Genomic DNA, 58,995 nt, shown 5'->3' with positions numbered 1-58,995 from the left:
TTTATTTTTTGCAAAACAAACTAAATTTTGAGGCTCCTTCGTTTCGAGGAATAACTTTCAGGAATTTTTTTTGAATTTTCCGTCGTTTGGTTCGTGGAATATAAATAATTCAAGGAAAATATTTTTCATCAATGGAAATAAAACACCTTTAAAAACGGGGAAAATGATTTCCCCTTTCTTTTTTTCTTCAAACATGGATACCAATCGCTCTCTACATACATGCTTCAAATTTTTTTAATAATTTTTTTTATATTTCTTATTTAAATAATGCTTTATTATCATCTTTTCTTTTCTTTTTTCTTTTCTCGCCGATCGCCGAGCCTCGATGATGGCCGATAGTCCGGTGATCGACCACAAACGAGGCTTGTCGAGCCTCGAGCTTGCCCGGCTCGCTGTGGCCGTTGCTCGCCGGTCGCAACAGAGGAAGGAGGAAGATGAAAAGGAAAGAAAACAAAAATGAAAAAAAAAATTATCGAAATGATTGCACGGAGGAAAATTATATTTGATTTTCCATACCAAACGGTGAAAAATATCTTTCATTTCATTTTTAGGTTTCAATTGAACACCGAATTTTTTTTTCCATTTTCGTGAAAAATGACTTTCCGAAAAATATTTTCTCGAAACACCACATTTTTTTGCGAAGACGTAAAATACAAATTACCGGCGACGTTGGAAAAAAAGAAAAAGAAGGAAAAAAGTGCGCATCGGAACCTACGGTACCTTTTATTTTATATTACTCGTCAAATATTTGCAAACAATTGCTACGAAAAATCTCATGAGAGTAGTCCATAAACTCTCTCTCTCTCTCTCTCTCTCTCGTCCGGGAACCCATAATCTCGCGCCAGCCCCCACGTTCTTCGCCGGTGCGAATCAAATCGGTGCTCAATCGAAAATTCTGGAATCGAATCAAAGGAAATGGCGATCGTGACACGTAACGGGGACTAGGAAGGAAAAGCCAAAGTGGGGAAAAGGAAAACGAACAAAATCAAAACAGACGCCGTCTCGGTTGACCGGGGAGACGTTTGTACGGACAAATGTTTCTTTAAGGACCAATCTTTAATCTTATCTTAATTCGTTATCCTTAAATTTTTTTTTTCTTGAAAAAAAAAGAAAAAAGAAAAATTTAAACAGCACAATTCGATTTAACCTTCTTCGATGGACAAAAAGCATGTTTTTTGAATTCCTGCGATCAGTCCCGCGGGCTGCTGCGAACCAACGAGGCAACATGCATACCGCGGTCGTGGAGAACTGGGCCCCGCGTAATCCTCGACGTCCGTTAGGATCTACACGTGTCAAGATCGGGAGCCCCATCCCCTCTCTCTATCTCTCTCGGAGGCGGGAGACGATGCTTCGGCGAGAAGATTCAGCGTTGGCCGAGGCGACTTGACGGAGAGGTTGACTTAGTGGGTCCCACCGTTTTTCGCCGAGCTGGATTCCCCATAATGCCCTCGACGGCCACTGTTGGCGACTTTTTTTTTTTTTTTGGGTATTTTGGTTTTTGTGAAGTCAGTCCGAGACACCACTGCTCTTCTATTTGGCGACTTTTCTACAACCCCAAGTCCCCAAGCGACATTTTATATTTTGACCCAAAAAAAAAACTGTTTTTTTTTTGGGCCAATAATCATGTCTATGTTTTAATTCGCGATTCCTCGGAATTTGATAACGTTGAGGATTCTATTCCAATTTACCGCTCGAAAATACTTATCCATCTCTTACGGAATTTGTTTCTCTGTCGGCGCTAATTAAATGGCCTTTTCATGCGTCACGATCCTTTACATGGTAAGGACATCGAGATCAGTTTTTGCAAAATGACAACGCCTTATTGCTCAATCCATAAATTAGTGATATTCCCGTTTTGAAACGATGTCTATATCCTCTTTTTTGCCGATAACCACATATATATCTATATTCAACCCGTGATTCACTGGCATTTAATAACGTTATGGATTTTATTCCGATTTAACGCTCGGAGATGCTTATCCATTGCCTATGGAATTTGTTTGTCTACGTACACTGGTTAAAGGGTTTTTTCACCCGATGCGATCCTGTAGGGCACGATTATTCTATGAAGAAAACGCAGCACCGGAGAATGAGAGAGAATTACAAAACTTAATTTATGTACTTTTGAACCTCGAGAATTAGTGTGCTTGGATATTAAAAGTACCACAATTGAAGTAAGATTCGGCTAAACTCGTGACATTTCCAATTATGCTGATGTTCAACATAAGATGTGAGGCCTTGAAGGTACTTTGCTACCAAGTTAAGGTTTGAGATCGAGGGGGATAAAAGAGAGATAAAAGGAAAGAATATCTATTATATATATATTTGGTCAAAGAAAGAAAAGAATATATCTCATGGGGCAAAATCGTCAGAGAAAAGTTTTCGCCAGCCCTGGTATTCAAGCGACCTTAGCGCCACGTCACCTTCCTTCGCGGCCTACTCCTCTGACCCTTTTGTATATCTTTGCTCAGCTGCTTCCTTTTTCTATTTGTATCTCTCCCACACTCATCGCTCTGGCTCTCGCACAGTCGCTTCCCTCTTCATCGCATTCCTCTATTTGGTCTTGATTTCCGCCAATGTCGCGCCGTGGTGGTGGCGGCGGCGACCGTGGCCGCGGCCGCGGCCGCGCGGGAGGCAGGAGATCGGACTCTCGCGGCGATCAGCCGGCCCCGTCCTTTCAGCGCGGTGGAGGAGGCGGCGGTAGAGGCAGGGGTTATGCCGCCGCTGTCGGCGGTTCTGGGTACCGTCCGCCTCCACAGACGGCTCCCGCTCCGGCTCCCGCTCCGGCTCGCGCTCCCGCTCCCGCTCCGGCTCCGGCTCCCGCTCTGGCTCCTTCACCGGCTCGCGCTCCCGCTCTGGCTCCTTCACCGGCTCGGCCGACTGACGCTTCGTCTTCCATAGCGCCTGCTGCCGTTGCGGCTTCTCCCGGAGCATCTGGTTCGGCGGCTTCCCCTGTCGCACCGGCTTTGGACGTTTCTCTGAGCGGCGAGTTCGAGCAGCGGCTCACATTGCAGGCTCCTTCGCCGCCGCCCCTCTCGTCGAAGGGGACCAGACATCCGCCGAGGCCTGGCTTCGGAACGGTCGGCAGAAAGTGCGTGGTCCGAGCGAACCATTTTTTAGTTGAAGTAGCGGACAAGGACTTTCACCACTACGACGTAATGCGTCTCCTTCTTCACTGTTGTCTCAAATCGTACTGTTTACCCAGTGTTGTCTTGCTTTCGAGTTCGCTCCCTAGTTTTTTTCCCCCTTTTCGTTTCATTGTTTTGCTCTTATCACGAAATTTTTTCCCTTCATCGTTTCTCGCGTCTTAAATTAGGTGCTCTGTCCTGGTTTTGTGATTGGTTTTGGGTTTTGGTCTTTGTTAGCTTTTCTCTTCAAAGTTCAGACTTTTTTGCTTGTGTCAGTCCATCATGTCAGATCATGAACTATTTCGGTATCTCTTTTGTTTTTGTTTTCTCCATTTTCCATCTCCTTTTTGTCGCGATTATTTGAATGATTGTTTCCAGATATTTAGGATTTTTTCCCTTTGCTGTTTCCTGAGCAGTGGCTTTTTTTGCGTTCTTTGTGCATTGTGCATGCTGTGGGATTGTTTCTGGTTAGCAGTTTTATAGCAATTTAGATTTCCCCTCAGTATTTGGGTATTTTGCAGTCTTTCTTTCTGTATTTAATTTAGATAGGCTTGGTGTTTCATGAAGTTCATTATTGTTTTCGTCTGGTTGATTGATGAAATAGTCTCCATTCTTGTTTACATGACTTTACTGGTTTTAATAGCTTCACATTGTTTCCATTATTGGTGCATACTAGGAGTTTCAATTTGTCGTGCCATATTCAATTTTTATCGTAGTCAGGATGCCTTGGATATGCTGACATCATACTTGGCATGATATAGGTATCAATTGATCCTGTGGTTCCTTCCAAGAAAACCAATAGGGAGATATTAGGTGTTCTAATCAAACAATATGGGGAGTCTCATTTGGGTAAGAGGAGGCCTGCGTATGATGGTGCAAAAAGTCTCTACACAGCAGGACCACTACCCTTCAACAACAAGGTGTTTTCAGTTAAATTGGTAGAAAATGAAGAAGCTGCTGGTAGTTCTTCTCAATCGAGAAGGTAAACTCTTTATTGTTTTGGCGCTAAATAAGCATTTGCTACTTTTTTAGATTTTAAAATTTGGAGGTATCATGCAGGAAGGAACGTGAATTCAAAGTGACTATATCGTTGGTTGCTAGGACCGATCTTCATCATCTTCTGCAATTTATTCAGGGTAGACAATTGGATTGCCCGCAAGAGACTATACAAGTTCTCGATGTGGTCCTTAGAGCCTCTCCATCTGAAAAGTAATTTCACCTGCAACTTGTCTACATTACTTTCTTTAGTGCAACTTGTGGGCACTATGTCCTTTGCCTTCTTCTATCCATACATCTGTTGATTTGTTGACTTCATCACCATAGGTATACTGTTGTTGGACGATCATTTTTCTCACGTGACTTAGGGCTCAAAGGAGATCTTGGTGATGGATTAGAATACTGGAGAGGATATTACCAGTCTCTAAGACCTACACAGTTTGGGCTCTCACTCAATATAGGTACTTCGCTTGAGCAGCTAGTTATCTTTGTGTACATCAACCAATCTTGCATGTCTGTCTTATGGTACTGATTCGCTCTATGCGATTTTCTCGAGCTGCAGACGTGTCGGCTAGAGCTTTTTACGATCCAATTCTTGTTACCGAGTTTGTTGCTAAACACTTTAACCGTCTAGATATGTCGAGGCCATTGTCTGATCAGGACCGTGCTAAGGTATGACCCTTTATATCTGCAAATGAAGCCCTTCTTGATTTAATTGATAGCAATTCCATGCTTCTTCAGTTCTACAACCTTAGGGATCATAATGGAATCTCAAAGAGCATAAGTTATCAAGATCTTGCCCTTTATTTTATCGCAAAATTCTCATCTATTTAGGCTAAAGTCTGTCTATAAAGTATTTTAAGTATGGAATATATGCAGATAATTCAGTTGACTAAGACATGTTGTGCTTGGATTAAACTATGTTTGATGGGGTTCGAGCAATTTGCTACAAGTATCATTGTCAGTATTCGTAAATGTGCAAATTTTATTTGCTGGAGTCGTAAACAAGAGCAGCTTTGAAAAACCTGTGAATGCGTCTGCATTGTGTAGAGGGAAAAAAAGAAAGAAGTATATATCTGCAGGGGGCTGAAATGGTATTTGTTTTATACATATTATGTGTGGGTTTTTGTCGGTGAGCATGTGTGTTTCTGGTGGAGGGAGAGGGGTACTTCTGTTTAATTTCTCTTTGGATGGTTATTTGGTATTATTATTTTTTTTTTATGCAAGTGAGTTGCAAATCTCTCATTTTACTCATTGCCCTTGCCCTTGTTGGGATCTTAGGTGAAGAAGGCTTTGAAAGGAATTAGGGTGGAAATCGCTCATACAGGATATCGAAGAACTTACAAGATAACTGGATTGTCCAATAAGCCAATGAGCAAAACCACGTGAGGACTCTTTTCTTTTGCATTGCTCTGTCTGGTTCTACCCTAGTTGATAATGCATGTATGGTAGCACACAGTTTATTTGTATTTAGGAAATAAAATTAGATGTTGAAGACCCTATGGTTTAATTTTGTGTGGCATCGATATATATTGGGAACAAAGCACGATAACCTAAGATATTCCCGTGCCTCTCTTATGGCAGAAATTCCTGTGCAGGAATGCTTCATATGTATCGAAAAAATAGTCTCCATGTTGGATGGGTCACCATTTAAGTTATATGTTTCCACCTTCTCTTCCGGCAAAGTAAATGTTCTTTGAGTAACTCCCCCATTGCCATTGTCGATGGCCTTTTTCATGGAAGTTTCTTTTCAAGAAAACTTTGATACGGCTTATCAAGTTAAAAAAAGAACAAGGAAAAATTGATGTGAGATGATGGCTCGTAAGAGCTGTTTTGACTAGTTTTACGTTTGCGATAACAAGGACTTGTTGCCTGTTGTGCGGTGCTTCTTTTTATTTTTGTAATCAAAAGGCCTTCACTTTGTATCCTTTTGACATGATTACTGTAACATTATTTGAATCCTTCCTGAATCTGGTAATGTTGCTGTACTCCTCTGTGACAAATGTGACATTGAGGAATTGTAATGTATTTTCTTGATTCTCATAGTGATCTTTATGTTTTACGAATTGTTCATGAAGTATATTTGGTCAATCAGGTTTATGCTTGATGACCGCCAAACAGAGATTTCAGTTTTCAATTATTTCCAAGAGAAATACGAGATCGTTCTGCGATATGGATCAATGCCCACACTACTAGCTGGAAGTGACACGAAACCTGTCTACTTACCTATGGAGGTTTTGTTTGATGATGATGAGATTGTTCATTTCTGCGGATTCTCTTTTGAGAAGTCATGCTTTACTTAGCTCCGGTCATGAAAGGTCTAGCATTTCTGTTTACAGCTTTGTAAGATTGTTGATGGCCAGAGGTACACTAAGAGATTGAATGAACGGCAAGTAACTGCTCTATTAAGAGCGACCTGCCAACGCCCTTATGACAGGGAAAGGAGTATCAGGCAGGTGGGAAATGTTAGCTAGCTTCATATGTACATCCTTTTGATAAGGCAGTGCACTTTCCAGGCTAAGCCACCGCATGCTTGTGCAGATGGTTGATGAGAATAAGTATGATGAAGAACTCCTTCTAACAAAAGAATTTGGAATGTCAGTGAGAAAGGAACTTGCTTCCATTGAGGCTCGTGTTTTGCCACCACCAATGGTAAGCTATTGTACATATTTGTTAGTTGCGTTCTATTTCTTCTAGTTTCGTTAGCTGACATTTGCTGTTGTTGCAGCTTAAATATCATGAAAGTAGTCGAGATGCAACGGTTGGTCCGTTGATGGGACAGTGGAATATGATTAACAAGGTGAGCTACTTTCATCTATCAGCATAATCATCAGTGATGCGTACTCAATACGTCGCTGTACTGATGATTGGTGCAGTAAAATTCAATAAACAAACATCGCAGTGTTACCTGGAGCATGATCAATTCTTCTTTTTGCTATTTCTTTACAGAAAATGGTCAATGGAGGTAGAGTGGATACCTGGATGTGTGTAAACTTCTCAAGGTGGAATCCAAATATTACTCATCAATTTTGTGACGAATTGGTCAAGATGTGTAGTAGTAAAGGGATGGTAGGTATCTACTGACCGAGCACTGTCTTGTGATGAAATATTCTTTTTTATTTTTTCTCTCTTTTGGGTGATGTTATGAGGTACAAATTTTTTGCACCTTAAACAAATTTTAATCTCTTCGCAGGCTTTTAACCCACAACCAGTACTTCCTATACGTGATGGTCAACCCCACCAGATTGAAAGAGTCCTTGCGGACATTAATAGAGAATCTCGAGCAAAACTTGCAAACATGAATCTACCTCGAAAAGAACTTCAGCTGTTGGTAATTATCTTACCAGACATGACTGGATCTTATGGTAAGTTATCCATTAGTTGTCATCTTTAGAGCTCTTTGGGAGTTATAACTTTTCCCTTTTCTAATGACCATTTCCTTCACAGGGAAGATTAAGAGAATATGCGAAACTGAACTGGGAATTGTCTCACAGTGTTGCCAACCTAGACAAGCTGCAAAAATGAGCAAGCAATATTTTGAAAATCTTGCACTGAAGATTAATGTCAAGGTTGCGAGGTTCTTTTCTGCAGGAATTTTCTAGTTCTTTGATTATGATTATTGATCATTTTGCTTGATGGTCATAGGTTGGTGGAAGGAATACTGTTCTGAATGACGCCATCCTGAGAAGAATCCCTCTCGTCACTGACATGCCAACCATAATCTTTGGGGCAGACGTAACACACCCACCTCCTGGAGATGATGCTAATCCTTCCATAGCAGCTGTATGCTTTTCGCTGTTCTGTTATCATTTGTTATTTTGAAGAGTTATACAATTGATGGTATTGGTATGACCAGGTGGTAGCTTCCATGGATTGGCCAGAGGTGACGAAATATAGAGGTCTTGTTTCTGCTCAAACTCACCGACAGGAAATAATTAAAGATTTGCACATCCCCAAACAGACCCCGGATGGGAAACCTGGAGGAATGATTCGGTAAACATTCCGTTTGTTTTATTTGGCGCCTATCATCAATATATGAAGTTTACGTTTTCCCCTGATTCACTTTCACTTTCTCCTGCAGGGAATTGCTTATTGCCTTCAGAAGATCTACTGGGCATAAACCTTATAGGATAATATTTTATAGGGATGGGGTCAGTGAAGGTCAATTCTCTCAAGTGCTTCTTTATGAAATGATTGCGATTCGCGAGGTACCTTGGTGGGAATAGTCCATAGATTATTCGCTCATTATTTTTCCTTTAGATCTTAGAGTATTTTTTTTGAGTTAGAGTCATTTTTCTAAGTTATAATTTGAGTTGGTGTTGCCATAGGCTTGTGATGCACTTGAAAAGGATTATATGCCACGAGTTACCTTCATTGTGGTGCAAAAGAGGCACCACACACGCCTCTTTCCTCAGGATTATAACAGACGCGATTCAATGGACAAGAGCGGCAATATACTACCTGGTAACTTCAATTTTCTTGTTAATTTACTGATGTGAGTGAGCTTTTCAAATACTTAAATTTTTAGTACGTTTGATTAGGTACTGTCGTTGATACTCACATCTGCCACCCCACTGAATTCGATTTTTACCTCAATAGCCATGCTGGGATTCAGGTAACGCTCATCTCCTTTATATTGTTATATGAAACGCACCAATTGATGTTACCACTGAACTCTGTTATGTACCGTGTCTAACTATGTGTTCGTATGATGTAGGGTACTAGTCGGCCATCACACTACCATGTGTTGCTCGATGAGTACAACTTCACTGCCGATGCTCTACAGGTCCTAACTAATAATTTGTGCTACACGTAAGTATGCTACTGCCTTTCTAATTGATTTCCCTAGAGGAAAGTTTCTTTTGGATCATATCTTATTATCATATTTGAACTCCGCAGGTACGCTCGATGCACGCGCTCGGTCTCAATAGGTTAGGGCCGACATATGTTACTTTTCACCAGGCACTTTCTTTTCCTTCAAAACTCCTGGTCGAATTTTTTACTCTTCACTGATGTTTTGTGAATCTTGCAGTGCCTCCTGCTTATTATGCCCATTTAGCGGCCTTTCGAGCGAGGTATTACGTAGAGGGGGATGGGTCGGATACTGGGTCATCATCGGGAGGAGGAAGGGGCACCAGGGAGGGGACTGCTGTGGAGATCCGGGCACTTCCTACTATCAAAGATAATGTCAAAGACGTGATGTTTTATTGCTGATGCGTTGGGCACCAAGGAAGGGACTTTCCCTTTTTTTGTTTGGAAATATACTTGGCACTTGCTCACTTCAGGCGACATACATTTTGGGTTTTTGATTCATGTGAAAACAAACATTAGACTCAGTTATGAACTGGTGTGGGACATCTTAGGCAACCGTCTGATTTTGCGTTAGAAACCGTTTAATGTTCGTTTATCATTTCTGGTGCGAATGTTGATATTGAAAGGGCCTCCCGATGAGGTATTTACTTGATTGTGCAGAAGAAAGCTGCATGTGCAAGAAAGTTTACGTATGCAGTTGGTGTGATGTTCCTAAATGAAAATCGAGATATGAATCGTTGTGGTGTGCGGAACTGATGACAAATTTCTTTCTTTGGATATGCTTTGTGGCATTCTCGCTTTATGATTGAAAGATGTGCCATTCGATTTGAATTTGAAATTAGTTGTTGAGGGTGGTGAGGAAAGATGTCAAGGCCCTATTAAGCTTTTTCCATACAGATAGGGAATGCAATCGATGTCATGTCATTGGTTAACATTGCAATCGACATCCTTGTGTGAGAAGCCAATACTCGCATCCGGTACAATTACCGCCTCCCAAAAGCCACATTTTATATAATCAACATTGATTTAACGAGCCCAGTTGAAAGGAGAAAAATTACAATAATTCCCAAGCGAAAATGAAAAATGAAAATGTGAGGAGACGGTATCCCCTGCCATTGGCTGCATAGTTGCACCATGTCCAATCCGGCCCCTACCCCCTACGGGTCATGGAGAAAAAAGAGGGCTGTTTCTGCACTCGAAAGGAAAGGTGCATAGAAACAACATAGGATGTTTTCCTAGCGTTAACGTTAACAAAGCCCAATAATACTTCCGAGCAAGGATATGGTGACGAAACAGACACTCAATCCCCATTGAGTGGATTCATGAGGTGCAACCCTGTCCGAACCACTGCTACGACTCATTTGCCCTGCATGGAAGTACTCTCCTTGGCTCTTGCCGGTAGTTGTGGAGACATTGACCGAGAGGGAACCTGCGAAGATGTATTTATGCGAACACGGAAAATTTACTGTTTGCTTAAAGGATGGAATCACTTGTTAAAGCTTTGTGAAAACCCTGCTACCAACTATAAAAATGGACAACCTCATCCTAAAAAGATTCTTGCTCAGTCTCAATATGGGATGAAGAGAAAGCAACTTACAGTCGTAGTTAGTCCATCCAAGCCGCTGACCAGCAAGATCATATACGACGATTTTGTTTTTCAGAACAAGATCTGTAGAAAAAGGGCAGTAATCTTGATTGCTTTAGAAGTAGAGAGCCCCAAGTATGCACATCCACATGGACCATATCCATTATGTCATAAGCACGATGTGAAGAACGCAATAGTGTCTTTTCTTGAGGTCCACAAGAACCAAGAATAAGAACTAACTATGGCCCTCAAATACAATCTATAGCATTTCCAAGTTCTCACGTTTCACTAAGCATAAACAAAAATCAAACTGAAACAGTCATGCTTCACAAATCTCTTTTTTCAGGGCTATATTAATTGAAAGTAGTGAGAACTGAACACGCCAACTTTATGGAGGCACATGCGGGGGAAACAAAAATCGTTCTTTAGGAAATTGTCAACTTCATATGGATGAGTTCATCCATCTGATTGGGTCACCTTTGATTCATGTGAGGCGGAATCACATACAAGATATTTGCATATTTATTAGGAAACATTAAAACAGTATAGACTGGGAGACACACAAATGGAAGTTGTTTGAGGCAAGGCAATAAAAAGTTGAATTCAACTTACACAAGAGGGTTCAAGCCAGAAAGAGGGGGGAGAGGGATAAAACATATACCAGAGGACCTCACCTCCTAATATTGTTCTAGCTTGGCCCTGAGCCTTTGAAAAGCCCATACACCAGACTGTAGAACCATCCTGTGAGGACAATATTCACAACATCTGTCAACATAGTGCGTCCGCTACCAAACAGCCCATGTCACCAAGCAAAATTAAGTGGCTCCTATGACAAGATCTGATGCAGCTTCGCAGGAAGAGAATAGAGAAGCAAATACATAGACTTTCAAGTTTTAGTTTACAGCATTCAACAGCTTCTTCCGGAGAAATCTACATGATCTCAACTAGACAAACGAATCTTACAGTGTAGCAGCAGCAAGACAAGAACAAGAAACCTGTTGATGCAATGACAATCCAGAATCACAGTCCTCAACATAAAGCCACATAAACGGAATCATTGCAAATCACAATCCAATTATTAGCCAAATCCCAGAAAATTTAAGTTGCAGCTTTTCAGCAACTGAAATACATCATGAATGTTTTGGAGACTCTAAATAGACAGAACCATGACTTCTGATCATTTTTAACCACTTACAAAAGAATTCTGCTGCACAAGATACTCCTGAGGGCTCAAAATCATTGAGGCCCCACCTTCAAAATTAAGACTGACTTGAGGGAATATGTCAACAACACTGCACATGCAAAAGCCTAATGTCAGTAGTGGCTTTTTTAACCAATGGGACTTCATAAAAATGAACGAAGAGATCAAGTAACAAAGACTGACTTGGAGGTAGGGAAAAAACAGTGATTTCCCTCGTTAATGATCATGTGCGCAGTTTGAGAAACACCGATTGCAATCTGCATGAAACAAACAGGTATAGTAATGGTGTTTGGCCAGCAACCTTAATCCGACTTCTTCGGAACTTTTTGTAACTCTTGGGTGGACAATTAACTTTCTAACCTAGTTATCCCAGTGAGATTTTAAGCATGTGGAGGCAACATTGTTTTCTTCCAAAACTTACAGCGTTGACGAGTGTATCATAAGCTTCCTCAACAAGGTATGCCAAAGTTGTTCCTGTGTCAACTATGGTTCCCCGGTCACTGATTGTTGCAAATACTGATGGATCAATGGAGAGAGGTTGACCATTCAAGGAAATGCTTTGCAGATTCAAGTTATAATAAGGCCTGCAAATTGGACAAGCAGCCCAGTAAAATGAACATAGATGCAACATGATTTGAAACATTTTGTACTATTAGAAGAAGTTGGAAGGTGGGATAAGACTGACAAGTGGCTGTTTCAGAAGGTGGAAGCACTCAAAATTCATCGAGTGCAAGTCCACAGATTAAGGAACAGGATTAAGACCAACAATACTTTGACATGGTACAAAAGGGATCCAAAAGGAGCTTTCCCATTGTAGATGCATGCATCAATGCCATACTGAGTTCATCCTTGGAATGAGAATTAAAGCAAAACTTAGTTGGGATGGCAAATTTAATACATATTACATCACAACAGCACAGAAACATAGGCTCCAACATCTCAGAGGCTGTGAACCATCCAGTTGGCACACTAACCAATGCGGATTACAAGCATTCAGAGCTACACAATCAAGCCTTCCTAAAAGAAGAGAAAGCATAATATGTATATCAGGTTTATTTGAAACTCTCAGAACAATGCGCAACATTCTTTCCTTTTCACCATGAACTTACTGTGAAGGCACGAGTGGAGTGTAGACAATATTTGGATCCGTTATTTCACCAAGAACTAGTATACCCCCACCATCACCATCTCCTCTCAAGCAGTGTGAGAAAGCTCGGGGAGCTACTCCAAGTAAAGCCAGTTGAGAGACAACAGATGTTTCCTGCTGCCCAAGTCCAAAAATCCCATCAATTGTATTAGCTGCCTCTTGCAAGTCCCCTGTTTGTGAAGTGCTACACCTGCTCAATCCACCATAACATTAACTAGAACCCCTTCAGTTTCATTGAGAAGGATCAGCAAACTTGCTTTGACATGTTTATGATTTGCTTACCCAAACATAACAGCAGCTGACGAATTCACAAGAGCATTCCCTTCTATCTTGTCGAATGTAAGCAAGTCTGTCACGTAATATCCAGAAGCCCTACTACCATCTTCATAAGCAAGCGAGTAACTACACAAATTGCTCTGAGTGGGACATACAGAATCCGATGTTTGAACTCCTGGACTGCATCTTTCATCTAAGCAAGACATTACTGAAGCTGAGGACGAGCTTCCCGGATCGAAAACATGGAGTGGCATCTATTGGGAGTCGCACCACATCCAGTGACATTCACTCAGTTTTAAAACTTTAAGCATTAGAAAGTGTAGGTTAATACACACGCAATGCTAAAATATATACATTGAGTGCATTTGTCCGAGGGCAGCCGTTACAGGAGCTGCAACTGACCCATAGAAGGTCGCTTCCAGTATCTATCTGTACATAGAACTCCCTCGGAGGAGTACCTAATTGAACTCTCGCATAATACAGCCTACAGAGAAGAAGCCACAATCTAAACACAATCAGCACCATACACGATGTCAAATCAAATGGAACGAAGAACCTAAAACTTCTCTAATCCGCTCCAGTGGACAAACTTAGCTCCACACGAAGCATGAACTGCATTCGAAGTTACTAAACGGACATGCGAAGGACACATAGGTTCTGAAGCAAAATCCCAAGTGATAGCACGCGAGAGGATCGAATTCAGTACCCGAGGAGAGAAGGATCGGAGGTGCCTCCAATCGGGAAATCGACCACGCCATCGAAAGCCTGCAACATCCTCCGATGCCTTGCCCTGTCGCGATCCCTGACCCGGCTCAGTCCGACGCTACGGATGGGAGGAAAGGCCCTCTCGAGCGTCAGCGCCGCCGGAAAGCCGCCGAGAAACGCCGCCGTCGACGGTAGCAGCGCGAGGGCGGCGACCAGGGCCCACGTGACGACGGAGGTCACGGCCATGTCCTCCGGTTCGTGTCTCGCCGTTCTGCTTGCCGGCTCTCGACTTGGGAGAAGAATGGCGGGCGCGCGCGCGCGCGAGAGAGAGAGAGAGAGAGAGAGAGAGAGGGAAATGAAGCTTTGAAATGAATTGAACGATTAGGAAGTTCGAAGTGGAGCAGTCAAAACAGATCCGAATCTTCACTTCACGCCTCATCAGTAAAACCATTTTGCAGAGACACGAAACTTTCCCAAGAATGGGCCCCACCACTTCCGTTCGTGGGATAAAATCTGCCTTCAAAACCCATTAATGAACCCGTTTTTGTTTGAATGGGGTCACTAATGGATCGCTCTTTATCCCCACACTAGTCATAATGGGTTTAAAAATTAGAAGGCCAAAATAAACGAGTCATAAATAGGTCTGCTCTGAATCCATTTGAAATCCATTTAACTCATTTAACCTAATCTCTTTGTTGCAAATGAATCGGGTTGGATATGGGTCGAGTATGAATTGGGTTGGGCATGCGTAAAGAAATTTGTATTGCGCATAAATGGGGTCATAAACGGGTTAATAAGTCAATTTGGATAAGACCATTTATGACATAACCTATTCCACTCGCTTGACATCTCTAATTTTCGGGTGCCTTATAAAATACCCCGAACTTTTTGAAAAATAGATTAATACCACAAAAAAAAAACCCCAAACTAATACACTTGCGATAAATTTACCTTAAACTATTTTTTTTATCGCGAAAAATTTCAAACTGTTACACTTGTGGTAAATTTACCTTTCGTTAGTTTTCGTTAAATTTTACCGTCAAATTCCCGAGTTGGATGACACATGACAGTTGATGGGTGTATCAATTTGAGATTTCTACTCTTTGTTATTTACAGGTATATTGTTTTGGAGTTTTTCGTTGTATTAATTCAATTTAACTGAAACTAATAGAGGGTAAATTGATCACAAGTATATCGATTTAAGACTTTTCGTGGTAAAAAAAATATTTTAGGGTAAATTGATCACAGATGTTCGAATTTGAAATTTTTTATCGTAAAAAAAAATTTTGGAGCAAATTTGTTACAGATATATTAGTTTGAAATTTTTTGTGGTTAAAAAATTAGTTTGTGATAAATTTATCACAGGTATGTATCAATTTGAGATTTTTTTTGTTGTACCAACTCTTGAAAAATTGGTTTCCCAAATTTCCTCAAATGTCCCGTAAAAGGCTTTCAAACTTTTCTTTCGAGACAAATCTGTTTATCAGTAGATTTACGATTACGATTAGACTTTTTTTACCGGTATGATATCCGCTCCGTCAAATGGAGGAACGATGACCGTCACAACACCAACGTAGCTAAAGACTAGATTTAACTTAAAACAAACATGCTGCCCCTCATTTTAATAAAAAAAAGAAAAACCACGTCGTCCGACCGAGCTAAGGTTTCGTCAAACAAGATTGAGGAGAGGAGGTGGGGGGGGGCTGAGCATGTTGCAATTTCAATGTTGGGGATTAGGATTTGTTTTTTGTTTTTTGTTTTTTTTTATCTCGATTTGGAGCTTAGGTTCTCGAGCTAAAGAGAAAATATTCTCCTCATCAACAAAAAAATAAAAACATAAAATGTTGTCGATAATAAAAATATTTTTTTTATTGAATAATTATTTTAAGCGATACAACCGATCATTTTAGAGAGACGGGATGGCTTGACATGTAAGCAAAGTCTAACGATGGTTATGTTTGTCACTTGCGTAAAAGTTGTGGCCTTTTCACGAGAACCTTGATAATTGAGGACAAATTTGCCTAATCAAGAAATGAGGACCCGAATGCCACTTCGGCATTAGCTTTTGACCAGTTGACCGCATCATAAAGCAACTTTTGAAATATCTATTAGTTGTACATATTGTGTGTATATATAAATCAATATGTACGAATTAATAATTTCCTAAAGTAATTTACAATATGTCCGAGGCTATTCATCTCCACACGAATTTAGGAACTTTTCGACTTTCAACTAAGAAAATAACCATCGAGTAGAACTATCACTAGTTCAGGCAAAAACTTCCATTTCGTGTTGATATCATCAAGACTGCGTTTGGTCATTTTGATTTCTAACTAGGATGAACTAGATAGGATATTATTTGAAATCCACGAAATTTGCTAAATCGTATACATTTATTTGATGAATCGCAATAAGAAAGCTAATATCGTATCATGTCTATTCTTTAGTATGAACCATATATTGATGTAAATGAACTTTGAAAATGCACAAAAGAATATGGTAAGACATCTCACGATCCACTGCTAAATCCCAAATTCACAAATAGAGATAACCTCCATTGATAAATCCATCCATAATTAATGCACGATCTAAATCTTAAATACCAAGGAGCTAGTTGCATCATTCTAGATAGAGGTGGCCGGTTCCTAAAAAAGGTGGAACTGCTGGTTCCGGCTCCGAGGCCCAAATTGCTCTTTTCCCCCAAGCCTCCTCCATTTTTTTTTTTAAGTGGGTTGGAACCGGCCCTGGAACCGGCGGTTCCGGTTCGGGTTGGAACCGTGGACCCGGTCAACGGGCCAATTCCGGGCCCACGGTTCCATTTGGCCATGTCTAATTCCAGAGCCGCATGTTCGACTATGTCAAAAAATGTAAATGAGCTACAACATCAACCTCATATACCCAGAAGTATAGTGTTTCGACACTCTAGCCTACTTCATTTATATTTACTTATTTTATTATTATTTTCCCTCTTTTTTTATTTATTTTTTATTCCCTTCCATCTTTCCTTAGTAAATTTAATAAATAATAAACTATACTAATATTCATAATATATACAAAAACCGTATATTATAGGATAGAAGAAAGTCAAATAATACAGATAAAAATAGGAACAAATAGGAGTGGGAATCCTTGTTATCTTTTTATTTTGAAATTCATTTTTTTATATTAGATATCAAAGATTATTATAATTTTATAAATTTAAGAAGTTTGTTATTCGAAAAAAATAAATTTTATATCATGAATATAAGAAATCCTATCCATCTATATCTCACTTCCTTCATTGATATTTTTATCCGTGCCAAGACACATGATTAGATATTTATCTTATCCTGAATTTTATCCTAACTACTAACATGAAGGTAGGGAGAAGAAGCACACCAGATATGAGATTAATGTCCGTGATTAGTGCACGAACACCTAAGATATCTTCCGTGCTTACAGTTTGAAAACCTGGATTGCTGATTTGTTGTAAGTACAGTATGCGGGCGATCTACAGACAACATGGACATGTCCACTCATCGCCTGGAATTATTTCTCTCAAGAACACAAACCATCTCCAAAAAATCTGTGGCCCTAAGTTGAAGTGCCAAATATGTATTTTTATGGCCATCTAAGTGTTAATTTAACAGAAGTTCGATGCGAACAGGCTTGGGGGAAAATGTTCAGCACAAAGAAGGGTGCAATCCGGCAAAAACTTTTTGCGGCCTTACTTTTCTTCCAAAAGAAGGGATGCGCAAGAGAGAAGGGAGGGCAGCTCCTCTGGAGTTGCTGATCCAAAGCCTTGCCATCTAATCCTTCCAAATCTGTCGAGCAAGAATACGTACCTGAAGAGAACACAATGCCAATGCTCAGGTAAAAACAAAAGAAAGAAAGGTCAGATAGCCAGCGAATGAGCAAGGGAATTTGAAGATCTGTACCCAGTGAGGAGGTTCAATATTTTGAGTTCTTTCCTGAAGTAGTAATGGTCTCCAAACGAATAGACAATCTGCCTTCTGAGTGGACCTTGATTATCCTCGCTTTTGGGTTTTCTCATAACCCGGAGAAGCAATTGCTTAATTGGCTTCCGACATAATAACCACGTATCAATGAGGGACACCTGAACAGGATCATCAGTCAACAAAACATAAATAACTCAATCGAGCCTTTTTCGGCCAAAAAGTTCACCATGAAGAACAATCACATGGAAGTGAAGCAATAATTAGTGAACATATTAGCAGCATGTGTTCTGAGGTGATCACAAACAGCAAGTGCCATCTATGCTCCCCAGGTCTGCCAGGGATGGATGGAGCCATCATAAAGGAGGAATGAGGCTTAACCCTCAACATAAGTCTCTTCTGGCTTAGAAAATGACTTGACATTCCGCTCCAAGTAACACAGAGAAAAAGATTCAAGAGAAGCATCAGTTCTCTTCATTTTTCTTTCAGGTTTTAATCAGATTTAGGAGCAAATAAATGAAGCAGCTTAATTTCTCTCAATTAAGGTGGACAAAGAAAGATTGTTCCTTTACCTCATAAAGATGCACCTCCTCTTTATCACGGAAAGCATTTTGAAAAGGCACACCCCAAGAATCGATCATTGCCTGCCAAGTAGACAAATTGTTCCAGTGATAATAATAAGTGATGGATCAAGAAAAATCACCTTGGTAGAACTAGCACACTGGAAAAGAAAACATAAACAAGGAGCAAGCTTAAACATGCAATGACACCGTAGAGACTCCATTGATATTTTTCATCTGTGTAAATAGGATGTTTGCATTCTAAACCAATCCATAAAAGAACTAAGCCATCATCATAAGCACTTAGTTTCTCTGAAATATCCTTTTGGTAATCAAACTCAACGAAATTTGCTGATGATAGAGGAAAGAAGGCAATGCATAGCTGCAACAAAATTTTTAGCTGCCATCATCACATGAAAGCAAGCCCCTACATGCTGCAGAGATGCACCCAATTTCGGTAGTGAGTTATCTTTCTTCTAAAATAGAATTCGTTTAACCTACCTGGGAGCTTCTCCGGAACGACAGACATAACAAAGTAGCCTTAGGGACAGATGACATGTTCTGATCGACCTTTTTGCCACTGCTGCTGATGGGCAGCTTGAAACTTTGTCCATCTGATCGATCGACTTCAATGACGGGAAACTTTATAGCTGCCACCGCTGGAGTTATGATTTTATTCGCCATTGCAATCTGCACCATAGTACTATCGAAAAGCTAACAACATTGGCTACACAGATAACAGGACAAAAAAAAAATACATAATTATGCATTCGACTTGCTAGGTTCGCACAGTCCACATAGTCAAGAATGTATATAGCCATGCAATCAGTTTCTGTTTCGCAAAATGCGCACACACTGGATGTTCCTTCAAATAAGATAGTCATCATTCATCCAGCATAGAGTTACAAATGTTCAAGTCAGACTGTTTGACTCAGAAAATTTACAGGACTCCAAGATGTCAAGGCAAAGGTCAATGAACAGTCCATTGCCATACTCAAGAACAAAAAAGGCCATTAGGTATGATTTACTGGAAATATCCTTTCCACTCTATATCAAAATAATTGGAACTCTGGCTATCAATGCTGCAAAATGAAGGATAGTTTCTGAAATCAAGCATCGAAGCCCTCGCAATACGTGAGATCCCAGTACAAAACCGACAACTAAGGCTGTGAAGTGAGCTTGATACCAACGAATCACTAAATTACCTTACCACCATGCTTCTGAAGCTCCGACATATCAGCAAAATAGCCTCTGTTCATCTCATCCGCACTGTCCTACACCACGTCGCACACCACCCATCGAATTTCAAACACATCGCCGGTCACAGGAACTCATGATTTACAGAAACAGGACAAGAACAAAAAAAAAAGCTTACAGCCGGGCACGTTCCTTTTCCATCGCTGCTTTGTTTCCCATCTACACCCCAGAAACGCCAAATGGAAAAGGTCAAAAAAAAAAAAAAATCAGCTCAACAACATTCACGTACGACCAGATTCAACTCGAGTCGATGCCGAGAAGGACAAGCAGAGATAACCTGGTAAATGTCGAGGAAGCGAGTCGAGGTCCTCTGGGCCAAATGGGGTGGAGGCAGAGAGGCGACGAGCTCCTCATCGCGTGCGAACAACTTAGAACGCAGAGCCGATGCTCTGTTCGCGGAGCTTCGACCCATCAATCGATTGAATTTCAGCATCTCTTCCTTCTTCGACTCTGCCGATTAGAATGTACGCTTTCGACTTCCAGTCGGACACGTCTGAGGTAGAGAGGTGGCTCGCTTTGTCACGTCCAAGAGTCGGAGAATTTCGTAGGGAAGGAAGGGGGATATGGTGACTGCCCGGCGGCGGCGGCGGCGGCGGCGGCACCGAGGTTGTGAAAGGAACGACCGCCGAGGGGTTAACACGACTTGTCGTTTGCCAAAGCTTCCGAGGTTTTGTCGTTTGCCAAGGCTTATCGACCCTGAACCGAACTGGTTTCTTTAAGACCGACCCTGAACCGAATCGCCCAATTTCGGGATCGATTCGGAAATCAGGCCCAATTTTAAATAATAAAAGTATTAGTTTAGAAAAATCGATTTGCATTAGCAATTCATTAATGTGACAATTTGATATATGAGAAAAAACTGAAATTTCACATAGGTTATTATACAATTTTGTAAAAGCCTAAAATTAATTTGTGCAAGAAAAACGCTACAATATTAAGTTTTTGGCGACACAATAAAATTTTTTTTTAGTGAACGTCAAGAAAAGTTATACTTGAAATATGTTTGCTCAAAAAGTAAAAAAAATGAAAATAAGTAAAATATAAACGATTTATCTTTAACTAACGTGCAATGTAATTGTTTATAATATATTGCAAGCGTGAAACACATATTGGTATTGTGTAATATTAAAGTAATCGGAGTTATTTATCCTGTTTAATACCCCCGTGAACATTTACCGGACCCTATTTTAAGATAATTATAATATGTTAAATTTGATTTATTTTTCAAAACTTAGTGAATTTATCTGTCGATGTAATCTTTTTACTAGGCTAAATCAAATTACTCGAAGAAAATCAATTCCACTTTAGTTAGCAATAATATACTAATTAATGACATATACCTCAGATTTTTCTATTTTAAATGCTTTGTAGCTAATTTGATTTTAAGAAATTAATTTGGTGAGATAGATATAAAAATTTTGGGATACATCACAATCCTAAATGAAATTATTTTGAGTAAAATGATATTTATTTTTTCCAAGTGAGAGTAAATCAAGTGATATGAATAGTATATAACATACTTAATTTGGGGCATAACATTTCAAATCAAACAATTTCCTTAAGTTCACTACTTTAATTTTTTCAAAACTAAACAACATCTTTTTCTCTTCAAAACTAAGCATGGAAAAATACTACCATTTTTTTTTGGAAATTAACTTCCAAAAAAATATTTTTCCAAAATGTCTCATTTTTCGCGAAACAACGAAGCCTAAATTTAAGACATTTTTTTTCCAAAGTGAAGTGCCGGCGAGTACTGAACGGTTCTGGCTCTATGTATACATAATAGATCCAATTCCAAACTTTAGAAGTTGAATGATATCAAAACGAAGTCCCATGAAACACCATTCTAGCCAAAAGTGGGTTATGCTCTCATTCGTGGAGATTGCTAATTTCTCTTGCTTCCAAGCAGTATTTGAGTGCTCGGTGTCTATGACGAAACCAGCTTAGTGCAAGAGAATCATGCTCTACATATGTAAATGGCTTAAACATGGTTTATACCACAAAAAGAAAAGAAGAAGAAGAAGCTGTAAACATATGCTCACCCAAAAATGAACTCTTATACCAAAGAAATGACCAAGTCCATCGAGGAGTTAAGCAAAGAAACAGCCTAACGAGCGAGACCAGCACCCAAAAGAAACTTCCGCAAAATGTCTCTCACGAGTCCTAGCTGTTCTTTCTCGCGACCTTGTCTATTTACACCACCCAAAAAAATAATAATAACAATCAACCGGCACTGCAGTGTGCAGCTGTAGCCCCCTCCCCTTCCGGCTGAAGCCGAAACACATAATTTACAAGAGCAAGTTATCACCTCGACATGATAATAACTAAGTTTTCCACCTGGCGAAACATGACCGAAACACACCCAGCTTGTTCCTGCACCTCTGCTTGTCAAAGATTGACCTTGCATTTACTTTCCTCTAAGATTTTTCATCCGTTCAGCTCTCAGCGCAAGCAGCCTAGCGGCGCGAGAATCAATCGAGAGCAGTTCACCATCCATGACATCATCGCCATAAGAATGCCAAAGTTGGCTTCTTCTGCACATCACCGTCTTACTAACGTCTCAATCTATCACACCTACGCCTATGTCCTCACAATCAACAAATAGGCTCAAGGCATCATTATGATGCCAGAAGCAGAGTCGGCAAAATGCGCTATGATACATTAGTCAGTAGAGACCGAAGAAGAACAAGAAGGCCCCCACAAAATAAATAAACCAATAAAGCCGTTGTGGCACACCAAAAATTACAGGCATGGAAGACTCACCCACCCTCTCATGCAAGGACAAGCACACACTGGACACACTCAACTGGCGGCAGTAGTACATAATATACATCGCATGCGATTGGTACCCTTATGGTCATCATCCTCATCTTCCTCATCATCGTACTCACAATCATAATCATAATGCGACATGCTGTCTGAAGAAGCTTCTTTAGTCCCTTTTTTGCCGCTAAACGTATATGTGGAATCCGTAAGACAACTCGCGTGGTACGAGTGACAGCAAAAGAAAACGACCACGGACACATCTCGTATGGAGAAGGGGTCGAAACAAATGCAACATCTTGCAGCTCCCCTAGTTTTGGACTTTACCCCTGTAGTTCTCAGGCTGGACGATTTTTCTGTTTCCTGATAAGCCTTACTATCTTTCTTCTTCGCTCGAGCCTCATCTTCTTCATTGCTCAAATACACAGCATGTCTTGCTTCCTTGTAGTACTTTACCAAGAGGTTAACACAATCCGCCTACCGTTTTTAAGAGACGAAGAATAATATTAAGCATTTTTGGAAGTGGCTTTGATGAGTGAGATTCCATATTGTAAACCAAGGTTTACCTTAAGAATATCGTTGCACCCGTGTCTGAGAGATGTTTCAGTCCTGTAATCAGTGATGATTTTGACAAGACGATCCCTTAGCCTGTCAATAGTTTGAAGAACAAGGAAAATACTCATAACGATCATCCTGATATAATGACAGAAAGAATGACTTGCAACTGTAACTAGCAAAATCAAGAAACTCAACATGAGAATCATTTCAAAAGGAAAGGAAAACCAGAATAAACTTTCTTGGTCAGTACTTACCGAGGTATCTCCAAACCATTTGGCACCATATTGACTATATAAAGTGGATCGAGATTCCCCACAGTGTGCTCCAGCAACACACCCACCTGCCAAGCATGGAAAACATATTTGGAAGCTCAGATAATTGGCATGTGATTACTGGCGGTCCCAAGAGGGTTTTGAGTAACATTGAAGAGAGATCACAGTACCATTTCAGGTTTGTCAAGACATTGTTTAATTAATTCTTCCCATAGGTCGTCGTCTTGCTGCATGCTCACAAATTCTACAGCCTGCGCACAATGTACTGCTTGTATTAACACCAAGATTTAGACTACTTGAGAAATACAAATAACAAACTAATTAAGCAAAACAATCAGGCCATAGAAACTTTTTTTCATTCAAAGAAGTGGTTTACCTCTTCTATGTCTCCCAAATTATTGATGATGACAGCAAGAGCTTGTTTTGAATTCCCCATCCTTCCCAGTATAAACACTTGCTCCTTAATGAGCTCTTTTCTAACACAAATGTGATAAGCCTGGAATTGGTCTTCAAAGTTTAATAGGTTGAACAACTTCCAAAGTATTATGGTCAACCATGAAATAACTTTCCAAACCTTTTCTAATGTGTAGTGTTGACTACTGCGAAGAAAAGGAAGCAGCATCTTCGGATCAAAGTCAGCATAGAGCTCTACCTATCACAAAAAGAAGTACAACACTTCTGATCATATATGAAAGCAGAAAATGTATTCTAAAAATTTTCAGAGGAATAATGATAGACATGATAATTCTTTCTCTAAACTTCTTTAAAAGATGAGATGACAAGTAACAGTGCAATCATGACCCAAATCGTTTGTTTAAATCCCCACAGAGACCTTGCAAAAATAACTAGGTAAAACAGTCTTAAAAAAAGGACAAGATCTTTGAGTACATTTAGCATTCTTGAAGTGAACAGGATATGTGGCCTTGTCGAGAATACAGAGAGCTGTGTTCAACGGTCTTTGACAGGATGGTTATCATCCATGAGAACAGTATTGAGGATGAATATCATATCATGCATGACACCAAAAAAGAGTGGTAAGGTATCATATTATCATCCTGACAGTAATTCTTCAGTTTTTTTAGTTTCCTGGCTCAGTTGAACTTAATGGTAATGATGAAAGATACCTTTGTTCTTTATTATAAAAAAAACAATCAAAGGCCCAAAGAAGTAAACGTTCAGATTATAGAGAAGATATATACCTCACTCCAAAAGCATGCAGAAAAGCAGGAATTTCTATGTCTATTCATACCTGCATATCGTGAAACTCTCTTCCAGCATGAGGATTCACTTCAAACAAGGAATGCAGATATAGATGCAAAAAATGTCTTGAATCACTCTTATCGCTGGCTTTTAAAAGTTGAGAAACCACATCGGATGGTGTCATCAAATCCCTGTTTTGAATGAACAAAGGAACTGCGCGTTTGCAATCTAGCTTCATCAACTGGACAACCTGCATGGAGAGAAAGAGAGGGTGGAACTAAGCATGCAAGTATTTAGACCAGAAATCTGAAATATCACAGGCTAATATATAATTAGAAATGCAAACCCAGAAATTCTAACGTTTTCCTCTATAGTCATATACAACAAAAGTCATCCAGATGCCCAATCGACTCACACAATATTAGATTTTACATCCAGAAGCCTTTACGCCCTAAATATTCCCTAGCATTGCCATACCTTTTCACGAATGGCTTCATGTAAGTTATGTTTTTCGATGAAGTCAAACACCTCTGGCTTCATAAGCTGAAAGTAATTAAAAGAGACATCAGTTCCTTAGAGCAATTTCAATTGTAGTACACAGCATATTCCTTGGCTATTGTGTTAGTCCAGGAATATACTCGACTCTCGCCGGCACTTACATCAGCATAGAGTGAAAAGGCTTTCTCATATTGGCCATCAATTACATACAACTCTGCCAGAGCCTGATGCACAAAAGGAACAGTTAAAAAGCTACAAGCAGAAATTGTCAAATTAGATTAACAGCTAAGCTCATAGAGCTACCTCCTTGAGAGCATCAGTCATGGATGAAGTGTTGAGCTGTGGTTCAATGGCTGAGATAACAGGCGATGATGAATATATTGCTCGTGGCCAAGATTTGACGGTTGATAATAGCTCATGGTGGAAAGATGGATTTGTTGCCAATGCCACCAGGGCAACCTGTATCTCAAAACAAAAACCATAAAAAGCAAGTGTCTTATTCACCAATTTTATGATGAAACTAAGTAGACTAACGATACTTTGCTCCCTTTGATAAAAATTTGTATTTTTTGGGAATTAGTTGGATCCTTTTTGTCTAGGTATAGTATGATAACCGTAAATGTTCCATGACTACAAAGTTTGTAGCATGTCTCTGGGACCTACGCACTTCCCTTTTTCCATGGAAATCATACAGAAACATGGGATGATGGAAACGAAACTTAAACTGCTCAAGAACTGATGTTAAAGCTTAGAATAGTCCAAAATGCAGTTACAGTTTCATCAGACTATAAAATGGGGACCAAATGAACAGTATCTATTCAGATCTTTTGTTGTAATTGACATGTCATATAAGAACTAGAACTACGATATCTAATAAAAAAAAATTTGCAATGATTAAATGTGGGCAATGTCGTGAGTGATTTATTCAGGAATGTAGGAGCGTATTTGACACTAGACCCAGGAACCATATCTGCACTTCCATTACACTAGACTTCCACTAGAATCCAAGATCCTCTTGGTAAATCATCCATATAAATAGTAATAAAAGGAAAAGGAGTGGCTGGTGTGATATAATGTAAAGGTCAAAATTATTAACCCAGCCATACTGGATTACTGGCAACTGGGAGACAATCCATGGGGGATAAAGCAATATAATTGAATATGCAAACTGATGAACAACTCAACTGCCTGAAAACAAGTTTACCAAACAAATTAAATGTTTTTTTGTTACAATTAGCCAACAAACCTCATATGCCGTATCACGCAACCTTGGATTTTCTGTCGGTATATATGGAACCAAAACAGGAAGCTGGCGTAGATGTGCAAAATGGAAAACCCATCTGCGCCAACAGACACCCATCAACTATCCTCAACAACAAATTATCCATAGACAAATTGTAGACAGCGTCACTTACCTCTCCCATGCTGAAGCAGATCCACGCAACAATTTTGGACACAAAGAAGCAGCTTCAGCATACTTCCTTTCCACAATCAAATGATCAAGGTACCTGGATCCTACCTGTACATATTGAAAAACAGTCAAGAGAAAGCATGAGTAAGCAGCGGCTAAGTACCCTTCCATAGACACTTTGACAAATATCTTCAAAATTTGAGCAAGATGGAAAAACGAATATGTAAAAAAAAAAAAAAACCATCAAAGACGAATGACTACGCATACTTCACGGGTAATTCAATATGCAGAGCTGAATTATCATCTACCATCTCCCATCTCATCATGACCATTAAGCACGAGTTAGATGCCACGAACCAAAAAATATGTCTAAAACAAAGTCAAAGCCCGGCACATCAAATATTTGAACATGGGAGTAATAGAGACAATCCTGAGTAAGGAGGGAGATTCAACAAATGGCAAGCCATGAAAAATTCGCTCAATCAACTTCATGTTTTTCAAGTTCTCTATCTCTGATAAGAACAAATATGTAAAGTACTCTTGTGCACGTGTAAATGGAGAGCAAAAAAACACAGAGAAGAAAAAAGAGTCACTAGACTAGCAAACTCTCCCTCGTATAAGAAGACAGTAAAAATGCTATAGAAGCACCTCATCAACAAGTTCACTGCGTCCTTGACCAGCTTCCACTGCTGCTAAAGCTTTTTCATGCCAGCCATGCTGCAGAAGCCAAGATATGTGATCTTCAGCATCCCTAGCAATCACACATTCAAACGTTTATTAACTTTGTGCATGCATTGGAAATTTAAATAGAAAAGCATTAGTGTTGCTGGAAAACGGGCTAGAGTAAAGCATAACTCCCATGTAAGTTAAAGGATCAGCCAAAAAATCAACAAAGAATTAATGCATCCAGTACCATATAAGCCTTGCCCCACTCCACCCACCAAGCATTACCCAGAAACCAAAAGAAGGAAAATGACCTCACATATTCACCTTATTTGAAGCTGAGACACAAAAAACCTATGGTGGTACCTAATAGAATCTACAAGAAAGAATAAGACTGACCTAGGCTTTGCTATAACCACATCTTTGGGAGAGACGATATAATACAAAGGCTCATCTCCAGCAGCCCACTGACCCCCAGCATAGCTGCTACCTGCTTTCAGATATAATAGCATTCAAGCATTAAGCATAATCAATCTTTTCCACAACAGAAAAATACATTTTAGCCATAAGTTTAATAACCTGAGAAAGGAGCATGAGCAAGGGAGTAGTCCTTGGCCTTGTAATGCTCAAAACCATGCACAGGTAGGGCATCTGTAGCCAGTTCATCATTGTTCCAAGTTACTACACGTACTTCTGGTCTCTGTGCATTTCCCTGTTTTTCCATAAAAAAGACCCCCATAAGTACTATTCAGATGGTTTTTGATTCAAAAACTTTTATTTCCTTGTTCACCGTCAGGATTGAAACAAATCTAATGTATAGTAGGGCATAGTAGACCTCCAGTAAGTTACTTCATACGCCAAAAAATCGAAGAGGGTGCATTTATTATGTAGGGATGCTAGTTTTTGCCAAAATCTTCTTAAATTATGGACTCCAAGTTAAGACATTTCAAATGAAAACCAACTAGCTGCAACCCATACATGAAGTTACTCCTAGCAAAGCATCCATCTCGATGTGCATTACTAGCATGCCAAACATGATGAGAAAACAGGAGATATATTTTTTATTTTAAAAAACAAAAATGTTGAGGACAGCAGGTGGAGAGTTAGTACCTGACGGGAAGGTACACTGCTGCTAAAGTCCTTCTCCCCATCTTCTTCCCCCGGTATATAAGCTAGAACAACCAAAGAGTCACCAAAGGGAGCAATCCCTGATATGTAATAGCTTGTTTGGAATGATGCCACAATATCCACCTGATTCGTAGTGGAGGCTGGAATATGGTTATAGGTACCATTGGCAACTTTATTTGGATTAGTTCTGATGGATGCAATTTTCACAGATGTTCCCCAGCCAATGACTAACAGTGTATCGTCCTGATTATCATCAAGCGGCAGTAGATGGTGAAATAAATTGCTATTGAATACACACCGACAGTAATAGCAAAAAGAGTGTTGCTGCAACTCTTCAGCAACACTAGCAGCAACACCTATCTAACACTTGCACAATTCTAGAGCAACCGTTTGAATCTTTAAACTCACCTGCCAAACTAAATGAGGGAGTAAAAGCTCAGGTCGCGGGCTTCCTCTGGGCCTCTCAATAAATGTGATACGCTGATCATTGGCTGAGTCATAAACTTTGACGCCAGCATCATTGGCCCAAGCAATTAAGCTTGTTCTCCACTTCACTGCATGAATTGGACCTTCGCCAGAGTGCAAAACCTAAAAAGCTACTTCCAGTCAGCAGGATCAAACAAAATAGCAGAATCTTTAACAATCTGTAAATCAGTATTTTATAGACCTGGTCCTTGTAGCCTAACCATTTCTTCATGTTAAAATATAAATGACCCGCCAAACCACCAGCTACAAATCTTCTGGATGCTTTTTTGGCGTAATCAGGGTCTAAAGCAACAGCCTTCATTGGACGTTGATAATCAGACTTCATTCTCTCATCAGTGAAGAGGCCATTTATCACAACAGATCCATCATCTGAACAGCTTCCTATATATTCACCTTCTGTGTCAAAACTAAGGTCATTGACAGCAGCTGTATGGGCAGCGAATTCCTTAACCTGTGAGACAAAGGCAGACAGACAAACTAAAAATACTTCACAAAATAAAGATGAGAGAAATTACAGCACCCAGGGTGGAGATTATGAATTGATAAAAAGAAAAAGGACCCTCGAGTTATTATTATACATTTCTCTTCATTCAAAAACTGATAAGAAGGCCACGTATTTGAGATGATGACATCTTAGCAACTCCTATGTGGCCACGGAAAATTAATGTCCTCATATCAAGTTCAAAATCACACATTCTGAAAAAGGGAAACAAGAAAGTTAACAGCTGTAAAATCCATAATTGATGTATGCAACATGTCATATACATCATAAGTAGTTTCAGAAAGCCAGTTCCACTCTGATAGAGGGATGCGTTGGTAGTAATTCAATAATGTGACACTCCCAAAATAGTCATCTATTTCACGAGTTTATGAATGCTGGACACTAAATTACTCTCCAGCGAATAGAAACTTGGCCTAATATACAAAGGCTCTTTTCCTCGATAACCAGGAAGTGTCCTGTAGCAAATCTCAAAGGACTACCACCTAAGCTGTGCTTTTGCTGACGCATATATGGCACTGAAAAGACAGCTTCCCCAGTGAGGTAAGTCTTAATATAGGTGGAAGATGATGAGTTGGCTCAAAAGAAAAACTGCCTATCAACTATTAGAGAGCGAACTATATATCCACAAAATTAAGTGCAAATTTGGGGAAAAAGTTGCACAGGACGTAGTTCTTGGAAAGGAAGCTAAAACTAGCATAGCCATGGTCGAAACTGATCGGGCAAATTGAGCATCTAATGAACGGAAGACTAGCACAAATTGATTGTGAAGTAAATTGAAAAACTAATAGCTTTACTCCATGAGCTCATAGAGAGGATTTCCGCAATTCGACCTTCACCTTACACTTCCTACATAGTCAGCTCGATCACCACGAAAAAAGAAAAAGCAAATTTAGATCCAAAACGATCAAGTTACAAGCAAAGCGTTCGAAGCTTCGCGAATCGAGAGCTTCTAAAAGGCATAAAATTGAACAGCAGCGGCTCTAAATTTGCAGACTACCTGATTGCCCAGAAAATCAAGGATGTGCACGGTCCCGCCGTGAGTGCCGAGCGCGATCATTCGCTCGGCGACGGCGACGCACGACGCCGCGTCGTTCGCGAGGAGCGAGGGGATGCTGCCTCCCATCCTCTGGTACTTGAGCCTCGGCTCTTCCTCCTCCTCCTCCCCCTCCTCCTCCTCCTCTTCCTCCTCCTCCTCCTCTTCGTCCTCATCTGCTTCCTCGTCTTCTCTCTCGTCGTCCCCTTCGACGCCGTTCTCCGCCGGTATCGGCGCCATTTGCATAATGATTGCTGGCTATGGAGTTGGTGAGAGAATGATTTTGAGAGAGAGAGAGAGAGAGAGAGGGAGATCTGCTGGGTTTGGGGAAGTTGGGCCTTTGCGGGTTCTAGAGGAGGGAGAGGATGTCGGGGGAAGGCTATTTTGGGGAATTCAGGGAACAATCCGATTAACGGTTGCATCAAATTATTTATTTGCTACCCGACAAGAGAGTGCGACGAGATGACGTGTGCTGGGTGCCACCTGGCCACTGCTCATCGGTATCACTTTTCCCCTTGGTCTCTTTCCTTCTTTTGCGCCTTTGGGGAAAGTCTAGGATAGATCCGGACAATCAATTTATGGCTATTGAGAGCAAGAGTGAGCGTGAGAATCGATCTGATTTCATATTTAAAAATATGCATGATAAGTTTCAAATGTAAAAAATCAGGAAAAAAGAGAGAATTGAAGAGTTGAAGAAACGATATCTACGTTCAAAGAGATTGAAAAAGCGAAAATTTACGCCATGGATAATCTTTCGAGAACGGGCATATATAACTTGTTTTGTCTGAAGTTCAGTCTTGATACGTTTTTTCTGGTCGATGCTCCCAGTTGACTTAATTTAATTCTACTTGTGAGCTTTGAAATGAAAAAGGGAAGCACTAGGTTTGTTGCCTGGTCGCAATTGATGTTGAAAGTTTTATCTTTGCAAGAGATATGCGACGTGTGCGCGCGTCTCCGTCAAAACATTTCTGGTCGCGACTTCCTTTGACGACAGGACATGCGGTGCCTTAATTTTTTGTGGCGGTGGTTCTGCGTCCCTTGGGGGGCTTGAAATCCAATGAAATTATTGGCCCGTATTATTTGATTATGGCCGATTGCGACTTATTTTTATTTGGAAGAACAGCAGATGTGGTCCTTGAACACCGATGAAACGTGCAATAATACCACCGTGAAACTTTTAATTTATTCAATATAATATTTCAATAAAAAAATTATCAAAAAAATCCTAAACCTTTCGGATTTTTGTCAATTCAATCTTAAACCTTTTAAGTTTACCGATTCAATCATAAACCTTTTCACTTTGTGCCTATTCAATCTTATTCATCGGAAATCGCTGACATAGACGTTAACCGTCCTACGTGGCACCGCTGGAGCACATGTGGATAATATTTAATAATTTTCATTTGAAAAATTCTTTTTTTGCTTTCTTTCTGTTTTTACCTTGTTGGCTTCAAGGCCGACGACCCTTGGGCAAGAGCCGGAGGGGGTCGGCGACTCCCACGAGTCCCTAAGCGAGGGTCGCGAACCCCTCGCGACCGAAGGCGAGGGGCCGTGATCCTCGCTCTCACCTTGGCCAGCGAGTGCGTCGCAGCTATAAAAAATCAATTTTTTTTAAATAAAAATTTTAAAAATCTATTAAAAATTGTTGTCGGCGACCGCGTCAGCGATTTCAAGCAAATAGAACTGAATTGGCACAAAGTGAAAATGTTTAGGACTGAATCAAGAAATTTAAAAAGTTTAGGATTGAATTAGCAAAAGTGTGAAAGGTTTATGACTTTTTTGACAATTTTTCCGTCTTTGAATTTTGACCTAATGTACAATGTTGTATCTAGACTTTTGATTTGTTCGATCCGATCCCTATATAAACTATTAATACTCGTTCAATGTAGTCCCAAAATTACATGAAAAAATATTTAAAAGTTCATGGACCACGATAAGCAAGTTAAAAGTTCGCGGAAGGAATAATGCCATGAACCAAAGTATGAAGATCACATTGCACGTTGAACCTAAATTTAAAAGTCATTCGCGTCATTTTTCCTGTTCATTTCGAAGATGTGTAACATGGGTATGGGGCGGGCGTGTGCACGGTGAAGCCTTTCCTAAAAAAGTTTTGATTTGTGTGAATGGGAATCAAGACGCTACATTCCGTCGAGCATTTTGTTTGCACGGTGAGGCTCTTTGTGTAACGGGAGCTCATGCTCCACCGTCATGATGGGCACGTCATCTAGACGGCAGTAGAGTAATACATGTATTTTCCCCTGGTTTATGTTTACGTTGTTGCTCGAATTTTAGAATATCTTTTCATTTTCATCCGTTTCCTTAAATGAATATATATGTTTCCTTTTTATCGGTTTAATCATATTTTGGCTCATGATCTCTGTCCTAACAAAAGCAAAAACAATTTAGAGTCGCGTTGCATCGATATTCCTACTGTTTTGATTTCCTAATTTACAGGTTTAACAAAATTTAGAAAACAAGGAATTGAAAAGGTTTAGGATTTATCTATCGGAAAATTAGGAACATAATTTGAAATATTATAAGTACAAGCATCTATCGATCTTGTAATATTAGAGAGATCTTAAGTTAAAGGCTTAAATGGAACTATCGAAATAAAGATGAAAAGGGTGATTAAAAAAAAATAGCCTAATTTTTTTTTTATAGAAAATGGATGGAAATGAACACATGTTAAAAAATCTGGTTAATAGGTATCGAATGGCTTATGTGACTTTGCTATGGATAGTCGAGAGACTAGATTGAAACAAATCGAAAGTTTAAGGACGAAATTGAATATTTATGAATGGTTCAAGGATCTTATTGAGCAAATTAAAAATCCAGTGATAATAATGCACATCCGACCATAGTTTATATAGACCATTGGTGTCGTTTTCCTTCGAATAAAGTGGGTTGTCGTAGGTAAGTAACTTCTCTCTGGGCCTAACCACCTAAACCGCATAGGCTCGGCCATTGCATGTGGCGAAATTAGTATTTTTCTAAGTTATGAGCATAGACTTTTGAGCTCCATGATAGTGTCTAATATCTCCGACCCCCCAAAAAGGAAAATCACGTCTGATATCCATTATCAAAACATCTCTTTCGTAGAGAAGATCGAGGAATAATTCGCCCGACCGTTCATGGAAGGACTGTAGTCATTCGGTCGAGTCATGCAAGTGCTTGATTGGTCAATCGACTACCTCTTCCTCCCGCCCCCCACAAATTGCACTCATTTTTGCGATAAGCTGTAGACGGTCAATGGATCGAGTCTCGAAAAGAGTTTAACGTGCGCACTCAACCATCTTTGTCGGAGCGACCTTAGGCAAGGGCATCGAGTCGTGCTCGGATTGAATCACAAAGACATCGGGACAAAGTGGATTCGGATGAGTAAACGCTTGATGATATGTTAATGCCCGATGGCAATGGCGAAGATAGATCGGCATCCTTTGCCATTATCGATACTTCGACATAAACCCTTCAAAACGACAACATCTTCCCAAGATTACCAGACTCATCCGATCGAAGGAATATGCCACGGATTGATGTGGTAATCTAGGATATTCTTGTATTTAGGGTTTTTTCCAGATATTCTAAATATATTTTGAGGGTTTAATCAGAAATTTATACTTATAAATATGGATAGGGGATTGGCAAAGAGATTGGATCTTCGCCATTAAATCAAAGGGAAATCAATGAACACAAAAAAATGGACTCGCGTCTAAATAGGATGCCTTCCCTCATTTGGTCATTCAAGAATTGAGCAATACAATGCGATTCAAGGTCTTGCTCTAGGTCTATGATACAAACGGACTCATGTATAAATAGAGTGCCTACTCGGTTAGATCATCCAAGAAATGAACATGGTCGGCTATCTAAAGTATTGGTTTGCGACGCGTGTATCAATAGCTTTGTGCTTGACCAAATCGACGTTATCCTAGCCGATCCGTTTCCTTCGAGGGTTTAGTATCTTAATATGTTGCCACTTAGGGTACGTTTATTACGCAAAAAATGGGTGATTTTTAGAAAATATTTTAAAAAAAATGATCGCGTATATCATCACTTTACAAAACTAATGAACGAAATTTTTTCATCATTCGTAAAGCTATGTGGACACATATTATTGTCAATAACGAGAATAATTTTTATTAATTAATTATTTTAAGCGATGATTTTGATGCGAAGCACAGTTATAACAAGACTTGAGCACGCGACACGTACTCGTGCAAAAGTCCGGTCAGCAAACTCTTCTTCCTTTTTTTTTTTTTTTTTTTCTGGTCAGACAGCAAAGTCTTCAAAAACACAAATAATTACCGACTGCATCGGCGAGGCGATTCCACCAAAAACTTCCACATCATCACCATCCCCAATCTCTCTGGCCTCGCACTTCCCCATTCTTTGATCCCACTCATCAACGTTCAGCCCCGAGGGAAAGAGGAGAAGATCGTCCGATGCCCGGAGCACCGCGACCCCGCTCAATCTAGATCTCTCAGCTCGCTAGCAATGGGACTCTCGGGCCTTGATCTCGGAGCTTCGAACTAGAATGCAGACGAATCTGTTCCCCTTCGGCACCGTCCTGGGCAATCCCTATCTGTTCAATGGCGATTTGAGCGAGGGTGGGTTCGAGAGCTCTAGGGTTTTCTTCTTGGTTCCCTTCTTATTGTTCCAAGGAGGCGGGATGGATTTGTCCAAGGTCGGGGAGAAGATTTTGAGCTCCGTTCAGTCTGCCAGGTTGCTCGGCCTCCTTCCTTCCGGCTCCGATCGCCCCGAGGTAATCGGCATACTCTGATCCGAATTCAGTGCTGCGTTACTGGAGTCGGATGTGTCCCGATTTGTATTGGTTATGGTCCCGCCTCACTTTAGAGTGAAGTGTCTAGTTCGGTGGGGCAGATTGGGTGTAGTTGCTGGCAAAAAGGGGAAAAAAAAAGATTGTATGTAATTGGAAAGGAAAACGAGGTGCAAGACATTCTGCCAGCACGAATCGTCGTGGTTTGATTTGGATATGTGTAATTTAACGGTTGATAAGTGATCAAACAGGACAGCATTTTCTAACTTGCTGTTGAGCTTAAGAGGGTTTAAAAGTTAGTTAGTAGAATATTGACCTGAGGGAATTGTACAAACAGAATAGGAACTATAAGTATGTTTCGTGCAATCTATAGCGAGCTAAAAGGATGCATAGGTGGAACTGTATGGGCATTTTGCCGTCTTTGCTCGTCTGGAGTTAAAAGGACGCTTCATGCAATGTGTAGTGAAAGTGACGATTCTGGTGGATCAAGAGCTCACCCTCTCTCTCTTGCTTGGTGATGGACATTTCACGTCTACATGCGTACTGGTATAACTTACAGTGTTGTATAACATGCTGTACGCATGACATGGCGTATGATGTAGCAAAACAAACGTAATGGTTCTGCTGCCTACTGTCATTGTTATAAATTCCAATCCAAATGCCGTAGTAAAATGATGTTGGTCGTGTCCCCATTTATATTTGAGTGCTCTTTCCTTTCCAAGTTTTAAATATCAGCTCGTCAGAAGAAATCTGTATGTTTTCCTTTCCCCTCCTAAGTTAGCAAGCTTAGCAACTCCTTTACAGGTTCCAGCTCGAGCTGCTGCAGCAGCAGCTGTAGCTCGTGCTTTGGCAGGACTGCCCCCTCATGAAAGGTTCACTCTCTCTTCAAGTTCAACAGAGTTGAGCTCAATATATGGAAGCAGGCTTCCTGGTCCACCAGTTGCAGAGCTAGAAGAAGAATTCTATGAAGAGGTTTTATTTTGTATGCCCTTTTTTCTTCCCTTTTCCTAAATGCTCCCTGGATACCCGCACGTGCACACATATTTTTCTGGGGGTGTGGATGCCGGTTGGAAGCAGAAGGGCTTGGGGGGATGGACGACCTTTGACAAATCAATTGGGCGATATTTTTCATTTTTCATATGCTTAAAGGTTAGGAAGCTTAGTTTGCTTCTGATTTAGATATAAAGATTCTCTAGATGGTGTTCTCTTTCTAGCAGTTCTGAGATATGACAAGACTTGGTTGTTGTCCATTTGTACGCGTTGGAATTATAGCGGAATGTCGGAGTGATATCTGCATTCAAAGGGGGAAAAAGGATTTTTATTTTATTTATCGTTGTTTACATTTAGGCTTTGTTTGGCAGAGGGGAACGAAGATGGGTGAAGAAAATTGGCCTCTCCTCCTCACAAAAAATTGGAATTTTACCTTATTTTTTTTGTCCTCCTTTCATCAAGCCCCCTCCTCTCCTTTCCCAAACGACGGACTCTAGTTGACTCTAAATTTATAGTTCTTGGGATACAATTATTAAGTATATCATGCAAAGGCTACTTGTATCATTGATTCTAGGAGTTTGATCCAGTGAGGCATATCTTAGAGCACATCCCTGGAGAAGAAAATGAGTTGGCCTATTTTGAGAAACAGGTATCTCTTCATCTCAGCTCTGGGGGTCTCTTGTTTCCCGTCAATGCTGCATTTGTTTGGGATACATCATTTGATTGACTCTTCCTATTCTCTCGATAGCCAGTATAAAATCTTTTCTGAATCACTTATAAGTTCATGAAAAAAATTTATGAAAATATAGTCACCTAAATTTTTTGGGATCTGTTATTTTTGCAGGCAACTCTTAGGTTAGCACAACTTGATAGAGTCGCAGAATGCTTGTCCCGCAACGTAATGGAGCATCATGAAGTGATGGGTTAGTTAAGTCCTCCCTATGTTTCATTTTCTTCCTTTTGTAGTTTCACAATTTGGAAGAGAATGTAATGATACATACTATGTTACTTTGACAAATTTTTTCAGTTTTATTCCTTAATTTGACCAGTGAAAGGTATCTGGTTCCAAAAAGGAAATTGTTTGCTAACATTAACTAAGAAGAATTAGTTTGAAAGGAAACTTTGGCTTTGCTGTGTAGTTTCTTGACTACATAGAACTGCTTAACCTTTATTTGATATACACTTGCTTAGGAGGTATAGTCTTCATCATGGGAAATCTGGTCCTGCTTTTCTGTTTGATAATATAGTCAAATCTCACCGTTGGTTTCTTAGCGACTGCAGTCCAGTTACTGCTCATGTTTTGTGTCAGTAAATTGTTCCTCCGCGTGTCTGTGCACTGGAGGAGGAATATTGCCTGTATCTGTGTCTATATAGTATCAATGCAAACGTGATTGTCTCATTTGCTGCCATTGACCGCCGATATTATTGCAAACATTAAGGATACATCTTATTTTTAAACTATTTATGGTTTGGAGATTTGTGTACAAAGTAATTTTTGCTTTTGGACAGTGAAGGGAATGGATTTGGTGAGGGAACTTGAGAAGGACTTGAAGGTTGCGACTGTCATCTGCATGGTGAGAATCTGAATGCATGTAAAAACAACAATGTGTATGACCTATCCATATTGAGTTTCCTTGTTAAATGAGCTCGATCTTCAGAACAATATGCATCTTTGATCTCATGTCGATGTCGTTGTTGTCCGCCATATAACAGCTGATTCTTATGGTCATTCTTGTTCTTTGTTCCAGAATGGACGGAGGCATCTGACCTCCTCAATGAATGAGGTTTCAAGGGATCTAATTGTTAATTCTAATTCAAAGAAGAAACAAGCGCTTTTGGTATTCTCATCCAGCCATTTACCTTAGCAGTATTGATGTTATATCTGTTATATTAGCTGATTGTTGCTATTCCAAGTTACTGAGTCACATGATTGTTGTTTTGTTGGTAAATCCATTACTTCTGCCATTCTAGGAAATTATTATATGTGTTACGGTTTTCTTTTGATTCTGTCATTCGGAGGATATCCATGGATATGTGATTCAGAGAGGAGAATGCATTGGGAGGAAAAGGGTGGTAATTACAGTATTAATGATCAAACAATGGAAGTCTTACTAGAAGCAGTGGTTGGATTAGCTTTAAATAGGTTTGTGAAGTAAAAATGAAATTGTTGTTGAAGTTGCTATTCTGAGAACACTTTCGATTGGTTATTCGTCTTATTCTATTTCAAGGTTTAGAGAAAATCTCGCACTTCGCTATTTTTGGAATAATGTCCTTGGGCATTTAGTACTCCAGATTGTATAAGAGAAATTAATTATCTTTCACAGATTGAATGAGCAATAGATGAAAAGAGAACGACAACAAAGAAAGACTTAAAGAGTACCAAAGCAATAAGAGCACATGGATAATAAAGCAACCTGTCTAGCCACCTGATTTGTAAAAGGAATGATATAGTCTTCGAGTTGCATTGTTACACGTTTATTCAACATGAAAGATTTCCATGCAACTTAATTTGAGACGTGAGTCCTGAAAATAGCTTTTTTTTGGGGGGGTAAAATAATTTGCTATTTGACTTAAGTAATAATGTCTCTGACAAGAAGAAAACTAATCAGCGATCTGTAAGATATTATTCTGTTTTGATCATGATGCTTTTAACCCTTATCTGGAGAAATCAGGCTTGGAGCAATTAATTGATGATCTGTTAGTGTTTTACGTTGTTGAAAGTTCATGCTTTTCTTCGTCAAAATGTCTCGAGAATATTTGGATTGAAGCTTCATTTAAGATCAAACATTGGACTATTGTCACATTATTTTCTGCTGACTTCTGCATTTGCTGATTCCTTGGAGGTCAACAAATATGTATTTATGTACAATACTGCTGCTAACTTTGTTTTGGCAAATTGGCCATCTGTTCTTATCTTTGATTCTTTGGGGATAATCTTATAGAAATAATAGCATGCCAATGTGGACTCATCATGTGATGCTCTTGGTAATTGTAGGACATGCTTCCTGCTTTGACAGAACTTCGCCGTGCATTGAATATGCAAATGTCACTTGAAACACTTGTTGAAGAGGGGGATTACTGCAAGGTGGCCTCTCTCTCTGATTTCTCTTGCTTGTTTATAGATTGCTACTTACTATTTGAATTGTTCTTAATTGAAAGTTCATCACTGGACAGGCATTTCAAGTGTTGTCTGAGTATTTGCAGCTCTTGGATGGGTTTTCAGAGCTTTCAGCTATAAAAGAGATGAGCCGAGGTGTTGAGGTGAATATTGATTACTCCTGTCAAGTACATGGCATGTGACTCGCTTTTGTATATGTAATCTTGGTTTGCAATATGGGATCTATGCACAACTTTAAAGTGCTTCTTCATTTCTCGTGCTTTAGAGATTTCTCCACTAGTTACACATGGGTGCGACTGTTCATACGTTTAACAGTCATGTTTGATGATTTTTCCCTTGTGGGCCTTGTAGGTCTGGCTGGGAAAAACTCTTCAAAAGCTGGATTCTCTTTTGCTGGGTTTGTGCCAAGAATTTAAAGAGGAGGGCTATCTAAATGTCAGTATGCCATTTCTTTGCTATCAAACGAGTTATTTTTCATAAGGATGCTTGTAGAGAAGGCTATCTTGAGTTTCAAGAACTTTCCGTGTGATCATATACATAGTACAGCTGTATTTCCAGTAAATTTCAAATATTAGTTTCTATGTGCTCTCTTTTCCTTATATTTCCATTTGTGAAGTGTTGCTTCAGTATTAAATGATTAGATATTGGTTTTTGAAATTTTTATTCTCGTTTATATTTCAGAAATGCTTTCGCACATATATCTGAGAATTGTCACTTTCATATGTTACTAAGAACTTCACATGTTGCACTGGGAGATTTTTAAGCCATCAAATTTCTGCCGAAAAATAATTTTCCCCCTCTCCTCTTTTCCAGCTCTTAGCTCTTGCTAAATTGTGGAGTTCTCACTTCTGATTTGCTTTGAAGTCACCGATATGGGTGATCTAAGTATTGCGGAAAGTTCTAATTGTAGGTTCGCTTCCAGCGGTGTGCCTGTGATTGAGATGATCAAAGAGAAAAAAATTAAATTATTTTGGGGAAATGGTTTGTGTTCATTGAGAATTGAAAAGTTAGCTGTGTCAAATTCTGGTTCTGCACTATGCTTAGGTTGGAAAGAATGCAAGTGTTAGTTGCGTAGATGGACAGAAGGTGGAATGAATATTGTCATTGACAGTATGATTACAAGGAAACCATTGTGTGTATCTGCAAAGGCAACTTATTGAGTTTAGATGCATGCTCTGTTGCTGAACAGAAGTGAAAACTATTTTCCGCTGTTTTAGTGTATGACCTGCACTATAGACCAAGCATTTGTCTTTGTTTTTCAGGTGAAAGAAGCTACTATATGCTTTCGTTTACTATACATTTTGGTAGAAAAATGAGATTGGCTATTAAAAGCTACTAGGAGTAGGAAGGATGTGATGTTCCTGCTTTGGCCAAAAGAAGCATCACGCTGAGTAGGTTATCAACATAGTCTGTTCAGTCAAAAAAGAAGTGTTAATTGAAGGGTTCCGAAAGTGTACTCGCTTGTTACTTGAATCCTTTGTACCTTGGCAAGGTGCTTGCTGGTTGTTTGCTCTGTTCTGTATGGTATAAGGGCGTATGACATTCTAGTGCAATAGTTGCTTATTATTTTGTAGTCAGCACCAGTCTCCTTGATACAATTATGAGCTCTTATGTTGGAGAAATTTTCTAAAAAATGCAGGTTATCGATGCCTATGCACTAATTGGGGATATTTCTGGTCTTGCTGAGAAGATACAGAGCTTTTTTATGCAGGAAGTTCTTTCAGAAACTCACACAGTGTTAAAAAGTATTGTGCTTGAGGTACAATAAGATATTCTAAGTTGGCAACTTATGTATTTTCTATACGAGTAGAAGAAGAGGAAAATATAAAAGAAAACAATTGAGACTGCTGCCCTTACCCAAAAAAAAAAACAATTGAGACTGCTGCCAGCATTGTCGTTAACTAAGATACTCCAAAATGATGGTCCAATTAGTCCCTAACATTCTTGTTGCCAAACATCCTATACCGCATGCAGCTCTAAAAAGTAAAACAATTCAGATCATTTGATATCATGCCCAATGCACACCATACAATATACAATTTGAATGTTCAGTCTTGGTAAGAGGTTATATGGTCACTGGAATCTCTTGATTGTTGGCTTCATGTGATGCAAATGCCAATGGAGTTGATCCTGTTTTTAGGTATCCATGGCAATGGTGGAAATAAATGCGTATAGTTGGTGAATTGTAATATCCAAAACTCTAGCATTTAGTGGCATTTTGAAGTTTATTTGAGGTTTTATGTGGTTGTGATAATAGCTGAATGAATACATGATTGAATAGGATACAAATTAAGCTCGGTCAATATAAGTATGATATCCTAAAATTTTGCAATTACTGATACATTATGGACACGTTCAATTTATCATGGAAACTCATGCATATTCACATGATGGTAGGTGCTGGGTATCGAGATGAGTGTAATATCCTTGTCTTTAGCTTAAGGTATCTAATACAACAGCACATTTTCGAGCATCTACTTTCTACTTCCATATGTTTTCCTTTTGTCGACGTTACTTTGAGGTTACTCTGACTGATGCTTGGCTGACTTTGACAGGATCAAGAAGAAAGTCAGCAAAGCAGTAGGTATGATGATGGGTTTCAATGGAAAGCTTCTTGATTTGCATAACAGCACCTTTACTTAACATTTTGCTTTCTTTCAGGCTTACCTACAGTGATCTATGCCGTCAAGTCCCAGAATCTAAGTTCAGGCACTGTCTGCTGACAACTCTAGCCGTTTTATTTGAGTTGATGTGTTCCTATCACAGAATCATGAGCTTTCAGATGGACAAAAAGGTAAACTTCAAGTTTTCATTTCTTGGCTAACTGACTCTTATGTCTTTCCATGTTGGTAATATCCACCATGTGGCGATTAACTTCCTTTAGAGTTCCATCTGCAGCTGGTCCGCTTGAACTGAACTCCTGCCTCGACCCAAATCTAAATAAATTTGCCTTAATGAGTTCTAAAAGTCCTAAACCTTTAAGTTGCGGCGTGTTCCCATTTTTCTTTTATCCTATAAGATTACATGGTGCAAGTACTTGTCTCCATCTGTGTTCCTTTCTTATTCAATCTCTGGAAATAAGTTTTATGTGTATTAAAGATATTTCTGTTTCATTTAGCATTACTAGAATGTTGTGGAGTATGATAAGTTCCACAGTTCCTTTTTCTTCCTCTCCTGCAATCTATGTAGCAAATCAAGCATCTAAAAAGGGTGAAGCCACTGCTGGGAAGTCTATGTTAAAAGACCTTTTATGCTTTTTAACTCATAACCTTAATAGGATGCCCTTGCACATGCTTATTCTGTACTCCAAGTTGCTGATGTCAAATTCAGTTTGTAGTTTCAGTATGTTGCTTGGTGTTACTATTGACAAACTATTCGGAATCGTTTGGAATGAGATGTGCATTTGTCTTGAAGCCGCACTTTCCTTTGCTTTACACAGTGTGCCTGGCTTTCTTATTGTTTGTCAGATCCCATTTCTTAGAATAGGAATAGCATCATCATCACTTTCAGATGGCTTTACAGGTGTCTTGTATTTGGTTGGCAAGTGTTCAGTGATAGTGGATTAGTTAGCGATCACTTTTCTTCTGCTCATGTTTATCCGATAGTTAAGTTCCCTCTACGTTCTTGCTCCTTAATAAAGCAGTTTTCATATTGTTCATTGTCATACTTGCTGAAAGCTCCATCTCCATTTCAGGTTTTGATTGTACAGTCTTCCAATCCAAATCAAATGGAAGCTGGCACCTCTGTTAATCAAGTCGATACAGATGCAAAAGTTCTGAATTCCCAAGAAGAACATGTTTTGCAATCTGAAATTTCAGATAGAGTCACCAGTTCATCTCTGCCGAGTGACTCTCCCAGTACAAACTCGTCTAGAACTACAGGTACTTTTCCTGTGGGTACCCCAGACACAGATGGTGTGGGAAGGAATGATGATGGTGATGCATCAAGCAGTGGATCCCCTTGGTATCAGCTGCGAAAAGATGCAACAAACTTTCTGTCACAAACCCTCCAGAGAGGACGCAGGAATCTATGGCAGCTCACAACAAGTCGTATGTCTGTTTTGCTTTCTTCCCCTGCTGTTTGTTCCACAAGTATTCATCAATTCTTGAGAAATTATGAAGACCTTAGTGTCTTTATCTTGGCTGGGGAAGCCTTTTGTGGATTTGAAGCAGTTGAATTTAGGAACAAGTTGAAGGCCGTTTGTGATAATTACTTTTTGTCATTTCATCGGCAAAATGTTTATGTGAGTTGCCTTGAACTTTCTCCCCACTGTTTAGCGTGACATTTACTGGACGCTTACTGTTACATTGGCTGTACACTTCAAGTAAATTTGAATGTATGACTGGCTCTTGCTGTCTGTTTACCAGGCACTCAGAATGGTCTTGGAAAAGGAGAACTGGCTGATATTGCCCCCAGATGCTGCCCATATAATCACTTTTGCTGGTTTAGTTGGTGATGGAGCACCCTTGATTGTACCATTCGGTGCTAATGCCAGTTTGCTGCATCCTAACAAATCAGCCAAGTCAGTTGATATTATTTCCAAGAAGAGTATGTTTTCCCATTGGCTTCAGAGCGGAAACCCATTCTTGCAAAAGTTAACCTGCGGCTCAAAAGAACTTCAAAGTGCCGGTGGAACTAATGGCTCAGTCTCTAGTGAATACGATGGGCAGGTTAATGATTGTCATGATGATAAAATGTCTTCAAGAAGTGCTGGAGCCAATCATGTTAATGGGCATTCGGCTTCTGAGGAAGAAAATGAAGATCTTCTGGCAGACTTCATTGACGAGGATAGTCAACTTCCTAGCCGAATTTCTAAGCCCAGTTTTTTGAAAAGGCATTCACAGTCAAATGACGAAGAGAACACTGCTCAAACAGGATCTTCTCTTTGTCTTTTAAGGTGAAATGATTGATTATGTGGATATATGCATAAACCTCAGATGATGTACTCTAAATCATATTAAGCCATTACCAACTGTCTTATTAGGTCTATGGATAAGTACGCAAGACTAATGCAGAAGTTGGAAATAGTGAATGTTGAGTTTTTTAAGGTGCGTCTAGTTTGCTTCTGTTTTTCTCCCATTGTAGCTTATAATACATAGTCGACAGTACTTTCTTCTCTAAATTCTTTTTCTGACTGTTTATTACTGCAGGGAATATGCCAGTTGTTCGAAATCTTTTTTCATTTTGTTTATGAAACTTTCGGCCAGCAAATCAGTTATTCAAGTGGGAAAGGCTTTAATGAGTCTCCTAACTGTGAGTACTTTTTTTGAAGGATCTGTTTAGATGCTTCCCTTGATATTGTTTTCGTTTGTGTCTTAACTCTGGATACTCTTTCTTCATGTCCAAATATAGTCTGAGCTAGTTGGATGTGCTTAAGGACCAAGAAGTAGTAGCATCTTTGCCAGAACCTGTATTAAGTAGCTACATGATTGGGTAGAAATTAGTGTTTCCGTCCGGTCCAGCTGAAGCATCTTTTTGGAGCTCAAAATCTGTTTGTTTGGCCTTTTGCCTTCCAAAGAAAATTGGTTTTGAAAGAAACTTCAGCGGGGGTAGCAAAATTTCTTTCAAAGGGAGAATGAGTTATAGAGTGCTCTAACCTTGTCAATATGTCATTCCTAAGTTAAAGATAATATCATATGCCATAAACATGATGGTTGTCGTCCGCACAATTCACTGTAGATAGCTTGATTTTCGTTTGTGCTGGAAATGAATTGATATTCACTTTTTCTAAATACTGGGTCTTTCTAGATCGACTGAAGACAGCTTTATCCAGAATAGCACAAGATTGTGATCAGTGGATAAAACCCCAACCTGTCTCATTGTCATCCTCCTCACCTACATCGTTGAATGATGTTACACCTACCAGTCCTAATGCAGCATTTGGCCAATTGGGTCTGAAGGTACTCATATATTTGCTGGTTCTTACTTCCAGTCTTATGTAAAAGTGGTTCCACACTTTGACTACTTCCAACATTTAGTCATCTTGTATGGATGTAGTTTTGGGTTATCGATATTAGAGGCCATCTGATAACTAAAACATTTCATGATTTGATATTTCACACCCAAACGAACTGTGTATCTTTTTGGTATACTTAGCATGTTCAAGTCATAAAAATTGATCACTTGTTAAAAATACATTGAAATGATATGTGTTAGAAGTACAGCTAGATAATCTAAATGTGTTAGAAGTACAGCTATGGTAATCTAAATGTGTCAGCTGGTCAATTTCACAAAAGCAAGTTTGTGTAGGTAGCTGCTTTTATGAAGAGGCGTAAAAATGGAGGAGTGTTTAGTGAAGGGATAAGTACACGAGAAGTCATAAACTTTGTGTATAAAGAGGGATCTCCTCAGTTTTTTTAATCTAGCAAAGTAGTTCCATAACTTTTTTTAGAGAAGCGCAATCAAGTATTCTGACTGCTCTGATTGTTTTCTATCGCTGGAATATCCTATTTGGCAAATTCTTTTTACTGAAAATACCTTATGTGAATGTTGGGGACTCCGGGAATGTCAGTTGGCATCAAAGGGCATTGTTTCTTCATCCCAGAAAGTATTACCTATATCTTGGGGTTCCAGCTTCTCCTACTTCTAGCAAATTGATTGTGAAAAAGAAAGGACGTTAGAGAAGATCATGCCTAAGTCCTAAACAGCCATGTAGGGAATTCTTTTGGGCAAAAAACTCCCTAGGTTTTCTCATGACAAAAGCCAACTGGAGCTGCAGAGTCCCTTTATTTCTCGTTCCTAACAAGTTTCAGATAAGTATTTCCATTATAGGTGCACTCTGCACATAAGTTTCAAGTGTTCTAGCGTACTTGTCCCTTCATTAAATAAGACAAGTTAGATGAGATTGTTGTTGTGTTCCATTGTACTGAAAGAAATATGAGCATGCGGCAAGATTCTGTGGTACTGTTTTTCAGTATGTCTTGTTCTTCATCAATATTAAAAGTCTCAGATGCAGCTGCATGTTATCTCTAGCAACTGTAGATCTGTATTCTGATCATATTGCTGCAATCCGCTGCGAGATCTGTGGGTCCACATCGTTGTGTATGCTGTTGTAGCTCCTTAATGCTCTTCTTGTGGACTCTTTAATCTCTTTTTTTTTTTTTTTGTAGTTTTGGTTGAAATGCGCATGTTATACATACTTAAAAGTACATGACACTGCAGGAGAGGTGTGCAGGTGCCGATACTTTATTACTTGTTGCTCGAATACTACACAAATCCAAAGCTCACCTTCAGTCAATGCTCTTACAAAATAATGCAGCTGTAGTTGATGATTTCTACATGCACATGGTATGTCTACTTTCTATAATTGGTATTATGTTCACATTTTTGGTGAGATGTACAGAAGCCATTTTGTAGAAGTTGATGTGACCGTTACTGGTAATCCGAGTATAAATTTTGGATGAATATGAGATGTTATTCCATTAGTCACGGGAGTAGCATCGTTCCTTCTCTTGTTAACATGATTCGGACAGGTTGGCCAAAAAAGCATCTTTTCCATGTTTAAGTTATTGGAAAAGATGGAAAAGATAACTTAAACATGGAAAAGAACGACCCACATGAGATGATATTGCATCCACACTATCTTCCCAAAAGTTACCTTTAGGGTACCTCCTTTAAGATGCCAATTACAAGATTACATGGTTTATCAGGTGGATGCTGTACCGGATCTTGTTGAATACATTCATCGAACAACTGCAAGATTGCTGCTCCATGTTAATGGGTAACTCTTGACTCTTTCTGGTGCATTATTGAGCAAGAGGGGGAGATCCTAAAATGTTGCTTGTGCTAACAAGAGGAAACACGATAAAAAGTGCTTCCACAATCCATTTAGACCTACGAGACTTGTCGTTCAGAATATGTAATATTTGGCAAATAAAAGAAGTGTACAAGAATTGTCACTCATCATTCCTCCTTGTCACGGATGGGAAAGAAATTGAGTCCTCTTAAGTTTTGCCAAATGTGCTATCAAGTCCTTTGGTCAGCAATTTGGTCAATTTTGCCTACATGGCACTAGTGATGTGGCGAAAAATGCCATGTAAGGCTAATCAGATGAAAATAAAAAGAGGATGTTTTTCTTTCTTCTTATTTTTTTATTTGTTTTTTTTTTTAGTGAAAGGATTCAGTTGTGCAAATCAAACAACCGAGAGAACTTGATGTCACAAAGGAAAAGTCTGAGGACTTAATTGCACATTTGACAAGAGTTAGGGATCAAAAGTGGACTTAAACCCATTTTGCTAGTGTGCATTAATTGTTCTCAGTCGCTAATGATTCAAATCATCTCAGCTTATTTTTCATGCGGTCATACAGAATTTTTTAGAATGGACTTAACAAAATTGTTAACTGCTTATTCTGACCCTTTTGCTTTTGTCCTTATGTTGCCTTTATGAACATTTTGTTTGTCTTTTCGTCAGTTTGAAATGGTGAACTTTGTGCAGGTATGTTGATCGAATTGCCAATGCAAAGTGGGAAGTGAAAGAACTGGGCCTAGAACATAACGGGTTGGTCATTTCATATATGAATAGCCAATTATATTTTTTTGTTGTTCAAGAGTTGTTGCCTGCCCTTGGTATGAGGATCTGTAAGGAGATAGTTCTTCAACATTAATTCAGTAGTCACTTATCCAAATAAAGGGCCATCTCATTGCTTGGCTGTTTGCATTTAATCTACATGATTATCCTTTTCCTTGTTCTAGTCTGACCTTGTACAGAAAAAGTTGCTGAGACTATCTTTCCATTATATCTGAATAGCATCTGAAATTAGTTGCATTTGGGAGTATGCTAATTGAAGATGTGTCTCCTTTTGTTACTGCATTCTCTCACTTGGCTTCCTTGGTATCACTCGTGAGATATTTTGTGTATTTTTTTGGCATAGGTATGTTGATCTGTTGTTGGGAGAGTTCAAGCACTACAAGACAAGGCTCTTGCATGGGGGAATCCGCAAGGAGGTAAGAGCTGTTGCAAAATCTAGTGGGCACATTCCTGTAAAATTTGAGATATATGTTCAACTTATATGTATACTTTGAGATCTGGTATGCTATATTCTACTATGCTGAAATCACTTATATATTGAGGGATTCAAGTACATTTACACTTCAAAATTTCTCCTTGTAGTATGAGTTTATGCCTGTCAAGTTTTGCATTGATGTGTCCGCTGATCAGTAAAGTGTGAGTAGAAGGTAAGACACCATTTAAAGACGGAAGGTCCAACATGCACTAGGTTGGATTCACTACAAAATTGAATTCACAATGGCCTGGATGCAAGTTTATGTTGTTTGCTTACCCCATTAGTCGATTCAATTTAGTCGATTCAATTGGAATTAATTGCAAAGTCAGCCTTAATATCAAATAAATCATTTTGATCAACCTTTCTTATGTTGTTTGCTATTTTTTATACACGCTAAGCCACTGTTTTGGGATGATCATGATGTTCCCTATATTGTTTTCAAAGTGAACTTCAGAAGATCACCATAGGCTAGAGATCAGCGGCAGAATGTTTTATTCATCTGTCGTGGATGACTCTAAAATAGAACACAATAATCTGATGACCTTACTATATTATTGTCCTGAAGATTATTTATTTCTTTGATCCAGGCTCAAGACGTCCTTTTGGATTATGGACTTGAAATCGTTGCTGAAACTCTTATTGAAGGTCTGTCGAGGGTAAAGAGGTGTACTGATGAAGGACGGGCTCTTATGTCTTTGGATCTTCAGGTCTCTCTCTCTCCCTCCCTCCCTCCCCCTGTCCCGTTTTCCATCTCTCCTTTTCTTCGCAACAAAAGTGATTGACCTGATAATGATAATTTTCTGCTGCTTTGCCACCTGCTCTCAAGTTGGAATTTTCTAAAGCTGACTTTTTCTTTAGGTTTTGATAAATGGGCTACATCACTTCGTGTCTCTGAATGTGAAGCCCAAGTTCCAGACAGTGGAAACTTTCATCAAGGTAAAAATTTGCATCAGATAGCATGGATACTGGGATAAATCGTATAATGAAAGTGGCTAAGAAATGTAACATCTGAGTCTGCATACGGTGCCCTGTAGCTCATTCTTCTCGTGTTTTCTCTTGCATGGACTGCTATGTTGATTGATGTTCTTTTTGTTCTTCCACTTATGAGCAGGCTTTCTACCTACCAGAGACTGAATATGTACATTGGGCGCGAGCCCACCCGGTAAGGATAGTCCGCATCGCGAGAAACTATGTCTTCAGTGCGCTTCAGTTAACTGTCTGACCAAAAATGAAAATACGTTTTCCTTTTCAGGAGTACACTAAAAACCAGATTGTTGGGCTGGTGAACCTGGTTGCGGCAATGAAAGGTTGGAAGAGGAAAACAAGATTGGAAGTTTTAGAAAAGATCGAATAACCCAGGCTTGGTCTCTGTTTTATTACGCGAGGTTCCAAGCACGTGAAATCTAGGTTCTTGTTCATCTTCGTCTTCATAATGTATATGTCGATGTAGCATAGAGTAATTCTGTTAGTCATTTTTATAGAGTTCGCTCAAGGTTGTACATGTATGTCTTCGGGTATCTCCATTTGTAATCTATTAATCCAGTCACACGGAATATAAAAGCAATTTTGCTACTCATAGTGTTTACATAATTAAATCAACACATATGAGCACAAGTTTTCCCTTTGAACTTATTAGTCACTTGCTATTGCTGGGTACGCGGTTGCATCACTTTCTATCTCTGCTCGTCTTTTTGGAACCTGATTAAAGAATGCATCATCATGAATCAAAGAGAGTATCAACTAAGGAGGCTGCATGCGGGATGCATCTAGTAATGACTGACTAGTAACCCTCGCCGGCAAAAGTGCACAATAACAGAGGACTACGGAAACTTTCTTTTGTTGGTTTCCAATTTTTTTCCCTTCTCCGATAGGTTGTCCTTCCATTCTTTCTACAGACATGCGAAATAAAAAAGAAAAAACCGGACAGGGCTCTTATTTCCTAGTTCTCAAGAGAAAGAGAAGAAGAAATGCAGCTTCTTCCTTTTTTGTCCGTGTCATTAGAGCTGAGGGCAATTGACCATTAAAAACCAGAAGTCCATACTCTCTCTCGTTTCTCTTTTTATTGCTTTGGCCTTAAGGTGGAAGCGGGACCTGCGCGATGGCTGTGGCCATGTCCAGGGATGCGCAGTGTTGATCCGCTGGTACCTGCAAAACCCAAAAAGAAAGAAAGTCAGAGATTATTGTCAACCTTCTCTTCTAATTATATATGTTGTCAGTCTGATAGCATGTTCTCCAAACAAGTAAAGCTTTTACTGGGTAATGCTACGGCATCAGCTCGCATCTGCATTATTTGCTCATCTTAGCTTACGTACTCGATACATGATGAGTTGATGATGGCATTTATTCCCCTACAACAGAATTGTCTATTGAACGTTGGGCATTATGGGTGCTTTTGGTTCAACTTTTGCAATGAGCTTTGGGCCCCGAAATCCTTTGGGTAAATGCAAGTTCGGAGATTTTTTTGGAGAATTTTGGGCAAATGCAAATGGCATTTGCATTATTTGCTCATCTTACCTTACATACTCGCTGGCCCTTCGATTTGCCCTCGCCGGCCTCGCTCAAGAAGGAAGATGAACAGAAAATTTAGGGTTTTACTTTTTAAGAAGGGTAAAGTTGAATTTTTAGTAAAGTTTTGAGGATAAAATAGGTAACTCACTATTTTTCATTAATGAGGCCTTCAACATTCCGAAATGTTGAAAGCCCAATGTTGTCTCCAATTAGTATTGGGCTTTCAATCTTCCCAAGGTTAGCATTTGGCCCAATGCCCTTTAAAAAGACTTGCCAAACACCTAGTATTTTCTCAATGGGCTTTAGACGCTTGGGAAAGCTAAATCAAATGCACCCAAAGACCTCTAAAGATCTTCAACCCAAGGCACGTTCGAAATTTCTTTGAAAAGTAGCATTTTCGGAATGCAAGTCTTGACACTGTTTATTTTCCGTGTAGTTTGCACAAAGGGGCTAAACAGAGGCTAGCTACCGTTGTCTGGGGTCGCGCGACCCATTCCATGTTGCCTAAGGTTGTGAGAACCCAAGCATTGGTCGCCTGAGGTCGTGCGACCCAGGCCTTAACGCCATGGGTCATGAGAATCTAGGCGACGATCGCGTGACCTAGGCCACGCTGCCTGGTGTAGGGCAACATCGGGCAAGGCTGCCCGGTGGCTAGATTTGGCTAAGTTTCGTTGTTTGAGAGTTTTTTCTTTTTAGAAAAAATTGCAGAAGCACTTTATAAAATGTAGTTTTTACTAAACGGCATTTAAATCAAAGTGTCTGCCCATGTGCTTTTAAAATACACTTTATCAAACACTATTTGCATTACGGAAAACCCTTGAACCCAAAGGTTTTCGCATTTTTGCATACCAAAATTTTGCACAAACAACTTCAATTATTGGATAAAAAAACCTTCACTTAATAGCAAAAGAAAAGGTTCCATGAAATATCAATGTGGGCCTACAGAAGCAGTAAACTTTTACCAATTTTTTTTTAAATTAAAAACTCTTATTTCGTCCAATTGATCACTAATTGTTATTATTTCTACTTCCTCTACTATTTCAATATATATATATAAAGAAAAATAAGACAAGTGTCCTTATAAAATCCGTCAAAAGCTTTTGGGAAAATTTCAAATAAGAACCCGAATTGCATTCATTTTCTCAAATAAGGGCATAAAGTGTACCTTATTTCATATAAAAGCCTGAAGTGCCCTCATTGATTCAAAGAGGGCCTAGCCAAAGGGCATTTTCTCCATTTAAATTTTTATAATTTTTTCCTTTTTTGTCCTTTTCTACTTGTTTCTTTTCTATTTTATCCTTTTTATTTTCTCTTTCCATCCTTCCCCTCCAACCATCGTTGGGCCACCGACGGAGGTCATTCGCGTTGAGCAAGCTGCCCGGCCCAAGCAAGGGAGACCCTCGCCCACACCTTATGCCGGTGACCCTTGCCCTCGCGTACGCCGGCATCCGCCTCTATCTCTCTACTGTTCCACACCATCCAGAAAAACAGACCTCTCTCTCTCTCTGCTTGTTCTACTTCATGGCTCAATTGCTGCCCTGTACCTGTACATAACTCCAATCGAACATTGACCAACCCTCGCCATTGCCCTTGCCTTTGTGTGGCCTTGCCAGCCCAGGCGAGGGTTGCCCTCACCCGACGCCAACGACCTGTACCGTTGGCCCGGTGATGGCATGGAAAGGAGAAGGAAAAAATAAAAAGAAGAAATAAAAAGAAGAAAGGAAAAAGGAAAAAAAATAAAAAAAATAAATGACAAAAATGCTAGGTCGAGTCCTATTTGAAACAAGGTTTACTTCATACAATTATTTGAAAAAATGAGGGCAATCCAAGCCCTTATTTGGAATTTTCCCAAAGCTTTTCATAATGAATGCAATCATTCTACATCAATAGGATACTTGGCGTAGGCTAATAAGCGACATATCAATGGATGCTTTTGTTTTGCGAAAAATGAATCATTTGCATAATATTTTCTTGAAAATGATTACTTTCATCATTTTAAATAATCAGTCAATGAAAAACATTTTCATTATCGGCAATAATTTATATCTAAATATTTTTGTGAAAGAAAAAAATATTTTTCTTTCATTCGTTTTTGTAAGCGATACAACCGATCTGTTTTCAAGAAAATGTTTTCAAAATCATTCTTTTTTCGCGAAACAAAAGGAGCGTAAATACGATTGAGCATCTTCTTATTTAAGTAACGAGTTTTGGCTTTGAGAGTTCTCACTTCATGGTAAATGCGTAACCGAGCCCGCGAATTCAAAGACGAGATATGTCCGATCAAAGAAAACCAAGGAAAGAAAACAAGAACTGATCCTATCCTCCTTATCGATGGCCTCAACTTCATCGTTCTCAGAAAACAAGACCAGATTTGTTGTGTCGTGTCTTATTAAATGCCGAGTAGCGTCCGAATTGGCGCAATAGACTTTTGGCGAATCAGAGACAAAAAAAGGTCGGAACTTGAACTTGTTGCGGTGGAGGAGTTATGGAGTTTTCATTCCCAGAAATGTATGGACTCTGAATCCTTCAATAGAACAGATTGCGTGCAGGAAAAATTTCTCCCTTGAGAAGGAGCAAACCTGACTAGGCAGTAATTTATTTTTACTGTTAAAAATTTCGTGAATTACCACCTATGACAAAATTGGAAAGGAATCTACAGTTGGGTTTTTCATTTCTGGTACAGTTATGAAGATGAAGAGTCAGAGATCAACATCCCAAAAAAAGGGGAAAAGGTGGGAATTGGAATTTACCTTTCCAAAGAGACCAATTTAGGACAAGAGTTATATGTACAGAACAGTGACATGAGGATGAAATTAACATGCCATTGAACTTATTATTGATTCGAAAAGGTAAGAAATCTCCGTGTAATTTTTTTTCCCGAGAAAACAATAAAAAAAAAACCGTATACCTTTTTACAATTATGTCAATTCAGCACTACACATTTTTTTTTTGCCAATTGAATCTTAAACCTTTTACATTTTGACCAATTCAGCCAATTCGATCAATTTTAGCTGGAAATCGCTGGAATCCCATATGGCGCGATCAACGTTGACGTGAACAATTCTCAATACAATTTTAATATTTTTTTAAAATTTCTCTTTTTTTCTTATCTCTTTTTGCCCTTTCCCTTTGCTCTTCCTCCGATTGGTTGCCAGACCTCGGTGACCGGCTAATGGCGCCGGCCTCTAGCGAAGCTTGGCCCCTTTGGCCGTTGGTGAGGGCGAGCCTCGCCCGCCCCAATCTGTTTAGGACCTGACATAAGATTGCATCATCATCATGAATAAAAGAGAGTACAACAAAGGAGAGGTTTCGTGCGGGGGTGCACCTAGAAATGACCTGACTAGTAACCCTCACTAAGAAGATTACATAGAAACAAAAGAGATCACTGAGACAAATTCCTTTCCTGATTTCCAATTTGTTTCCCTTCTAATAGATTGTCCTCCCATTTTTTTCTGCAAATGTGAACTAAAAAAATGGACATGGCTCTTATTTTCTGTTCTCAAAAGGGTTAAAAAAGAAGAAGAAGAAGAAGAAACAGCTGCTTCACTGTTCTTCCTCCTTTTTGTCTCTGTCATGGGATTTGAGGTATTTGACCTATCAGAACCCCAAGTCCCACTCCCATCCTCTGTTTTTTGTTTTTTTGAAGTTGCTTTGGCCTTAGGTAGAAGCAGAAGCAGGTGACTGTGTGATGGCAGTGACCATGTCCAGGGAGACGCAGGGCTGATCCACAGGCACCTGCAAAAACCAACAAAAAGTCAGAGACGAAGAAGAAACTTTTCTTCCCATAAAAACATGTTGGTGGCAGTCTGACAGCTACGTTGTTGTCCACACGAGCAAAGCTTTTACTGGAGCAGACAGACACAGATCTTGACCTAGCACTACAGTACTTTGCTTTTCACCATTAATGCCTCGACTCCCATCTGCAGTATTTGCTCAGAGATTTACGTACTCGATGCATGATGAATTGATGATGGCGTTTAGTCTCCTACGACAGAAATGACTTTTTTTTTAATTAAAAAACTACTTTTGCCTGCAAAAAAATTCGGCAGTGATTTCGATTATCAGCAAAGGAAAAGGTCCCTTGACATAACAATGTGGGCCTAAAGAAGAAGTGAAGTTTGCTGATTTATTTTTCAATATAGACTCTTGCTTCGTTCAAATGATGGGTAAGTGTAATTTTTTCGAGTCCTCTAAACATTTCGAAAAAAGAAGAAGAGGAGGAAACAGCCTCATAAATATCCATTGGAAAGATTTTCGCAGTGAATGCAATCATTCTATTTTCGTAGGATTCATGGTGTGATTAATAAGCGAGTCGGATACCATGCGTGTTTTCTTATCTAAGATTTGAATATCGCCTCTTGATTTCTCACTCGAAGGTAAATGCAAAATCTAAAAATGACTGTTTTTATTAAATAAAAAAAGTTTGGGTGACCCGGCAAAATGATGAGATGTTCGGATGAAACAGAACAAGGGAAAGAAAACAAGAGCCGTCCCGTCCCGTCCCTCTCATTGATGGCAAGAAGCAATTTTAATCGGGGAGGTTGACCAGTCAAATGCGGATGTATCTGGCTAATTGCATGTGAATGGCTATAAAGTCCAAAAAACTGTATGGGACCAGTCAAATTATTTCTAGATGTGCTGGGGAGGCCTTAAAACAAACAATATCTTCTAGATGTGCTGATGATAACGATGACAGCTCAAATTACTGCTCTTGATGATGTGCTGATGACAAGAGTGATGATGCAGGCTGTGGTTGAAGGACAGGATGTAAAAGCCAGAGAAAGAACAGCATAACAGTGCAGTGGAGCAATGGAAAAGAGGATTGCTTTGTTTGTGTTTGAAGTGGTGGTATGGTTAAAGCTTTGACTTACAAAGTGGCCTGCTCCAAGAATCCAGTAGAAGTGCAAGTTCTTGTATGATCTCTTGAACCCCTTTGTGACAGTTCCTTTCCCACAATACAAAGGTTTCCTCTCCATGTTTAAAAATGTCTTGAGTCCTTCCCACCTGAAATTCATTTTTAACAAATTGGTTGTTCATTCCTGCATGAGAGAGAGAGAGAGAGAGAGAGAGAGAGAGAGAGAGAGATTTACTTGAGCTTCTCAACCCATGCTTCAGTCCCCTTAGTTGCACAGATTAGATCAAGCTGCATGAAATTAAACAGATCAAGCCATTCCATTAGTTTTCCTTTTCCTTTTGGTTGCCCTTTTACAAATTTTTCTTTTCTGCTTCTCACAACACACTTTCCCTGAAGATAATGTCATTGTTTGGGCTACAAATTACAGGAGGACCAGCCTGAGCTAAATCTTTATCTAAGAAGGTCAGCAACAGGATGCCAAGGCCATGAGGTAGTGATGAGTAGTCAAAACTCTAGTGGGGAATTTGACCCACTCCATGTGGAATTTGAACCCACTCCAGCTCAGTTGATTCCCATTGAAATGAAAAATTTGAAACTTGAAAGTGACTCTCAGAGAGAGACATCTTACTTGCCCATTGTATATGGTCACATTCACTCCTTTGGCGAGTAGCTCATCGACCTGAATGCATAACATGACTAAGAGATCAGCACCAAAAGCATATTTGAGAGTAGTAAGTAATTACTCACAAGACAAGTGAAATAATAGGAGCTATATAGATGGCAAAAGAATAATCAGCAGCAAAAAGACAAGCTTTTGTTTTCACTTTCTGTCGTGTAAAAAGATGAGAAGATTGTCTACAGCAAAAGTCTGAGCTTTCATCGTCCATCTTAGGTATTGCAGCATCTTTCCTCGATATACACAAAGGCAAAGGGTCCAAAACTTGCAATAATATGTATCAGAGGATTGATATCACATCAATTAATCCATTTGAATCGCCTACAGAAGGATTTAACATTTCTCTAGCACAGTGATTTTGATTACGTTACCTCTGCAATTCTTGGTCTCATGAAATCCCCTTGAAGAGATGAGAAGACGGAGCCTGACTGCTCTCCCCATCTGCACAAGATGAATAATTCATGTGATTTCGTCAGATATCGGAAATCCTCGACAGGGCTACTGGACGAAAAGGGGCTCACCTAAACTTTGCTGGGATTATCCGGAGCTTCCTCTTGACGGCGCCGTTCATCAAGGTGTCCAAGTCACCAGCATCACTAGCGGAAGTTTTCAAGTAACTCAAGTATCTCGCGTATTTCTTCATCGATACTTCTGGTGCTAGTTCCACTGCTTCCACGGACAAGGGGTCCATTCCGCTATCCAGTAAAAAGTTGTAGAAATCCTACACCATCAAGAAAAGTGTGGAAGACCCAAAACTTGGAATTTGTAACGTAAAAGAAGAACTGATCTTGTGAATCTTCTTGGTGCTTTTAGTGTCACATATTCAACTTTACAGAGAAGAATGTATAGAACATGTCATACCACTGAATTGCTACTGGAGGAGATCAATCTCTCGAGGTCACTCCAAGAAGTTGTGGCCTCTGTATATTGCCCGCTTCTTAGCTGCTGCCTAATCTTCTCAGCTACACTGTTTTCAGAAACCGATTAGTTACATCACCAGAGATAATCCAATCCAAAAAATAAAAAAAGAAATCTTCTTTCTTTGCCAATTCACTCGAATAGGGAAGATGATAGACCTGTTAGACTTTTCCACACCATTGTCATCAAGTCTCGAAACGTCTTTGAGAAGAGGAGCCCATGAAAACTGTGAAAAGAAAGAGAACAAAAAAGAAGAAATGATTTCCAGGCGAAGATTTGATTATTCAAGATTCCCAAAAGAAAAAAATTTGAACATTGAACGATCTGCTTTTGAAATATATTCTCACCACAAAGTCTTCAGGGGAGATCCAGCTGTCTCCTAATGCAACTCCTGCATTGAAGAGATTAATCAGAGTCCAGAATTGGAATCTTCAATTGGTCCTAATGCCAGATAACATAATATGAATCTTGAAAACCAGAAAACAGAGCTTTGTTCTTTTCTTCTTCTTCTTTTCGGAACAATGAGGATTTTCACCCGTGAAACTCGGTTCTTGAGAAGCTAAAGAACAGAAATCTATCTTGTGATACCTCCAAGCTTAAGCTTCAATTTGCCAGATTCAATGGCTTTCAGTACAGACAAGGCAAGAGTGACGGCATGTTTCCCTCCATAAGACTCGGCCACAATGTAGAGAGGACTCTTCTGGAGACTCTCATTCCTGTTGAATATCCGTATCAGCAATGCACACAAATCTATTCCAGCTTCTTCATCTGTCTTCACAAAAAGCTTTGGGTCCTCCACAAAACTGTATCCTGTGCCAACTGGGCTGTCCTGTATTCGTACAAATATTTATATGAAGGAGCAGATGAGGGAGAAAAAAGATCAAATCCATGTCTCATCTATAAGTTGTTCATCGTTTTACCACGAACAAGAGATCAGCTTTCTGCAACCATGTCGAATTCCGCGGTTTCAGGTTGGTGTCCAGGGGTCCAATCTCTTCAAAGTTGCCAATCCCAACTCCTGATGCACCCTGTTTCAATTGAAGTAAGTACATAAATATGTCTCAATACACATTCTATGCACCTCACAAGCTAGAAAGACAAGAAAATTTTCTCGTGTTTGGGGCAGAGGGAATTACAGGTCCACCCTGCAACCAGAGAATGACAGGCCAGGGCTTGGAGGGATCATCAACTCTGTTTGGACTTCTGTAGAGCCACCAGAACATGTGCGCTTCTGTGCAATTGCCGAACCAAAACACAACACGCACAAACGCAACGAAACAGGGTCAGACAACGGAACCAAGGATTAATTCACAGGTTCTGAATCATTTTTTCAGGTGAAGCTTACTGGGTCTGACTTCAACATAACCCCACTCCTCTGATCCATCCTTTGTTCCTGTTGCAGCTATGTCCATCCACCCATAGCCAAGCAACAGCAGGGACAACAGAGTCACGTAGGCACTCGCCCTCCTCATTCTGAAACAGCCCAGAAAACCCAACAAAGCGTTTCTCTTCACAATACCGAACGAGAAAGAAAGGCAAAGCAGGCGACTTTGTACACTGACGCGCACACGCTCAAAAGTGAACTGGAATTAGCTTTCTTCTTGCTCTGTTCCGCAACGGATATGAACAAAAAAAAGGATAATGGGTGGAACCGTGGAAGCTCCCGCTGATTTGACGTCAGTGGCCTTTCCTATAGAGAATTAAAGCTTATGCATTATGGCGTGCCCAACGGGTTCACAGTCATAATGCTGATAGCCCGTGAGCAAAAAGCTCAAATTCTGACCTAACGCTACTTAATTTTATACCCACCCAAGATCGAAAAAAACGTCGCGCTAATACTAACAACACTACAAAACAAAACAAAAAAAATCGAAAAAACGACCAGATGGGTCGTGTTTTCGTGTCCGAATTGGTGTCTTACGTGCGGAGCTGTGTCCGAATTTGCGCCATAGATGTTTGGTAACTTCGACGTGAAGTGATCTGGACCTGAGCTAGCTGTGGTGGCGAAGGAATCATGGAGCTTTTCATCCCAGAGGG

General features: G+C 39.7%; 6 protein-coding genes across 11 annotated transcripts; 2 read left to right on the top strand and 4 right to left on the bottom strand.

The window, feature by feature from the left end:
- Window positions 1-2,475: 2,475 nt before the first annotated feature.
- LOC115734383 (protein argonaute 5) lies at window positions 2,476-9,602 on the top strand. 3 transcript variants are annotated; one of them, XM_048280265.1, is made up of 23 exons: window positions 2,476-2,778; window positions 2,839-3,155; window positions 3,890-4,110; window positions 4,188-4,337; window positions 4,452-4,585; window positions 4,687-4,796; window positions 5,406-5,509; window positions 6,220-6,358; window positions 6,464-6,580; window positions 6,666-6,776; window positions 6,853-6,924; window positions 7,074-7,193; window positions 7,318-7,489; window positions 7,572-7,693; window positions 7,770-7,907; window positions 7,981-8,117; window positions 8,206-8,332; window positions 8,453-8,588; window positions 8,666-8,739; window positions 8,842-8,936; window positions 9,024-9,055; window positions 9,157-9,362; window positions 9,397-9,602. In XM_048280265.1, exons 1-22 carry the CDS (start codon window positions 2,577-2,579, stop codon window positions 9,336-9,338), a joined length of 3,012 nt encoding a protein of 1,003 aa, XP_048136222.1. In that variant the 5' UTR covers window positions 2,476-2,576; the 3' UTR covers window positions 9,339-9,362; window positions 9,397-9,602. The 3 variants fall into 3 exon arrangements, with proteins under 3 accessions (XP_048136222.1, XP_030520994.1, XP_030520992.1); XM_030665134.2 differs by having other exon boundaries at window positions 2,476-2,773; window positions 2,858-3,155; window positions 9,157-9,602; XM_030665132.2 differs by having other exon boundaries at window positions 2,476-2,786; window positions 2,847-3,155; window positions 9,157-9,602.
- On the bottom strand, window positions 9,377-14,202 carry LOC115734384 (aspartic proteinase 36-like). 2 transcript variants are annotated; one of them, XM_030665136.2, is made up of 10 exons: window positions 13,852-14,202; window positions 13,500-13,629; window positions 13,152-13,399; window positions 12,832-13,059; window positions 12,144-12,306; window positions 11,906-11,979; window positions 11,717-11,813; window positions 11,196-11,262; window positions 10,534-10,605; window positions 9,377-10,365 (listed from the first exon to the last, which is right to left on the bottom strand). In XM_030665136.2, exons 1-10 carry the CDS (start codon window positions 14,094-14,096, stop codon window positions 10,184-10,186), a joined length of 1,506 nt encoding a protein of 501 aa, XP_030520996.1. In that variant the 5' UTR covers window positions 14,097-14,202; the 3' UTR covers window positions 9,377-10,183. The 2 variants fall into 2 exon arrangements, with proteins under 2 accessions (XP_030520996.1, XP_048136223.1); XM_048280266.1 differs by lacking the exons at window positions 9,377-10,365; window positions 10,534-10,605 and adding an exon at window positions 10,606-10,734.
- A 3,083-nt stretch (window positions 14,203-17,285) lies between these two features.
- Window positions 17,286-20,146, bottom strand: LOC115734315. 2 transcript variants are annotated; one of them, XM_030665050.2, is made up of 7 exons: window positions 19,880-20,146; window positions 19,721-19,761; window positions 19,551-19,619; window positions 18,847-19,035; window positions 18,358-18,429; window positions 17,768-17,946; window positions 17,286-17,674 (listed from the first exon to the last, which is right to left on the bottom strand). In XM_030665050.2, exons 3-7 carry the CDS (start codon window positions 19,602-19,604, stop codon window positions 17,557-17,559), a joined length of 612 nt encoding a protein of 203 aa, XP_030520910.1. In that variant the 5' UTR covers window positions 19,605-19,619; window positions 19,721-19,761; window positions 19,880-20,146; the 3' UTR covers window positions 17,286-17,556. The 2 variants fall into 2 exon arrangements, with proteins under 2 accessions (XP_030520910.1, XP_030520909.1); XM_030665049.2 differs by having other exon boundaries at window positions 19,551-19,614.
- A 2,119-nt stretch (window positions 20,147-22,265) lies between these two features.
- On the bottom strand, window positions 22,266-30,485 carry LOC115734339 (vacuolar protein sorting-associated protein 41 homolog). Its single transcript, XM_048280355.1, has 19 exons — window positions 30,081-30,485; window positions 28,763-29,032; window positions 28,504-28,683; window positions 28,078-28,338; window positions 27,547-27,679; window positions 27,367-27,457; window positions 26,953-27,055; window positions 26,309-26,412; window positions 26,140-26,233; window positions 25,197-25,352; window positions 25,055-25,117; window positions 24,873-24,938; window positions 24,445-24,645; window positions 23,770-23,847; window positions 23,572-23,691; window positions 23,366-23,446; window positions 23,178-23,263; window positions 22,932-23,013; window positions 22,266-22,842 (listed from the first exon to the last, which is right to left on the bottom strand). The coding sequence occupies exons 1-19, from the start codon at window positions 30,360-30,362 to the stop codon at window positions 22,405-22,407; spliced, it is 2,889 nt and encodes a 962-aa protein (XP_048136312.1). The 5' UTR covers window positions 30,363-30,485; the 3' UTR covers window positions 22,266-22,404.
- Window positions 30,486-34,406: 3,921 nt separating this feature from the next.
- Window positions 34,407-49,629, top strand: LOC115734314 (syndetin). Of its 2 annotated transcripts, none has more exons than XM_030665047.2 (25): window positions 34,407-34,875; window positions 35,695-35,862; window positions 36,455-36,529; window positions 36,725-36,803; window positions 37,390-37,454; window positions 37,629-37,718; window positions 38,876-38,965; window positions 39,055-39,141; window positions 39,350-39,433; window positions 40,638-40,757; window positions 41,554-41,582; window positions 41,660-41,792; window positions 42,693-43,241; window positions 43,366-43,895; window positions 43,983-44,046; window positions 44,149-44,251; window positions 44,747-44,898; window positions 46,160-46,285; window positions 46,648-46,718; window positions 47,434-47,496; window positions 47,870-47,942; window positions 48,589-48,708; window positions 48,860-48,937; window positions 49,113-49,163; window positions 49,254-49,629. In XM_030665047.2, the coding sequence occupies exons 1-25, from the start codon at window positions 34,648-34,650 to the stop codon at window positions 49,353-49,355; spliced, it is 3,330 nt and encodes a 1,109-aa protein (XP_030520907.1). In that variant the 5' UTR covers window positions 34,407-34,647; the 3' UTR covers window positions 49,356-49,629. The 2 variants fall into 2 exon arrangements, with proteins under 2 accessions (XP_030520907.1, XP_048137521.1); XM_048281564.1 differs by lacking the exon at window positions 34,407-34,875 and adding an exon at window positions 34,915-35,436.
- Window positions 49,630-53,846: 4,217 nt separating this feature from the next.
- LOC115734422 (serine carboxypeptidase-like 51) lies at window positions 53,847-58,660 on the bottom strand. The gene is made up of 13 exons (XM_030665200.2): window positions 58,304-58,660; window positions 58,095-58,189; window positions 57,879-57,986; window positions 57,547-57,787; window positions 57,306-57,349; window positions 57,117-57,184; window positions 56,902-57,007; window positions 56,562-56,761; window positions 56,412-56,481; window positions 55,993-56,043; window positions 55,600-55,652; window positions 55,381-55,513; window positions 53,847-54,244 (listed from the first exon to the last, which is right to left on the bottom strand). Exons 1-13 carry the CDS (start codon window positions 58,428-58,430, stop codon window positions 54,167-54,169), a joined length of 1,374 nt encoding a protein of 457 aa, XP_030521060.2. The 5' UTR covers window positions 58,431-58,660; the 3' UTR covers window positions 53,847-54,166.
- Window positions 58,661-58,995: the final 335 nt, after the last annotated feature.

This window comes from Rhodamnia argentea, chromosome 6 (assembly GCF_020921035.1).
Source record: "Rhodamnia argentea isolate NSW1041297 chromosome 6, ASM2092103v1, whole genome shotgun sequence".
NCBI classification, from domain to species: Eukaryota; Viridiplantae; Streptophyta; class Magnoliopsida; order Myrtales; family Myrtaceae; genus Rhodamnia; species Rhodamnia argentea.
This window is presented reverse-complemented; position numbering and strand designations above follow the sequence as displayed.

Coding starts and splice junctions, on each gene's coding strand:
- LOC115734315 (XM_030665049.2), bottom strand. CDS start 20,035: ATGCTGAAATTCAATCGATTGATGGGTCGAAGCTCCGCGAACAGAGCA. Junction 19,036..19,550: donor TTCAGAAGCATGGTGGTAAG/GTAATTTAGTGA, acceptor ACTATGGTGCAG/ATTGCAATGGCGAATAAAAT. Junction 18,430..18,846: donor CGTTCCGGAGAAGCTCCCAG/GTAGGTTAAACG, acceptor TCTACTTGGCAG/GCAATGATCGATTCTTGGGG.
- LOC115734384 (XM_030665136.2), bottom strand. CDS start 14,096: ATGGCCGTGACCTCCGTCGTCACGTGGGCCCTGGTCGCCGCCCTCGCG. Junction 11,980..12,143: donor ATGATACACTCGTCAACGCT/GTAAGTTTTGGA, acceptor TGTTTCATGCAG/ATTGCAATCGGTGTTTCTCA. Junction 11,263..11,716: donor TTGTGCAGCAGAATTCTTTT/GTAAGTGGTTAA, acceptor TTGTCCTCACAG/GATGGTTCTACAGTCTGGTG.
- LOC115734422 (XM_030665200.2), bottom strand. CDS start 58,430: ATGAGGAGGGCGAGTGCCTACGTGACTCTGTTGTCCCTGCTGTTGCTT. Junction 55,514..55,599: donor GCATGGGTTGAGAAGCTCAA/GTAAATCTCTCT, acceptor AATGAATTTCAG/GTGGGAAGGACTCAAGACAT. Junction 54,245..55,380: donor TTCTTGGAGCAGGCCACTTT/GTAAGTCAAAGC, acceptor TGGTTTTTGCAG/GTGCCTGTGGATCAGCCCTG.
- LOC115734383 (XM_048280265.1), top strand. CDS start 2,577: ATGTCGCGCCGTGGTGGTGGCGGCGGCGACCGTGGCCGCGGCCGCGGC. Junction 7,694..7,769: donor CACTGAAGATTAATGTCAAG/GTTGCGAGGTTC, acceptor TGATGGTCATAG/GTTGGTGGAAGGAATACTGT. Junction 8,118..8,205: donor AAACCTGGAGGAATGATTCG/GTAAACATTCCG, acceptor TTTCTCCTGCAG/GGAATTGCTTATTGCCTTCA.
- LOC115734339 (XM_048280355.1), bottom strand. CDS start 30,362: ATGCAAATGGCGCCGATACCGGCGGAGAACGGCGTCGAAGGGGACGAC. Junction 24,646..24,872: donor ATGAAGCCATTCGTGAAAAG/GTATGGCAATGC, acceptor CTCTCCATGCAG/GTTGTCCAGTTGATGAAGCT. Junction 23,014..23,177: donor AATGGTTTGGAGATACCTCG/GTAAGTACTGAC, acceptor AACTATTGACAG/GCTAAGGGATCGTCTTGTCA.
- LOC115734314 (XM_030665047.2), top strand. CDS start 34,648: ATGCAGACGAATCTGTTCCCCTTCGGCACCGTCCTGGGCAATCCCTAT. Junction 34,876..35,694: donor CCGGCTCCGATCGCCCCGAG/GTAATCGGCATA, acceptor ACTCCTTTACAG/GTTCCAGCTCGAGCTGCTGC. Junction 49,164..49,253: donor ATTGGGCGCGAGCCCACCCG/GTAAGGATAGTC, acceptor TTTCCTTTTCAG/GAGTACACTAAAAACCAGAT.